We start from the raw sequence: 71,433 nt of genomic DNA on the forward strand, positions 1-71,433 counted from the left end.
ATCTCTTCGAGGGAGATTTCAGTCTGGTTATGGTAATGCAAGTCATGCTGGTTCGTCGAGTCCAGCCTTGCAAACGCTGGCCCCTTCGCGTGTGGGAATTCAACCTGGAAGGACCGCGTACTATTCAGAATTTCCTTGGCCTGACGCACGAGGAGATGTACAAATCGTTCTTCGGACCCCAAATAGAGTGTTCGAACACTACCGAGGATGTGGGCCTAAGCAGCAACCGCACCGCGGCTCAAGTAAGTAATCCCATGGCCGAACACATTGTCCTTTTCTTTATCATGACATCATTCTGAAGAATCGCTCTTTGACCAGGACTGGATAACAAAGGCAAAGATGATCCGGTGTTCGGCCCCCCTTCCCGAAGGCTTGGACAATCCGGTGCTGGAAAAGATGCTCGAGCCAGCACCTTGCCTGGTGTCCTCAAAGGAATATGAAGGGGGGAATAAAGAGGGTGAAAGCAGGCCTCCATCGTTACCTATTCCAACCGAGGGAATGAGCGTCTCCGTGAGGGAGGACAACCCAGGGGAAGAATCTGACATTCTCTCGCCCCGGGGAAGGAAGAGGACTACCTCTGAGGATCCGGAAACCAAGGTTCCCAAACAGGAGAAGAAATCTCCATCGGAGGGTCCTGCCTCGGAGGGTGCTCTTGCCGCACAATGTCCGCGCGGGGATCAGCCCTCTAACGAGTTGTAAGTAATCAAAAAGTACTTAATAGTGAAGATATCCTACCTTACTTCTGAGGAAAATAACCGAAGCATTTATCTTGCAGTTCGGATCTTAGCCCTTCCCAGCAGAGCTCGTCTTTGGGGGATCTTCTTCCAGAGATGATGGAGAGCGAAACGCCTCCCCCGGACTCCCCAGCTCAAGAAGCGGGCGACCTTGAAGTGTCGTCGCGGAGGGTCTCTCTGGATCCGGCGAGGCCAGAAGACGATCCTATGGCCAGCCGAAGTCCCCAGTATCCGGCTCTTGAAGAGAGCAACCGAAAGAGTCTGACACCATCTGGTATGCGGTCGGACGTACTGAGGGATCTGCTAGAGCGAGCGACTATCTCGGAAGAGCACCGTACGTTGATGGGTATGGTTATTCAAAGGATTTCGTCCGCCGAAAGCGGGTTGCATGAAGCCTTTGTGAGTCTACTGACGGGTTTTGAGGTACGTGAAATGATGTACATTTTTGACAGTACCGCACATTTTAAGGTGTGCCCCGTGTAGATAGTAGCCCCTGAGACTCTGGTTGTCGTCGAAAACGGCGGCAAACATAGTATCGTAGTCCCAGGTAATGACCAGACCGCCTTTATGTGCAGGTGGTTGAAGCTCCGGTGGCTAGCCGGACTGATGGGTTTGCCGGACTAAAGCGGCAACTGGATGCGGCAGATGCCGACATTGTGCTTGTCAACAAGCGGCTTGACGAGGCATAGGGTGAGTGATTTTTCTGGTGATCATCACATAATAAGAGCAGCATGATGCCAGTATCTTTAATATGTTGTGACTGCAGATGGAGCTGCCATTGTGGAGGCCCTTCGGGCGGAGCTTACCCGAGCCAAGGAGCAAGCAAGGAGTAGTAGTGCGGCCGCTTTAAAGGCGGCCGAAGAGTTAAGAGCCGAAAAGGCCGCGCATTGCGAGAGCAAAGAGAAAATGGCCAAGATGGATGTAAAATTAAAAGACACTGCTGACCGTTGTCAGCTTCTTGAAGAAGAAAACCAGGCGAAGGCGACGGACCTGGAAAAGGCCACGATGGCGACCAAAGACACCCGCTCTGCGATGAGAGCGAAGAAGGAGGAGCTGCGTCAAGCCGGGGATATCGCGGCTGGGAAACCCTTCATGCTGCGGAGGAAGTTTAGAGATCCTCAGTATGCCCCTCTGGATCGGCTGTGGAGTTCGGCGGACGCATATCTGGACTTGGCGGCGAGTGCTGTTGATGCGGCCGAATACTTCCGAGATCAAACAGATCGTGAAGTGGACAAGCTATTCTGGTCACAATTTAATGTTCCAGAGCGTCCGCTTCCATTGACTGATCAGCTTGCCGAATGGGCCAAGCTGAATAGATTGTCCAGACTCGCCATGAGGTCTGTTGTGGGTCATCTGTGGCCGGAAAGGCCAAAGCTGAACAACTATTTTAGTTTGGTGCAACAGTTCCTTGGTGCGGTGCCGCGTATTAATGCGATGAAGAGGTCGGCGTGCATAGAAGGCTCGCGGATGGCCCTTGCCCATGTCAAAACATACTGGGCGGAGATGGATGCCACCACTGTCGCGGTGCAGGGTTCGGCCATAGGCCGAGTGGCTGCCAAGCACTATTTTGAAGAAGTTCTCGAAGGCGCTCATTCGATAGAGGCCCAGTGCTCGAAGAATATTATGTTTGAATGACATGTATTCCCATTGTAAAAACAATGTTTCATTAAGTTTATCAAGGCTCTATTCATACTTTTTCCCAAAAGTATTGTGATGCCTCCTGTGCGGCCATTTATGTATATATGTATATAACCTGAAAGATTGTAGTCGTCGGCTTCAGCCCCCACGCATATAATGTGGGGGTGTTCGCAGAAGACGCATGTCCACACTTGATCCAACGTCTTGGTCCATTAAGGAGGTGATGGCGCAGTGAACTAGGCAACCGGACTATAATGCTTTAACACTTTCACTTAGCCAGAGGATTTTGACAGTGGGGCTACTATATAGCCCCTGGTGGCTCCGCACTCATCCTAATTCGGGGTGCGTACATGCCTGGCCGGGAAATGGCTCTTTGTTAAGGCGGAGGAATCCCGAAGATTCCGGTAGGTCATCGAGTGGTTGACCAGTCTCACGCTATATCATGACAGTCAGTTTTCGGCTTTCTCTACTGAGGTGCTCGTCCGGATGAACCAGGGCACAATCGCAGTAGTTCTCCTGGTGCCGCCTTAGCCGATAGAGCAGAACGTAAGGCAGCAAAACATAGGAGCGGGGCAAACCCAACATTTGACCAAAGACATGATTCGGAGCTGATGCATATAAGGCCAAACTCGCGACGCCGAACACTCCCTAAGGTATTCGGTCTTTTATGGTGTAAACCGGGCCTAAATAGTGCCCTTTGTAATAAGCCCCTGGTGTCCAGGTACGTGCAATATTCTGACGTGGCCACATGCCAATACGTCAGCATCCTTCTCCATTGTACTGAGAATCCGGGGGATGTGTATCAACAAGAGACAGTAAAAAAGGTTTATGCAGGGTCTTAATCTAAAAAGAATCCTTGGAACGGGTCCCTACTGCACGTCTGCGCCCGTGTCTCCGTTGTGCCGTATCCTGGACGGGTGTAGCATGATGGTCATCTGTAAAAGAGAGGAACTTAGTTGAAAAGTTGTCGTGCAAAAAGGTAGGTTGTACTAAAGAAAATATGTACAGTTTAAGATGAGTAAAGTTGAGCCTAATTGCCCCTTGTTTACGCGTGTTCAGCCCCTTGTATTGTAATAGGGGTATAGCCATCAAACCTGTATCGATTACATATAGCTGCACCGGACTCGTCTAACTGCGTCCATGGTCTTAACGACCTGTCAGATGCTTCAGTTGGTGAGGCCGTTTAGCGGGAGGCAGCCGCACGGTCTTCCGCGCGCAAGGAGTGCTCAATATTTCCATTTACCGTAATGATGCCACATGGACCGGGCATCTTAAGCATAAGAGAAGCGTAATGCGGTATTTCGTTGAAGCGAGCGAAAGCTTCGCGTCCGAGTAGAGCTTGATAGCCACTTTGGAACGGAGCAATGTGGAAGGTTAACTTTTTCACTGCGGAAGTTATCGGGAAAGCTGAATATAACCTCTAGTAGCAGGGAGCCCCTGCAATGGGCCTCTGGGCCTGGCGTTACTCCTTTAAAGGTAGTATTGCTATGGCTAATTTTTGCTGGGTCTATCCCCATGTTGCGTACTGTGTCCGAATATATCAGGTTTAAACTGCTGCCGCCGTCCATCAGAACTCGTGTGAAGTGGTATCCGTCAATTATTGGGTCTAGTACCAAGGCAGCCCATCCTGCATGCCGGACACTTGCTGAGTAATCCCGATGGTCAAAAGTGATCGGTTGGGACGACTAGTGGCAGAATTCCGCGGTGATAGGCCCTGGGGCATGTGTCTCTGGGAGTGCCTCTTTGTTTCTCCCCTTTATTACGTGTAACATGTTGACTGTTTTGACTTCTGGTGGGAATTTTCTCTGCTCCTCAGTGCTTTGCTTGCGAGTCTCGTCCTCGTCTTCGCTCGGTGTATCCTGCCCCTTATGTTCGGCGTTGAGCTTGCCGGACTACTTGAAGACCCAACATTCTCTATGGGTATGATTTGCAGGTTTGTCGGGGGTACTATGTATCTGACATATTTGGTCCAGAATCTTGTTTAGGCTGGACAGTTCGTCTCTGTTGCCTTTGGAGGGCGGCTTTCGCTGACCTGGCCGAGAGCTTCTGAATCCGGCATTTACCGCCATGCTCTTCGGGCTGTCTTCTTTATTCCGGCGCTTGTTTTTGCTGCGTCGTGATTTCCCGTTTCCGTCCCTGACTTCGGATGTACTTGGGTCGCTGGTGCTGCATCGGGCTAACCAGCTGTCCTCGCCCGCGCAAAAGCGGGTCATGAGGCTTGTTAATGATGCCATTGTTCTCGGCTTTTCTTGGCCGAGGTGTCTAGCGAGCCATTCGTCTCGAATGCTGTGCTTGAAAGCTGCTGAGGCTTCGGCGTCCGGACAGTCTACTATTTGGTTCTTCTTGGTGAGGAACATGTTCCAAAGCTTTCGGGCTGACTCTTCGGGCTATTGAGTTATATGACTTAAATCGTCTGCATCCGGTGGTCGGACATAGGTCCCTTGAAAATTTGCCTGAAAGGGGTCTTCGAGCTCTTCCCAGCTTCCAATGGAGTTTTCGGGGAGGCTTTTAAGCCAGTGCCGAGCTGGCCCTTTGAGCTTGAGGGGTAAGTACTTGATGGCGTGGAGATCGTCTCCTCGAGCCATGTGGATATGGAGGATATAGTCCTCAATCCAGACCCCAGGGTCTGTTGTTCTGTCGTACGCCTCTATGTTTACGGGTTTGAATCCCTCTGGAAATTCATGGTCCAGCACCTCATCGGTGAAACATAGGGGGTGTGCAGCACCCCTGTATTTGGGTGTACCGTGGTGTTCAGATGTTTGTTGTGTTGTATTTCATACTGGAGCACGCTTACGTGGCCCGTATATGGATCTGGTTGTGCCGTCCTTTTGATGCGAGCCCTCGCATGGATCGCGTACTGGCTTATGTGCGGCGTCGTTTGCTGCTCTGTATTGGCCACGAGGTCGTCTATCCGACCGGATGGCCGTTTTGTTTTCTAATTGCGGGGGATCTAAGGCCTCCTCGTCGAATTCGGGTAGCAACTTTCGCTTCGGATAGCTCTTGGTGTGGCGATTACCGCCGTACTTCGCTGCAGTGTTGAGTACTTTACTCCATTTGATTCTAAGAGTGTCTTGTGCAGCTCTAAGCCTTTGCTTCTGCTTTTTTAGACTCTTTGCCGTGGCAACAAGCCTTTGATGGGCATTATGTTGCTCCGGGCGCCTGTCCGGTGTGATGTCATCCGGACTGTTATCTTCGACGGAGTCGGGTTGTCCGGTTTGCTTCTCCGTGTTGCCTTGGTCGGGCGATGGTTCACCCTGCTCTATCGCTGGGTCTATATGACCGTTGTTTCTGCCGAGGCGGGATTTGGAGCGGCGCTTACGCCGTCGCTTTGACTACTTCTCGAGGGAATAACCCTTTGTTGCGTCCTTCCGTTCCTCTTCATCGTTTTCTTTGGGTGTGTCCACCATGAATACATCATATGATGAAGTGGGTGTCCAGTGCCCCGTGGGCAGTGGTTCCTGTTCGTCTCCTGCATCATCGTCCATACCGTCGATGTCTTCGGAGTCGAGGTCGAGCATGTCGGTCAAATCTTAGACAGTGGCTACTAAGTGGGTGGTGGGTGGGCGGCAAATTTCTTCGTCATCCGCACCCCAATCCGGCCGGACATAGTTCGGCCAGGACTCTCCTGACAAGGAGAGAGACCTTAATGAGTTCAGTATGTCGCCGAAGGGCGAGTGGTCAAATCTTAGACAGTGGCTACTAAGTGGGTGGTGGGTGGGCGGCAAATTTCTTCGTCATCCGCACCCCAATCCGGCCGGACATAGTTCGGCCAGGACTCTCCTGACAAGGAGAGAGACCTTAATGAGTTCAGTATGTCGCCGAAGGGCGAGTGCTAAAAGATATCCGTGGAGGTAAACTCCATGGTTGGCACCCAATCGGATTCGATAGGCACGGGCGCAGGCGGTTCGGAATCCGTGGCCGGGGAAGGATCTGGCAGTGTGGCATCACGGCTCTCGTGAAGGGTAAGGTCGATATTCGGCTCGATCGCCGTTGAGGGTTCGGCCTCCGTGAAGGAGTCTATCCACCCGTCCATGGATGGTGCGCCTGGTTCCGAATTGAGGGTCGGAGCGGTTGCCGGCGCGATCTCCTGGACACTGTCTGATGGCAGAGCTAAATCATGCTCATCGTGATCGCGTGGCGCACTAAGTAGGGGCTCGAATCTGTCGAAGATCAAGTCTCCGCGGATGTCGGCCATGTAGTTTAAACTTCCAAACCTGACCTGATGGCCAGGGGCGTAACTCTCGATTTGCTCCAGATGGCCAAGCGAGTTGGCCCGCAGTGCGAAGCCGCCGAATACAATGATCTGTCCGGGGAGAAAAGTCTCACCCTGGACAGCATCGCTATCGATGATCGAAGGAGCCATCAAGCCTAACGGCGACGACACAGAGGAACTCTCAATGAAAGCACCAGTGTCGGTGTCAAAACTGGCGGATCTCGGGTAGGGGGTCCCGAACTGTGCGTCTAAGGCGGATGGTAACAGGAGGCAGGGGACATGATGTTTTACCCAGGTTCAGGCCCTCTTGATGGAGGTAAAACCCTACGTCCTGCTTGATTATTCTTGATAATATGTGTAGTACAAGAGTTGATCTACCACGATATCGGAGAGGCTAAACCCTAGAAGCTAGCCTATGGTATGATTGTATGTTATCCTATGGATTAAAACCCTCCGGTTTATATAGACACCGGAGGGGGTTAGGGTTACACAAGGTCGGTTACAAAGGAGGGGATATACATATCCGTATTGCCTAGCTTGCCTTCCATGCCAAGTAGAGTCCCATCCGGACACGGGACAAAGTCTTCAATCTTGTATCTTCATAGTCCAACAGTTCGGCCAAAGGATATAGTCCGGCTGTCCGGAGACCCCCTAATCCAGGACTCCCTCTCCCGCGCTGGCTCACGAGTACCCAGACACACCTCGTCTAGCCCTGCCGTGCAAGCCACGTGTCAGGGCGGGGCTATACATGCCCCGGGGGCTCCCCGCAGTAGGGAGTCCCCTCCCACGTGCCAGTGATGGACCAGCAATCACCATGGCAATTTGTGCCCTTCCTTGCGCTAACCTGCAGGAACTTCCTGAGGACTATAGCGGGTGGTACCGCGGACTCTCTCTCTCTCTCTCTCTCTCTTCTCCCATGCAATTCGCTTGCGCATTAAAAGGGGGTTCCTGAGCATCGCGACTCAGGAGCTCTTACTGGCTCTCCAGCCCTCACCCCCTGGCCTTGACCACGGCATCGCGACTTGGCATACCAGCGGTGGCTGAGCTCGCTCGAGGGCTGGGACCTGAGGACGTAGAGCACACAGGAGAGCACGGAGAAGAGGAAGAAGCTCACACGGGCCCAACCTAGCTACCCAACAGTGGACGATGCCCAAGTTTGGCGCAACACGAGGAACCAGCTTCGGAACGCCAAGATAAGTCTCGCGCCTGGATCAACCCAGCACTATGGCATAAGACCCTCGCCTCTCGCTGCCCTGCTACGGCAATGTCGCCTCCCTCTCGCATCATCAGGAAGCTGCTTGCGCGCTAAAGGGGAGATCTTGAGCATCGTGCCTTAGGAGCTCTTATTGGACCTCGGGCCGCTCACCTCCTGGCCTTGACCACGACATCTCGGCCTGGCATACCAGCGACGGCTGCAGCCTGCCTGGGGACCGGGACCTGTCAGCGTAGAGCACCAAGCTGTCGCGGGATTGGAAAGGGGAAACCGAGCCTCAGCAGGACATGCGCTCGCAAATTATCATGAAAAGGATAATATCAACTAAAGACATTACAGATTCTTTACACACACTCACGGGGTCCGTTCTGATTCCTCGCAGGAAACAAAAGAAAGGAGTTCCTAGGAGCTCTATCTACGCGTGCCGAACAGCGCCAACGCCATCATCAATAGTGGGCCTCCGGAGGCCGGCGTCAACCCCATCCAGATCATCGACGGCGGTGGCCGGACGCTGCGGCCTTGATCCGAGCATGGCGAGAGCTCGGGGGCACGTAGCTGTCGTCGCTTGTCTCCGGAGACTCGACGAGCTCGGGAGAATCGCTGGACCACCAGGACTCACCACTGTCCCTGGAGGAGCTGCGGGCGAGGCCAGCAGCAGGCCCGGCGCCAGCTGCTGCGCCGTCCTGGCGACCCCCTTCAGGGCAGCACTCCAAGCGGAGGCCTTCCTCATTGAAGACCTTGAAGAATAGAGTGGAGGAGTCGTCGTACTCGAAGTGGATGGCGAGGGCGCCTTCCCCGCAGCAGACTCGAGCGACCTCGCCCCAGCCGCGAGTCATGAAGATCTTTTCGGAGGAGACGGCTTCAACCTCCGCTCTAGTTGCAGGGGCATCGCAGTCGGCGTGCTGCAGCCAAAGCTGAAAGTGCAACTATCCCTAGGTGGTTTTGGTAATTCATAACAACATATAGCTCATTGAGCTAATGCTATTCCAAGATGATTATTTCAGGAAATCTCAATGATTGGCATGGCATGGATGTGAAAGTGGAACCCTCAAAATGCTAAGGACAAAGGATTGGCTCAAGCTCAAAAGCTCAAGACTCTTCATTTTATATTTTAGTGATCCAAGATCACATTGAGTCCATAGGAAAAGCCAATACTATCAAGGAGGGATGAGGTGTTGCTTAATGAGCCTCTTGCTTCATGTGCTTAGTGATATGCTCCAAAACCCTCAACTACTTTCCCATATCCACATATGACCTAAACCCTAAGCCAAACTCGGTCCTACCGATTCTTCCTATCCGACGCCACCGAGTTTCACTTGTCATTAGCCACTGCCAAACCCTAGCAATTCGGTTCTACTGATAAGGATCTCGGTCTCACCGAGATGGGGTTGCAAACTCTCGGTTTCCCTTTCGTAACTTTTCGGTCTTACCGAAAGAGAGAATCGGTCCCACCGAGATTGCAATGTAAACTCAGTGTTTCCCCTTTGTAACTTTTCGGTCTCACCGAGTTCCACTCGGTCTCACCGAAAGAGCAAATCGGTCCCACCGAGTTTGCCTGACCAACTCTCTGGTTAGCTAATACCAAATTCGGTCTCATCAAGTTTGTGTAATCGGTCTCACCGAGATTACGTTATGCCCAAACCCTAACCGAATCGGTCCTACCGAGTTGCATGTCAGTCCCACCGAAATTCCTAACGGTCACTAGATTTACTATTTCGGTCAGACCGAGTTTTCTGATTCGGTCCCACCGAGATTGGTAAATTGTATGTAACGGTTGGATTTTGTGTGGAGGCTATATATACCCCTCCACCTCCTTCTCATTAAAAGAGAGAGCCATCAGAACACACACACCATTCCAACTCATATGTTCTGAGAGAGAACCACCTACTCATGTGTTGAGATCAAGACATTCCATTCCTACCATATGAATCTTGATCTCTAGCCTTCCCAAGTTGCTTTCCACAAAAACCCTCTTTCCACCAAATCCAAATCCTATGTGAGAGAGTTGAGTGTTGGGGAGACTATCATTTGAAGCACAAGAGCAAGGAGTTCATTACCTACACACCATTTGTTACTTCTTGGAGAGTGGTGTCTCCTAGATTGGCTAGGTGTCACTTGGGAGCCTCCGACAAGATTGTGGAGTTGAACCAAGGAGTTTGTAAGGGCAAGGAGATCACCTACTTCATGAAGATCTACCACTATTGAGGCAAGTCCTGCGTGGGCGATGGCCATGGTGGGATAGACAAGGTTGCTTCTTCGTGGACCCTTTGTGGGTGGTTGCTTCTTCGTGGACCCTTCGTGGGTGGAGCCCTGTGTGGACTCACGCAACCGTTGCCCTTGGGTGGAGCCCTGTGTGGACTCGCGCAACCGTTACCCTTCGTGGGTTGAAGTCTCCATCAACGTGGATGTAGGATAGCACCACCTGTCCGAACCACGGGAAAAACATCCGTGTCTCCAATAGCGTTTGAATGCTCCAAACCCTTCCCTTTACATTCTCGCAAGTTGCATGCTTTACTTTCCGCTGCCCATAAACTCTTTGCATGCTTGCTTGAGTGATGTGATGATTGCTTGACTTGTCCTAAATTAGCTAAAATCTGCCAAGAACTAAAATTGGGAAAAGGTTAAGTTTTATTTGGTCAAGTAGTCTAATCACCCCCCCTCTAGACATACTTTCGATCCTACAAGTGGTATCAGAGCCTTGGTCTCCATTTGCTTGATCTCCATAGCTTTTGGTGGTCATAGCCTTGGTTTCACAACCTAGGAGAGTATGGCGTCTAGCGAGGGAAATTATCACCGTAGAGGTCCTTACTTTGATGGTACTAATTTTGCTAGTTGGAAGCATAAAATGAAAATGCATATTCTTGGACATAACCTCGCTGTTTGGGCTATTGTGTGTGTTGGTTTGCAAGGTGACTTCTTTGACGGGAGAGAACCAAACCGTGAAGCTACCGCGGATGAGTTGAAGATGTTGCAATACAATGCTCAAGCTTGTGATATTCTCTTCAACGGATTGTGCCCCGAAGAATTCAACAAAATCAGCCGCCTTGAGAATGCAAAGGAAATTTGGGACACTTTGATTGATATGCACGAAGGTACCGACTCCGTCAAGGAATCCAAGTTGGATGTGCTTCAAAGCCAACTTGACAAGTTCAAGATGAAGGATGGTGAAGGTGTCGCTGAAATGTACTCTAAGCTTGCTCTCATCACAAATGAGATTGCCGGCTTAGGAAGTGAAGAGATGACCGATAGATTCATCATCAAGAAGATCCTAAGAGCCTTGGATGGAAAATATGATACCGTGTGCACATTGATCCAAATGATGCCCAATTACAAAGATCTCAAGCCAACGGAGGTGATTGGAAGAATTGTTGCTCATGAGATGTCACCTAAGGATAAAGAGGAACTTCACAACAAATCAAGTGGTGCCTATAAAGCCTCATGTGAAGCCCCTACATCATCAAGTGAGAAACAAGACTTCAATGAAGAATTGAGCTTAATGGTGAAGAACTTCAACAAGTTCTACAAGAGTAGAAGCAAAGATAGAAGCTCCAAGTCAAGGTCCTACAATGACAAAAGATCTTCTAGTAGAGAGCGAAACTGTTACAATTGTGGAAGACCCGGACACTATTCCAATGAGTGTACGGCTCCCTACAAGAGAAGAGAAGATTCTCCAAAAAGAAGAAGCAAAGGATCACCACCAAGAGAGAGAAGGAGTAAAGATGATCGTTATGAACGAAGATACTCACGGAGAAGCAAGGATTCGGAAAGGAAGGAAAAATCATCAAGGAGCTACACAAGACGAAGACATCAAGCTCATGTTGGTGAATGGGTATCCGGCTCCGACTCTGACAGCCACTCCGAGAGAAGTTACCACTCCGACTCCTAAGATACTCAAGATGAAGGTGTTGCCGGTCTAGCACTTGTGTCAACCAACTCCTACGACATATTTGACTCACCAAATGAAGGAATTGGAAGATGCTTCATGGCCAAAGGTCCTAAGGTAACACACCCCGAGTATGTTGATTTCAATAGTGATGAAGATGACTTGTTAGGTGATGATTTGCTTGGTGACAACTCTAGTGATGAATACTATGATGAAAGACCAATTAATCATGCTAAAACGAGTGACAATGATAAGGAGAAGATTGAGGCTCTAACTAAAGAACTAAAAACTCTTAAGTTAGCTCATGACACTATCTTCGAAGATCATCGAGAACTTTTAAGAGCTCATGAGAAACTACGCTTTGAAAAGCTCAATCTTGAGCAAGAGCATGAGTTCTTAAAGGCAAACAATGATGATCTCCGCAAGAAAAGTTCTTCTTACATTGCCAAGCGTTTACTCTTATCCACTTACATGCCTCAAGTCAAGTCTAACAAGAAAGATTCTTCCTCTAGTAGTAACAGTGATCATGCTAAATCCAATATTGTTGCTTCTAGTAGTTCTCTTGATTCCACTAATGATTCTCTTAGCCAAGTTACACTTGAGCAAGAAAATAGCTTATTGAAGGGAATTATAGAGAAAGGAGTGTACAAAAGCCTTGCCGGGAGTAAGCAATTCGAGGAAATTGTGTGCAAGCAAGGAATGCACCGGAAGAATCAAGGTGTTGGTTTTGAACGAAAGTTCAATGCCAATGGAGTTGAATGGGAAGAAGATCAATACCCCAAGACAAAGTTTGTCCCTCAACAAGAGAAGTATACTTCTTTCAAGGGGACACAAGCTCAAGATGATCTTCCACCACAAGACTACGAGCAAAAAAGCAAGGACAAGCTTCAAGAGGAAATTGATGCATTTGAAGAAGCTCCTAAGACCTTAGTCAAGTGGATTCCCAAGACTACTTCAAGTTCCACTTCATCAAGTATGACTACAAATCCAAGGATTCCCATCAAGATGATGTGGATCCAAAAGAAGAAGAACTAGAGAGTTCTTGAGGGTGACTCCGCCAACATACTTCACTCTTATCATTTTGGCAAGAACAAGTGTAATCAACTTCCACATCTTGCACTAGTTCAAGGAGTCACAAACCCTCTTGTTGGTAAGACAAGGGACAAGGTAACCTAAAAGTTTTCATGGACATCATCTTTTGTGTGCATCACTCTATGTCTATGGATATCCTTGTTTGTTCCTTGTGGGACTAACCCATGTAGGTATTGAAAGTGCAATTCACTCAAATGGATAGCTCCAAGAGATCTACATCAACATTGAGCATCCACATCTTTAATATCTACATGAAGTCATCATCGACAAAACCCAAGGTTAGTTCATCCCTCTTAGGGGGGATATCACATCTAGGGGGAGCTTTACTCTAAGACTTGAGCTAAAGCAACTCTAAAGATGTGAACACAACAATGCTTTATGTAAAAGTGGTAACCCCACTTGAGCTTAAACGATGAGTATGACCTATGATCAAGTGTTCTCACTTGACTCCTAAGTCAATGTACTCATATATAGATGACCTAGTCATCGCAAATTGCTTGATAAATGCTAGAATTGGTTGTGCATGCCTTGCCACATATTTCATTTGCCATCTTATTGTGTGAGCATGTTGATTGCATATTTTACTCATTCGAGGACATCCACTTGTTTTTTTGATTGCTTGGTTTTATCCTCTTTTGCCAAGTGGATGGACAAGAATGCCTAAGAATGTCCTCTAGCTATCTATGCTTTTCTCGTCTCAAACTCTATTCATGCTGCATCACAAAATTTGATCAAGTCAGATTCGAACCACTCTCTGTGAGGAGCGCTCGGAGTCCCCGATTCGTCATAGACTTAAACTTCCAAAACCTCTTTATGATTCTCGGTCTGACCGATACTCCACTTTCGGTCCTACCGAGATCATTAAGTTGATCTAGGTTTTCGATCTCGGTGCAACCGATTTGAACCTTTCGGTCACACTGAGTTTCAGTAACTGCACGCAGTTATGAATCTCGGTGCCACCGAGTTATTCCACTCGGTCACACCGACAGGGTCGGGCTATATATAGTCACGGGCAAAATTTGGAAATTTCTCCGAACCCCTTCGCCCGCGCGATAGCCTGCTCCGCCCTCGAGGTCTCCGGATCATCTTCTCGCCGCCAGCAGCCTCCAGTCGCTGGTCTCCGTCACCGTCAACGGGAATTCTGCCCCGCCGTTGCCGCCGTAGCAAGTCCCCGCCGAACTAGGGTATGGACTTGATCTTTGTGCTATTCCTCAATCTGATTTCTAGCACATTGTGATCGTATTGTTTCTAGCCACGTTTGATAAACTTCTATCCAGTCAAAACACTCATAGATTAGGTTTGATTCGAAAATTCTAGGTTTAGGTTTCCGCCGAAACTATCTCGGACCCACCGAGTTGAAAAACTCGGTCCCACTGATTTGGCTTATGCCATTGCACAAGTGAGACTCGGTCTGACCGAGAATTACTTATCGGTGTGACCGATTTTTGAACTCAATGAAACCCTAGTAGTCTCGGTGCCATCGAACTGTGACTCGGTCCTACCGAGTTCACTAGTTTAGGTTCCAAAACTGCTTCGGTATCACCGAGTTTGAAAATCGGTAGATCCGAGATGATTTCAGTGGGAAACTAAAACTAAGTTTTTGGATCATTCTTTTTGCAAAAGTCTCTGCATTTTGTGATGCTCATCCACTCTATCTCCTCTATAATCTATTCACAAGGTCAGCAGTCAGTTTGCAGCATGTCAGACCAGAGCGATAGCCAGAATCTGTCAGAGCAGCAAGTGGTGATGAGTGAGGGCACTAGTCCCTCCAGTTCATCTGATGAAGGCAGCAAGAGCACTCCTAGCAATTTGCCAAAGGCTGCCACGAGACAAAGGAAGAAGAAAACTTCAGACTCTGAAGATGAGGACTATGTGGCAGAGGAAGAGGCCACTTCCAAGAGAATTGAACCAGCTCAAGGCACTAAGCCAGGTCTGAAAATCAAAAGGCCAGCAGGCAGGCAGCCCATGTCAAAGGCTAGAGCCTCAACTGAGAAGCCCACTTCCCAAGAGCCAGCTGCAGCTGAGGGCAAGAAAAGGAAGGAGAGGGTGAAGAAGACTGTGGCTAGAGTGCTTGCCAAAGCTTCCATCATGGAAGAGAAAGAGGAAGAAGAGGCAGCTGCACCAGCGCCCAAGGCACCCAAGCTAATGGGAGATGCCATAAGGTCAGGGGGAGCTGCATCCAAGCCCAAGGAAGCACCTAAGGCTGCATCTAAGCCTAAGAGTGCACCAAAGAGAAACACAAGAAGCATCCCAGCCACTGAGAAGAACAAGGCCCCAGTGCCTGAAGCTGCAGAGGAAGAGGAAGAGAATGTCCTTCGGAAGCTCAAGCCCAAGATCCCAGACCACAACGATGCTCATCCTGTGGCTGAGGATATGAAGCTCAGGAGAGACTCAGGGCTCAGGAAGTGGAGAGAAGCAGATCCATATGCTTCTAGGAGAAGGACTGCAGTGGACTACAGGTTTCATACCAAGGAGCAGCAGGATTTCTATGAGACAGTGCTACTTGACAAGAAGCCAATTGTATGTGACATGAGATGGGTCGACTGGACCTATATCAAGGACAATGAAGAGTACTACCCTGGAGTATTTGACAGCTTTAGTGCGTGTGGAGTTGCAGACTTTGTTGGGCAGAAGATCACAAAGTGGAACGAGGAGCTAATCATGCAATTCTACTCCACAGCACACTTTTATCCGGATGGCAGGATCACATGGATGTCAGAGGGTACAAGGTACCACTCTACTGTTGAGGAATGGGCGAAGCTGATCAATGCCCCAGAGGAGCAAGCAGATGACTTGGACATTTATGCCAAGAAAAAGATGGACCACAACTCCATGTCCAACATGTACAAGGAGATTCCGAATGAAGCACTTGACACATTCAAGTTTGGCTCAGTGCATTATCTGCTATCAGGATTGCCTACGATCAACTGGATCCTTAGGCACACCCTTCTGCCCAAGTCTGGAGATCACAAGATGATCAGAGGTCACGCGATCAATTTGCTTCATGTCTTTGACGTGCCTCAAAAATTCAAAGTCATGAGCCTCATAGTGGAAACAATCAAAAGGACTGCAGCAGATCAGAAGAGGAGCTGTGGATATGCCCCTTAGATTCAGGAGCTCATCAACTCCAAGATGGGCACGGGCGTATATTTGTTGGATAAGGAACACCTGCCCATCCGTCCAGATTTCGAAGATAATCAAGTTGTTATGACTGAGAATGAACCATCATCTTCCCATGCACAAGCTCAGAAGGAGAAGGCGAAGAAGGAGAAAGCTGCCAGGATGCCTACTCAAGCGGAGGCATCTGATTACTTCCTGAAAACCAAACAAGAGCAGCTTGGTTACCTGATTACGTCCACCTTGCGGATTGAGCAGAGTATAGCCACCCTGACTCGGAACCAGGCGAGTTTAGAGAGGATCATGGAACAGAGGTTCTATGACTTGGACATCAAGGTGACAGAGATACAGACTGTCGTGGAGCAGCTCCAGAAGGACATGAATGAGAGGAGAGGCAGGACCACGACTGATGCTTTTGCGAGGGTGCCACGAGGTCCGAGGTCGTCTGCACTGCCAGTTGCTGACACCAGAGCTACAACGTCTGCACCATCCACAGCCTCAGTTCCACCAGCTCCAGCATCCACTTCAGCCTCGACTCCGACCACGTCTACCGAAGGCTTCGTCCTTGGAGTGCTCCGGACTCCACCACCACCTGAAGATCAAGCCTGAGCGTCGATCTAGTGCTATGCATTTTCTAGGAACTTTTTGGTAACTTGTTGCCAAAGGGGGAGAAGATGTATAGATCATAGGCTTCGAGAGAGAGAGTGTTGCTTTTCTCTCTTGCTTTATTTGGTGGTTTTTCGAACTTATCTGCTTTTGAGTGCTTGATACTACGTCATCATTTGTGAGACATTGATGATCATGTGTTTGATCATAAGCTACACTTAATGCTTGCTTAATGCCATTATCCTATCTATCTTGTGTGATCATTCATTATTCTTGGTGATGAGTGCATGTATTTCATTCTTATCATTTTGAGCGCTCCACCAAGATGTATGTGACATGGAAGAGTAACCCATGACTCTAACTCTTTGTGCATTTGCAGTCCAAAGCAAATTTTAAATATGCACAAATTTAGGGGGAGCTCTTACTTATCACATACTTCTCAAAGCGACGATATATTTCATGCTTATTATCATTTGTCGAAGCTTTGATCTATATGTTGTCATCAATTACCAAAAAGGGGGAGATTGAAAGTGCAACTATCCCTAGGTGGTTTTGGTAATTCATAACAACATATAGCTCATTGAGCTAATGCTATTCCAAGATGATTATTTCAGGAAAGCTCAATGATTGGCATGGCATGGATGTGAAAGTGGAACCCTCAAAATGCTAAGGACAAAGGATTGGCTCAAGCTCAAAAGCTCAAGACTCTTCATTTTATATTTTAGTGATCCAAGATCACATTGAGTCCTTAGGAAAAGCCAATACTATTAAGGAGGATGAGGTGTTGCTTAATGAGCCTCTTGCTTCATGTGCTTAGTGATATGCTCCAAAACCCTCAACTACTTTCCCATATCCACATATGACCTAAACCCTAAGCCAAACTCGTTCTACCGATTCTTCCTATCCGGCGCCACCGAGTTTCACTTGTCATTAGCCACTGCCAAACCCTAGCAATTCGGTTCTACCGATAAGGATCTCGGTCTCACCGAGATGGGGTTGCAAACTCTCTGTTTCCCTTTCGTAACTTTTCGGTCTTACCGAAAGAGCGAATCGGTCCCACCGAGATTGCAATGTAAACTCAGTGTTTCCCCTTTGTAACTTTTCGGTCTCACCGAGTTCCACTCGGTCTCACCGAAAGAGCAAATCGGTCCCATCGAGTTTGCCTGACCAACTCTCTGGTTAGCTAATTACCAAATTCGGTCTCACCGAGTTTGTGTAATCGGTCTCACCGAGATTACGTTATGCCCAAACCCTAACCGAATCGGTCCTACCGAGTTGCATGTCAGTCCCACCGAAATTCCTAATGGTCACTAGGTTTACTATTTCGGTCAGACCGAGTTTTCTGATTCGGTCCCACCGAGATTGGTAAATTGTATGTAACGGTTGGATTTTGTGTGGAGGCTATATATACCCCTCCACCTCCTTCTCATTAAAAGAGAGAGTCATCAGAACACACACACCATTCCAACTCATATGTTCTGAGAGAGAACCACCTACTCATGTGTTGAGATCAAGACATTCCATTCCTACCATATGAATCTTGATCTCTAGCCTTCCCAAGTTGCTTTCCACAAAAACCCTCTTTCCACCAAATCCAAATCCTATGTGAGAGAGTTGAGTGTTGGGGAGACTATCATTTGAAGTACAAGAGCAAGGAGTTCATTACCTACACACCATTTGTTACTTCTTGGAGAGTGGTGTCTCCTAGATTGGCTAGGTGTCACTTGGGAGCCTCCGACAAGATTGTGGAGTTAAACCAAGGAGTTTGTAAGGGCAAGGAGATCGCCTACTTCGTGAAGATCTACCACTAGTGAGGCAAGTCCTGTGTGGGCGATGGCCATGGTGGGATAGACAAGGTTGCTTCTTCGTGGACCCTTTGTGGGTGGTTGCTTCTTCGTGGACCCTTCATGGGTGGAGCCCTGTGTGGACTCGCGCAACCGTTGCCCTTGGGTGGAGCCTTGTGTGGACTCGCGCAACCGTTACCCTTCGTGGGTTAAAGTCTCCATCAACGTGGATGTAGGATAGCACCACCTATCCGAACCACGGGAAAAACATCCGTGTCTCCAATAGCGTTTGAATTCTCCAAACCCTTCCCTTTACATTCTCGCAAGTTGCATGCTTTACTTTCCGCTTTCCATAAACTCTTTGCATGCTTGATTGAGTGATGTGATGATTGCTTGACTTGTCCTAAATTAGCTAAAATCTGCCAAGAACTAAAATTGGGAAAAGGTTAAGTTTTATTTGGTCAAGTAGTCTAATCACCCCCCCTCTAGACATACTTTTGATCCTACAAAAGCTCAAGGGGACCTCTCGGCGGCATCTTAGCGGCGAAGAACTGCGGGAAGCGAATCCAAGTGCTCTGAGGCATCGCCGCCCACAGCACGAACTCACGCGAGGAGTCCGCGGCATGGACCCCTGGGGCGACGGCGTGCGTCACCGCGGCGCGGAGACCACGGCCCTGGCGCGGGCGGCGGCGCTCGGCGCTCCTCCCTCCAGAGCCCTCGGCTTGAGCGTACAAGGGCAACGGGTACCCAGGAGGTGGCCGCTCGTACCACAGCCGCAACACTACCGGCCTCGCGACCATATCGCGACGATGGGACCGCCTCTTCTTCGGCGGGAGTAGCTCGGGCTCATTGAGGGGAGTCTTGCCCTTCTCCGCAGCAGAGAACCTCCGTATCGGTGCCATGACCGCGCCAGCAAGCAGTGGAACGAGGGAGAAGAAGGAGTGGGAGGAGCAAAAGAAGAGATGGATTACGGGGCCTCCCCCCCACTTCCCATTTATAGCCAAGGGGAGGCCAACCGCCGGCCTCCATGATCTAAGGTAATAATGATCTTTTTTCTGCATGCAGTTAGGACTCATCAAGTCGGACAGTTGCTGAGGCAGCATGGGGAAGCAGAGATGCCTACGTCCAATCAGTCGCCACGCGCCAACCGTGGCCGCAGGCTGATGGGGCCCGCGGCGCTCCGCGCTTGCCCTTTGGCTTCGCCTCAAAGCCAAGCCCGAGCGCGCCTTGGGTCCGGGGGCTATTGTCGGCATCCTGGGGATGGAGGTCCCCAGGCTTGCCTACCTGCGGCCCACGGCGTGGCTCCACCAGCGGCCCTGTATGACCCATCTTCACCAGCAAACACTCAAGACCCTCGCGAGGGGCAAAGCCTCGTGAGGCGGACGACGCAAGACCTCCTTAGGGGCGGCCTCACCAGGCTGGCTCGCGAGGGGCGGAGAGATCAAGGCAAGGGACACCTCACGAGGTTTCTGTGATGCAAGCCATGACGACTGGAGCCAGGCGGGCGCCAGTGCACGTAGTGTCCTCGTTTCCTTTTTGGTGCTAAAGGGGCAAGCGCAGGCGAGGAGTCCCGAGGCATCGATGCAACAAGACCAAGACTAGCAGGACGGCAGGACGGAGGTCACCATGGAGCCCAAGACGGCGTCACCACCAGAGCCTTTGGCAGGCAAAGACTACTTTTCTCAGGATAGCTTGTACTAGTTGTCTCCCTTCGAATTTGGCCGTTGTGAGATCCCTTCCCGCTCAATATTTGGAAACAGGACCAGAGCCTCTATAAATAGGACTAGCCACCACCATAGCAAGGGGGGCGAATCAGAGGGGGGGAGAGAGAGAGAGAGAGCATCAACTCACCAAGCACAAGAACACTTCACCTCGCGAGGCTGTTCTTCCCTTGTAACTGTTCATTCTCAGCCCGAGAGGCAATCCACCACACCACACTGCAGTAGGGTATTACACCACAACGGTGGCCCGAACCAGTATAAATCTTGTGTCTCGTGTTCTTTGGGTTCATCGAGTTAGGCCATGAGATCGTAGAGTGTGCGACCTAGAGAGGGGGAGAGATCTTTGTGCGCATCCCGTGTTTGAACCTCAAGGGTTTTGCCGGAACCCAAAATCCGACAACATCCGTATCTAGACAAATTTAAGACAATAATTTTGAGAGGGAGGGAGTACTATATTACTATATATTTTGCATGACAACAAATAAGATGATCTAAGATACTAATATAAGACCCTATGCATTACATAAGTTGTATCATATGCATGATATGATATGATATTAAGTTACGACAAAATCTACATATGAGAGAATCCACTATAGACCACATACGGAGCAAAATGGGTGAATCTACACTCTAAAATACATTTATATACATCCGTATGTGGTTCATAGTGTAATCTCTACAAAGATTTATATTTAGGAACGTAGGGAGTATTTTCGAGGAGAGCAGCGAAGTAGCGGACGAGCTCGCTTGCTCGCGCTTCGTGTACGAATAGAATAAGGACACGTCTCAGCGTGTATTGAATGCGATGATGTGGGGCAGTAGGAAGGAATGTAGCGCTGAACAGTGCAATACGGAGAGCTGGCCGTTCGATTTGACAATGTCGTGACGGCATGACGTACATCTGTTCCAATGGTACATGATGCATCTACCGGCCCATAACTTATCGCAACGCTCGGGTCTATCATAGAAACGGCGAGTCCATGTGTAGTCCTGCCGCCACGTATTGCACATGCACTATTGATGGCCTCACGTATGCGTTTTCTCCATTTGCCCACTCTGAAAATGACTGTAAATTGAGAGTTAACCTGGCTAAGCCTGAACTTTTCTCTTTTAGACACGATGAACTAGAAAACAGACCTTCATTAATATTACCGGAGTACACATACAGAATACACCATAACATATTCTCAAAAAAAGAAATACACCACATAACAGTGAACTTGATGGCGCCAAAAGTACGTCATTTGCGACTAAATAGCTTCTTCCACACCATTTGCTACTTGACTGCTAAACACACACATCGCACATCGTGAACTTAATTTACAGGTACAATGCGTAAGCCATTTGCGACGAGCTACATAATACCTCAGTTTGCTAATGACACCTAATCCAGCACGCGCATGAAAACATTAGCCACAACTAGTGAGAAACGCTTTGTATCTATAGTTTGCTAAGACTCCGGCGTCAGACCATTCCTTCGTCATCGATGTAACGAAAATCCGACACTTCAAATTTGTCCTTCTTTTGTAATTATAGCAAAATTGTCCGTGTGTTGCAACGGGAAAACAAAAATCATAATGTCCAATGGCCATGACCATATCTTGCTTCATCACCGAGATACACTATCACTCTCATTTTTGTAAAATCGTGAATTTTTTTTGAAAATCATGAACATTTTTTTAAACTCATGAACATCTTCGAAATCGTGAACATATTTTACAGATCTTCAAACATTTTCTAAAATCATGAATATTTTTTGAATTTGATGGTTCCACTCTTCCTTTTGCCATCAAAGTCAAAAGTTGGGCCACCAATCAGTATGGAAGAGAGTGAAAAATGCTTAGACAATCTAGACCTGGACGGATGTGCGACCACTCTCGGTTGTGATTTGTATTGTGTCGTGACAACAGAAACATATAATTCATTCATGTTGTTCGAAGCAACTTCTATGGAAGCAAATTGTATTTTCTTCTGAAGCAAGTTCTAATTTATTAATGTTTGGTTGAAATAAATTTTAATTTTGTTGGATGCACGCACTCGAAACAATCCTTTGGTCGCATGGAACATATTTTTGAAACTAAAGTTTTTGGAACTTCAGGGACAGTCAAAAACAAAAAATAAACCAAACTGAAGTTTTTGCAAGGATCTCCACAATTGAAAACAGCGTACGAATCAAGGAAAAATAATCCTCACGACTGAAAACTTTTTAGGAGGCAAAGAAAATTTTAGGAAGAAAACCATCCCGGTTCATACCAAATTTTTATAAGAAGCAACAATACCGGTTCGTACCAAGCAAAATATTTTTTGGAAACCAACGTTTGTATACACTTTATGCAAGACAACAGTGAACTGCAGGATGATAAGTAAGAACCTTGTAGCCTTCTTTTTACTGTCCGTAATGAGTTGTGTTAGATGACAATATCTGAATCTTTTTTCTTTTGTAGTGGATCCTGTAGCAGTTTACTCAAGATTACCTCTCAAACTACATGATTGGCGGCCGGCCATCTGTTCTTGTTTAGTAAAATACAGCGTTGGAAGCAAACAAGAAAAAAAAATCCACACAACTGAAAACTTCATAGGAAGCGAAGAAAATTTTAGGAAGCAAATGATCCAGTTCCTACGAAGCAAATCTTTTTGGGAAGCAACGATGTTGATTTGGAACCATTGACCCTCACAATTGGAAACAAATAAAATGGCTTAATTAATCATTCCTAAATTTGGGAAGAAGTTGTTAGGAAAAATAGGAAAGAAATTAATTGTAGTCAATACCAAATCCCATCGCTGGGCCTTTACATGTCTGTCTGCATCCACCGTATCTACGTTGGCTCTTCCATCCAGCTTATGCATTAAAAATGATCGGCGTACGCACCCCTGAAATACCGCGGCCATCCCGCATCCCGTCAAGAGTGGACGCCTGGCGATAACGTGAGCAGGCGAGCACGAGCACGCCATCGAATTTTCGGTATTTCCGATCTCATCTTCACTTGAAACTAGTCCGCCAGGTGGTCTTTCTCAGCTGTCATGGGCGTCTCATCTCCTTACCAGACGCTTCCACGCCTCACGAAGATCCTCACCTTGTCGCTCTACGCCATCCTCCCTCTCGTCCTCCTCTTCTACCTCCTCTCCCCTCCTCCCATCGCCGCCCCACCCTCCACTTCCACCTCGCCGCCCCACGGTAACCACGACTCCGCTAATCCATCGCCTGCCTGCGCACATTAATTGCCGCTTCCATGGGCGTGTCCGTGTGCGCCAGCGCAATGACGCGGTTCTTTGTTTGTTCATGGTTTGCAGGTGAGAGGCAGCAGGTGGTGAAGACCGCTGCAGGGGCGCCGCCAGGAACCCAGGGGTCGAAACCGGCGCCGCAGTGCGACTACTCGGAGGGGGAATGGATTCCGGACGCGGCGGGGCCGCGGTACACCGGGACGAGCTGCGGCGCGACGATCAAGCACGAGCAGAACTGCATCGTGAACGGCCGGCCGGACACGGGGTACCTGAACTGGCGGTGGCGGCCGCGCGGGTGCGCGCTCCCGCCGTTCGCGCCCACTGAGTTCCTGGAGCTGGTGCGCGGCCGGCACGTCGCGTTCGTAGGCGACTCGCTCGCGCGGAACCAGTGCGAGTCGCTGGTGTGCCTCCTCGGCTCGGAGTACCCCGTCGAGCTGGTCCTTGACGGCGGCGAGGAGCGCAGGTTCCGGCGGTGGGCGTTCCGGTCGCACAACGCCACGGTGTCGGTGTTCTGGTCGCCGTTCCTGGTGAAGGGCACGGAGAAGCCGTGGGCGCCGGGTGGGCTTGGCTACAACAGGCTGTACCTCGACCAGCCCGACGAGCGGTGGGCGGCGGAGCTCCCGGGCATCGACGTGGTGGTGCTCTCCTTCGGGCAGTGGTTCCTGCAGTCGGCGATGTACTACGAGCGCGGTGCGGTGATCGGGTGCCACCACTGCCCGGAGCCGAACCGCACGGAGACGGGCTTCTTCGGCGTTTTCCGCCTCGCCGTCAAGAACGCCCTCCGCGAGGTCATCGCCCGCTCCAGCGCCGGCCGGGAGAAGCTGGCGGTGCTGACTACGTTCTCGCCGGCGCACTTCGACGGGGAGTGGGACAGCCCGGACGCGTGCGCGCGCACGCAGCCGTACGCTCCGGGAGAGAAGGAGATGTCGTACATGCACAAAGAGATGTGGCGGACGGGCGCGGAGGAGGCCATCGCGGCTGCCGTCGAGGCCAGGTCGCGCGGGTCCGCGGTGACGGTGGAGGCTCTGCAGGTGACGAGGCTCGCGGATATGCGCCCGGACGCTCACCCCGGCCCGTACTTCCATCCCTTCCCGTTCGCCGGCGCCGGCGGCGAGAAGAAGAGGGAGCGGGTGCCGAACGACTGCGTGCACTCGTGCCTCCCCGGCCCCATCGACACGTGGAACGAGATCCTGCTGCAGATGGTAAAGAGATGGAGAGGTGCCTCCTCCTCCAGATGATAGTGATACTGAAATCCAATCATGGTTTTTTTTTGTGCGACTATCACTCCTATATTTGGAACCAAGGAAAGGAAAATAATTTTTGCATGTGTCAAGATTATGCAGAATGTTAGGGCTTTCTGTGATTTTTTTAAAAAAAATCATTGAAATTTTGAAGGATTGTAATGATTTCCGATTGTGGGCCGCGCTACGCGTCGGCCGGCGGACAAGTAGAAAACATCCGCCGCCTAACTGGCCGTTGAACGTGACCTCCCTTGCAACAAGAGCGGTGTTACAGAAATATTTATAACAATGGCCGTCCGATCTATCGTCCCAGCCAGTCGAGGACCTTTTGCAACAGCTACCTTGTTGCGCTTAAGGGATTTGCAACAAGGACCTTGTTGCAAAGGTCCACCGAGGCAGCACGCCACGCGCCTAGGCGCCGCCGCTCGCCGAAGTTGCTTTTCCTCCTCTCCCTCAGCCCCGCGAGCAGCTGCCAGCTCCACTCCAGCACGACGGCGACCTCTCACGTCGGGCACTCCTTCAGTATTTTCTGCAATTAGAGCGATGTTTTTGAAACATGCCTCACGTTGCAAAGTCTGACCACTCACTCTCTAACGTGAGGCACTACTCCGATGCTTTCTACAACTCGGACTATGTTTTTACAAGACCCTTTTTGCGAGAAATATCTTCATCATCGAACCATTTTTAATCTTTGTGAAACATGAGTCTATTGCAGAAACATTTTGAAACAAGACCCCTGCTACAGGGAAAAAAATCTTCACCACCGAATCATTTTGTCTCTTTCTGAAACTAGTCTTGTGTTGCGGAAATTTACTGAAACAAGACCCTTATTACAGGAAAAAACACTGACTATAGGACTGACTTGTGGCCAGCGTGAGCGCTCAATCAGGATTGATCCAACGGCTAAGCAAGTGGCGGACGGTGCGCTTGCATCCGCCGGCTGAAAGGTAGCATTTTCCGATTGTAATTGCATGTGTCAAGATTATGCAGAAATGCAACTAAAAAAAGATTATGCAGTATGTTACGGGTTTCTGTGATTTAAAAATAAATCATAGAAAAATTGAAAGATTGTAATCCTTAGGAATATCCCTCGCAAAAAAGAAGTAATCCTTAGGAATATATTCTACTGTTGGTCTGACAAGTTAATCTTATAAGATTTTTTTCTTACTATTTGATTTGCACTATATTTCAAAGAAAAATCATCATCAACTCAAAGCCTTGTGAAAGAAATTCATTGTATTTTTCTCTTGACATAATAAACTAGTAGAATTTAAATGGACATGACATTCTAATCCTACAAGTTTTCCTAGTTTTGCGTAGAACCCTGAATCAAAGGGTCCAAACAGTGGTTTTAGTGCTTGAACGCTTCCCCTTTTCGCGGAGTGCTAGAGTTTTTGTTGGTTGCGTGTGCATCGGCGCTCCGCGGGTGACACGGGTACGTGCCGCCCTCCTCAGATGGCGCGCCGCCCCGCCCTCAAATGCGCATCTTGTCGAGGTGTTACATTTCCGTTCCAATGAAAATCAGTTGCTCGATATCGGTAGCGCCGTCGCATCGAGAGAGCGGGAGTCCCAGCAAGCAGGCAGCAGCGGATACGCTCTGCTGCCATATGATATCCCGCCAGCCAGAGCAAGCACCAGTTGGGAAATCGACAGAGACGCTCTACGCCTTTCTCCTCTTAGGCCCTGTTTGGATACTCTTATGCCTTCTACGATGGAAGGTGTTTCCAGAGATGCTTAGAAAAATAAACCGGGTTTTTTAAAAGCACCGGTGCCTATTTCTAAAGGAGAGATGCTTAATTAAGCGTCTATCCCGTATAAATAAACATCGGTGCTTAAAAAAAGTCTGGTTTATTTCTCTAAACACCTCTCCTAACACAGTTAGAGTTAGAGTTATTTTCTAACCCACTCTAACCCAAATAAACACCTCTCCACCAGGATAGTTGGGTTAAATGGAAATATCCCACTCTAACCCTCCCTGTTTGGATACTTTTAGGTTATTTGAGCCTCCAACTAACCTAAACTATCTCTAACCCCATGATCCAAACAGGGCCTTAGTCTTACTGGCAGCTCTGCAGAGCTTTTTCTGTCACCGTTACCCATCAGATCAGGACGTCGCTTTTCGCAAAAAAAAGGACATCGCTAACTGATATGAAGGTGCCTACTGCCTGATTTGGGCGAGCTCCTTAGAATAACTGTGCAGTGCAGGCATACAATGTTCAGCCTAGTTTAGAAGGGCCTGAAATGGATTGGTTTGGAACCACCAACCATCACTAGTTAAGCATTGCCACTTGCCAATATATGACAGCTGGAAGAGCAGTTATATACGTCAAATAGTAGTAGGAGTCAAGCACTTAAAACTGGCATTACCATTGCAGCCTACCCCTAAATCCTTTACAGAATGAAGCATCAACTACAACTACCCAATAATGCACAGCGAACAGTCCTGGAGACCAAAAAGACGACGAGAGCACAAGTGACCTCAACTCGACACGCACAATAACCGACCATTCATTACATAAACTTGAACACAGGTAACATTTTCAGTTTATGAAGTTTCTACAGCTGAGTAGCGGAGTATTATCAACCAAAAGATTAAACAAATAATAAGAAGAAAATACTGTATATGCGGTAGGATACAGTATGATCTACCCTTCTTTTTCCGACTTAGCTTCTTACCAATCGGGCAAACTGGACAAGGAGATGCCCATGTTATCATTATGATGCCCTTTGTTAAATATGATAGTCCCATCCAGGAGGTTCTTCACATTGTACAAATTACAACAACACCTGCAAACAATCAGGCATTAGATCGCTAGCAAGATTACATTCTCTGATCAACATGTAAATATTGTCACTGATATCTAGGCTTGAAACTGAGTGTACTCATAGGCGTGCCTAAGCGCTGAGCGCAGGCCTACCACTTCGCTTTTTGGGCAGGCATTGAAAAAAGCGCTCAGACGCCTAGGGTTAGACAAAGGCGAGCGGGGTGAGCAAAACAGAGGAGAGCAAGGCGGCCAAATGTGGGGCTTTATTCCCTGACCTCACCACCCATCTTCTTCCCCGACCAAGTGCTGCTGGACCTCGAGCTCCCCTTCCCCGACCCCACTGTCAGTCCTTCCCCCTCCTCCCTGATCTCGGAATCCTCTGTCTAGACTGGAGCCTGATGGCTTCTCTTCCCGACCTTGCCGCTGCCAGCGTTCTTCCCCAACCTCGCCGCTGCCAGCTTTCTTCCCCTTCCCTGACCTCTAAGCTCCTCCACATTCATCCTTCCCCAACATGCTTGCGAGTTTAGATGCCTTACATGCTTTGAAAATTGTTGGGAGCCCATGTTCCTATTTGTAACGTTGGTATAGAACGCTTAAGGACCCTCGCTCATTGCACTAAGTTGAGGGACAACGCTCCCTCAGCGCCTAACACTTAAAAAACCCTCTTGTAAACTATAAAATTATTGAACCATTCCTAGGATGGAAATTGACTTATAGCATCAAACATTCCTAACTTGAGATGGCTTAAAGAAATGATAAATAAATAAAAAGATGGTTGAGGATTTGAGAATAAAGAAATAATAAGATAATAAAATAATCTAACCTGTCTTTTACCAGTGAAACATTTTTTCCACTCTTAAATATAAAAAATTGTTGTATCATTGGTAACTATTTTTTTCATAAAATTGTTTGCACACACAAATCAAAATCATCGCTTTTCGCTTAATATCATTGGCCATTATGTTCGTGTACGTCCTACCACATTTAAACAGAAAGGCAAAAATACACTTATTAGATAAGTGAGACAATGTTCTTTGTTTATTTTCATAATCCTTTCAAGTCCAATTACAACGCTTAAAACTTCTGGACAAAAACATGCCGACTTCAAACCCAAATAAGATCGCAGAATGTTCAGAATCTTTTAAGCCATCTTTCTGTAAATTTTGAGTTTTTAATTTTTACATATGAATGTAACATAAAACAAAACATTTTCATCAAATCAACTAGCAGATACAATTTTAAAACATTATTAATATAATATATACTTAATACTGTAGAAAAATATTTATCCAAACCTAACATAAGACAAAACATTTTAATTTAGCAAAAAAAATCATGCAATCTGGTACATACATTTTATTATTCTACTTTAGCAAAGTACAATATCATAATTTTTTATTTTGCCAATGGCTTGACTACGTTTATTATGATTGATGTGTTTATTCATATTCTTGTGAACTGGATGTGTAATTCTACAAAATTCATTTGTTTTTTAAGTGAAAAAATTGGATCTCAATAATCGATATGAGATTAGGCTTATTGATTCGACGATATGTTTTTTTATGAAAATTCTGATCATTGATGGTAAAAAAATTAGCAACACTAGAAGGTGGATAATTTTATACTATGTTGAATTAGATTGGACTAACTCAACTATTTATCGTCCATAATCTTGATACAACTATACACCCATCTATTATACTATGCTTTGTCACAGCTAATCCTACACTTTCATAGTTGGTTATTCATCTTCATAATTACTTATCTTTTGCTATATTTCTTACTTAGCTTAGTTACCGTGCAGAATAGTGGCACCCATATGTAATGTTGTACAACCTAATTGGATCGTGGACATGTGGCACAATATAAGTGCTATAACACTCATTACTCTAGATCTTTGTACTTAAATATCTAGGTCTAGATAATTTCTACTTACCCATACTTCTCATATTTTCCATGATACATAGTAATTAGTTTACTTCCTCTTCATAACAAATAATTAGCGTCACATATTTTTCTATATTCTTCAAAAATATTCCAAGTATGCATTGCATTTTTCAACACAAATCAATAGTCCGACTTAAATAACTCACATTTCTAAATGTGCTTATGTAGTCTGATTGACCTAATTTGACTAACTTTACTATTTACTGTGCTTCAATTTTTGAATTGTTAGTAATGGAAATTAATTTAATATTAACACTTTCTAATCAATTGCTTGAATTAAATAACTTATGACATAGTAAGTGTGCAATTTAATTATGTAGCCTCTGATAGTGTAGAGTTGTATTGACGATATCCAAACCATCTACTTCTAGATCTAATGTTAATGGTCATGAGATATTTAAATAAACTTAGTCACAAGAAGAAAGCAATTGCATCCGTACAATCAGGTAGCAACATAAGTATATAACACATCCTTAATACTGTATTTTGTGCCTTGTAATTAATTTATATCAAACGGTTAACTAGTTTATATTTGCAAACACAAAAATGACCGATCATCTTCTGATTAGTCCACCTCAATTCAACACATTATCATTCCATCCACCTCCTAAAGTTGCTACTAATTCACCAAAAAGAATATACATATTCAGTAAAAAGGAAATCATCGTATCAAGAACCACAATCTCATACAGAGGTTCAAAAATTTCACTACAAGATTAAGCTGGAGTTAAAGGCAAACAATATCTTACCTCTCAATCGGCTCCAACACCGCCGCTGCCACCAAGCGGGTACGAGACGACCTCTCTGACCACCGGCGCGACTTCTACCAGCGCAATGTCCATACCATACCCGGAGACAGGCAAAAGCTTGAGCTCACGGAGCACGCAAAAGGCCTCGGCCATACGGCCACGCGGCACATCGACGGCGACGGCGCACCGCGGGACCCAGTTGTCGGGGCGGAACCCGTCGGGCACCTCGAGCCCCGTGTCCTTGCGCAGCAGCTCGCAGAGCTGCGCGTGGAGGCCGAGCAGCGCCGCCGATGGCGTGGGCGAAAGGAAGAGGACCCCCGCATCAAGGGATGACGGGGGCGACGCGAGCGAGGAGAGCGCGAGAGGGAGCGGGTCGATGCGGGAGGCGAGCGCGCGGAGGGCGGGCGCGAGGCGGAGCGGGTCGGGGAGCGCGGCGGCCGGGAGATGCAGCAGCGGGAGGTGCGGGCGGGACGCGGTGTCGATGAGGCGGCTGCTGAGCTGCCGCCGGGCGAGAGCGTTCCACGCCTTGAGCACCTGGTTCTCCAGCGCGGGATCGAAGTAGAGCTCTACCGCGTAGTGCCCGGAGGGGGCCGGCGGCGGCGCCGCCGCCGCCGCGCGGGGGGTGCCCGGGGGAGTCGTCGCGACCGCCGCCGGGGTGGAGAAAACACCCCCGCCGCCTCCGCCTCCGCCGGCCGCGGAGGGCGTGGTACCTTGCGCCATGGCGAGGGCGGCGAACTCCGGATGCGCGATTCCGACAGGGATGCGATGCGAGGGGGTCGGAGGAGTGGGATGTTGGGTTTTCCGCTGGGAGGTGAGAAATTTGGGAGATCTCGTACGACTGAGCTACTGTGGTGTGCACGCTTGGAATAGCTACAGTCAGAGGTTGGTGGGCCCCACCGGGTGAATTGCTGACTACTGGGACCGCCTTGGTTGTGACTTACAGTGGCAAAGGCCTTGAGAGCTTTGATGTTTACCCAAGTTAATTTTTTGCGGGTAAAAAAAGTTTTATTTCATAATGATAGAGTTACCTGAGTTAATTTTTTTTGCGGGTGAGAGTTACCTGAGTTATTTTTTTTTGCGGGTGAGAGTTACCTGAGTTATTAACAGAAATAAAAAACATAGCATGTCAAACTTTACAAATCTCAAACCATCTGATCATATTCCGGTGTAAGATTGCCTTCTGTTTTAAAAACACACATAATAGTAATACATTGCTATTTTATATCATATTTTTGTTTTTTGCTTCTGTGGAAATGCATTGATACATGTTTCTTTTTTTACTTAAACTTAAAAAACTACTCGCTCGGAGAGCTGTTCTAAAGCAGCGACAATTAATATGGATCGAAGGGAGTGCCGTTTTATTTGGAAAGACTATGAGACATAGGTGATCATGTTTAGCCGACTAAATGAGCATAAATACAAGACAAAAAAATAACTCTCATTAAGGTGAGAAGAGTAATACAAATTACCAAGATGATGGATGTGAGATGGAATAACACAAGCTCCAATGACATCGCGGCAAGACTTTATAAAAGCTGAAGATATAAAAGGTAGTTGTAAGGTGCACCATAGATCCTCTTTAGTCTTATCCAACATGTCGATGTTTCTAAATTCTACGTGCAAAACTAGGTTGTTGCATTATTTCAAAATTCGTTAGATTTTTATTAGATATAAAAATCATTGAGTCAACTAATGCATAAATTGACTTCCTCGAGCTTGTTATGGGATGCTTATGTAGGTTAGTCCTAGCATAACCTAGAAATATAACGTTCGTGGATTTGTGATCTGAGATGAATTAATTGTTGAGATGCTTCCTTTGAAGAGAGAAAGTAAGAAAACCCTAATCTCTCATGGTCCAAGTGTAGAGCTTTGGCTGTTGTGTGAGAGCTACACACACGAGAGAGAGAGAGAGAGAGAGAGAGGGGGGGGGGGAGAAGCTATGTCCAGAGGTGGCTCCTTGTTGATCTTCATCAAGCCCGTTCCTTGATGAGTTTGTTCTGCACATGATTTGAGAGTGGTTTAGGCATTTTTGTTTGTTGACGAATGAAAAGTGCACAATCTTGGGACATTGTCCATGAGAGATCGGATGTTGGATTGAGATGCATTCTTGATAGCATGTCGAGGACTCGCCATACTACAAGTATGTTGAGTTTCACAATATTCAATTTGTTTGTTTAAAAACATTTATCTGACAGCCAAACAAATAGAAATTGTAGTTTCTCTGTTCAACATTCTGTTCAACATTTTTTTAGTTATTACTGTTTGCTCTGGTTAGGAGTGGTTGTTGGTATTGAAAAGTTGTAACTTATGTTGTTTTTGGTGTGATCCTCTAGAGGTTTAAGAAGACTCTGTCATTCCATTTTGCTAATAGTAAAAGTTGGAGTGGACTGGTTGGTATTATAGTTTTTAGTCCTCACGTTGAGGAGGTTTTCATGTAAAATCAGCGTGTCTCTTCTACATCTTATTATGTTATCATGTTACTTGTTGGTTGAGGCTATCCTCAAATTCCACCACAAGTTAAGGGGGTTAGAAATGTCATATATTTAGTTCTGATGGCAGGGGATGCGCACAAAGCAAGAATCAAAATATATCCTCGGCATGACAACACACTTGAGGTTACCCGATTTTGGGTTCTTGATTCGCCACTCTCAACAAACCGAGTTTTACATGGATATAGTCTCTATTTTGTGAATCAATATTTTAATTCATGAATTCAATCATTACGATTCACTAACTTCGATTTGTTGACCAATATATGCTCCACAACTAATTATAGACCATTCAATTTGAAAATAATAATTGATTCAAAATAATAGTTATTTGTGTCACGCGATGTTGTTGCTACTCTCGTTGAGATGAGGGGTGTGACCATGTGGCCTGGCAGTGTGTGGAAACTAACACAGTGGTCATTGCTCTTTTTTTATCAATGGTGATATTTTTTAATTCCCCTTGCACTTTTGATAAACTTTGACCTTAGAGTTGACTGGCAAGATATAATTTATATGTCACCAAAGTATATTGTTGGATTCAATGGTGCTAGTGTTTTTTACATATAAATATATTTATTTACTAATCATGATCAAAGTTTGACCCAAAGTACAAGAGGGGCTAATAAACTCGGATGGAGGAAGTAGAAGTGAACGGGGCCTGGTTCTTTTGGGAGCAACCATCGTTTCGTGTGGCATTCTATTTCTTCATGAAGCAATTAGTGTTCAAGTTTGTGGATCACGTTCTACCTATACCCATGTCTTACCCTCCAAATCTACAAGACAATAAGCCTCCATGAGAAAACCCATTGTATATTCCCTCGTTGTTTTTCTCACTCGACACCCTGGAGTTTGGCCTCAAACTCCGAGTCTAATCTTTGGGCTCTGTGGTTTGCTGTTTGGACACCCCAGAGATTAACCCTAGAACTTTAGGATTTGGTAATCCCCTACTTTTTCTCCACCAAACCTATTACTCTTGCAGTTGTGGGGACTCCTAGGTGGCAAGAGTCCATTCTGGAAGCTTCCAAGTTGTGGAAAGGCCCTAGGAAGTGTTTGTGAAGGTTTTGTGGCCACCCCAAGGCCAGCTTTGCTTCTACCTGCATCCTGGAATTCAAGTTGTTGGGCGCACAAGTGCAAGGGTTCGCAACCCCCTCCCAACTAAGAACCAAGGTATCAATCCATATAGATAACACCCTAGGCTTAGCCAAGCAACATTGCGGAACAAATTAAGAAAACCCACATGTGCACTCAACGGTTCTAGTGATGTTGTCAATCTCTATGCTGGTTGCAACAAGTTATGAGCGTATAATGTGCATGGGCTTTTTATATTTTTTGATCAAATAATAACTGGAACAAAAGCGAGTATAAAAGCGTTTGGAGAAGTTTCTTATGGAGGAAATTGGATCGGGGTTCATAGGTTCACTAGTAGTATCTCTCAAAACGGCGGTGATACATAAATATAAGCTAATACTCCACCTGAGGTGGCTGAAACTCTTGTGAGTTCACCTCAATCATACAATTTTCTCATCATTAGTGAGTAAATTCGTCTAAGCTTTTCCTCTCTTACTGTGACTGGACACCACTACATCTATTTATCTTTCATCTAAATTGGTTTAATATTAGACTAGTGAATCGAAGAGCAGTATACATCTATAGACAATTCATATTATCATAAAAATAATTAATCATCACATAGAAAAAACAATATTCGTCGCAAGAATTACATCAGATAGATCACAATTATGTGAGGCAGCTGATCTGACCATTGTATTGAAGGATATAAGAGAAGATGCTACATATAGCTATTGCTATGCATATGTAGTTCAGGTGACATATTGGAAATATGCGTTAGAGGCTATCAGAATGATGATTAAATTTTGTTGTATCCATGAATTCTTAAATGTCCCTTGAATGGGACCTATCTGTGTACATGTATACTACTTTAGCTTCGACCCCTAGTACTTCAAATGTGTAGTGACTTACTTAGGGGTACCAAACGCTACTCCGTAATCAGATAGTCATGAATGTTGCTTTCTTCTTTGTCATAAAGCATTCTATGTGGCGCGGTCAATAAATATATGATTTTCCCTCTTTATAATGAAACCAAGCTAGACCGGCGAGGCTGCTTGCGTCGTCATCGCCATGGCCAGCAACCACCCCTAAGATGCCCCAGGCTGGCTCCGTCGGCCCTACTCCGGCGAGCGCCGTCCTCCCCCTATGCTGGAACTGCCCTCCTCCTAGTCCTATGGTTGCATCCTCGAGGAGCAGACGCCGAAGCTGGAAACCAGCCAAATTTTTGATACAATCAACCAAAGCAAAAGCTGGAACCGCAGTTGGTTTTTGCTTCAACCAACAAGCGAGCTGGAACCACAGCTGGTTTTTGCTACAACTGCATCGCATTTTTGCTACAATCGGCGTTCTGGAAAGCTACAACCGATGTGGCGAAAAGCTTCAACCAGCGGCGACAGATGCTGGAACCAACCACTAACACGACAAAAGGCTACATCCGGTATCGCATAAAGCTTCAACCGGCGTTGGAAAAAGCTTCAAACACTGAATGCCAATGCTACGGGCTGGCTACTGCCAACAGGGAAAAAGCTTCAAGGTGTCGCAAAAAAGCTTCAACCGTAGCCGATTTTTGCTACCACCGGCAAAGCTTTTTGCTACATCCATCAGGCAGAGCTGCGACCTCGTGAGGACGACAATGATGTTTTTGCTGCAACCGCAGCAGGATTTTGCTACTACCGTTGGAGTTTTTTGATACATCGATGTAAGGCGGAGCTGCGACCTCGCGAAGGCGGCGGCGGCGTTTTTGCTGCACCCGTAGTTTGATTTTGCTACTACCGGTGAATTTTTTTGCTACATCCATTCAAATGGCGTTGATTGACTCACGGCCGGCTTCGACGTATTTTCCTGCAGCGAGCATCAATGGCGAGGGCGGCGGAGCTACAACCGTCGTTGTCAAGAGCTGCAACCGCAGGTGGAGCTGTTGCATGGGTCGAGGCGAGAACGAGGCCGGGAGGGTGGGGGACCGGCGACGAGGACGGCCGGCGAGGGCAGGGTTCGGCCGGCGACGAGGAAGACCGGCGAGGGTGGGGACTGACGACGGGGACAACCACCGAAGGGGACAGGAGGTGCGGTGCGGTGCTCCCGAGCGGGAGATACGGATCCAGGCCAACTGCCCAAGGAAGAAGAAGTTGGGGGCGATCTGTTTTTTTTTTTTTTTTGCCTGGATCGAACGGCTGCGTGGCTCACATCCGATGGTCTGGGCTGGACCGGCCGAAACGCTCGGCCGGTGCGCCGGCGCCTATAAGCGCCCTAACATTAATCAAGCATTACCCATGTGCTTTCACCAAACATGTGCTGACTTTTCATTTGCCCGGGAGAGGCAAGGCCCTAGGATTGGCGGTCGAACAAGGACGCGATAACAACACACCACCACCCAAACACAATGCTGCGTGATGTTGTGCAGGGGTCGAAGCTCTCATGAAAAGCAAACGAAACATGACTACATGGATAGTAGACTGGTAGGTACATGGCAATGTCGTGGCAATAAATAAGCTTAATTGTTGAATTAATCTAAGCTTAATTCCTTGATGAATTGATGATAACACGAACTTGAACTATCTGATGCGCTCAACAGATCTCGCCGCAAAAACAAAATCCGTCAGATAAATTGGCATGCTATATAGCAACAGGATCAACCAGAGAACCGATTTGACGATCCAAGCTACTACTATACAACCGATCCCCTCTCCACCAACCTCACCAACGAGTAATCAAGCAAAAACGAAAAAAATAACTAGACTGGAGTTCATCAACCCGATCTTCGACTTCGATGCTGGATAGGAACAAGGACGCGTACGGATAACCACCCACCCACCGATGGGAAAGGAGCGCGTCGGGGTGGTCGACGCCTAGTCGAAGCCGACGCCCCTCGCCGCCGTGGTCCACGCGCCCTGCGCGGCCGCAGGCCTCGTCGAGCTCTCAACGCGCGCCGCCGCGGCCGCCCTCGCGCAGTTCTCCATGGCGGTGGACGCCGTGCCCGTGGTGGTGGCGCCGCCGCCGCCGCATTGGCCGTTGGCGTTGGCGCGGGACTGCGCGGCGGCCGTGGCGGCGGCGAGGGCGTCGTAGGCGTCGTCCTTGACGATGACGATCTCCTCCAGCTGGATCCGCAGGTACTCCTCGCCCCCCTCCTCGGCGGCGGAAGCGGGCTTCGGAGCGGCACCGGCACGGCGGCCGGCGACCATAGCGGCGAACCTCTCCATGCTAAAACTAAAATCAGCTTGCGAAAATCTGTATGCCAATGGAATTGGAGGATGCGGGGATCTTTTTTGAGGGGATAGATCTTCCTTGTTTCTTGGTGAAGAAGTGGTTGCTCCGCGGCCGCCCCCAATGCGAGACTGGGATATATAGAGGAGAGGAGAACGTGGGCTCGTGTCGGCGCCGGACGACGCCACGCCCGCAATAACACGACGTCTTGTAGGGCTTTTCGGCCTACGGCAATAATACGACCCGCCAACTCTAGCGCTGCCTGGCCGGCCCAATAAGTGCGTAGAGTGTTTTTGTTTTGTTTTATGTTTTCCCGTTTTGTTTTTTCTTCGGGTTCTTCTCCACTATTATTAAACAATCGAACAAGAACTTTCTTACACGCATCCCACTATTAGCCCCCACAACACCGCACAACCCAGTCAGAACCACACGATTATCTCCACTTCTCCACTACTATTAAACAATCGAACAAGAACTTTCTTATCTCCACTACTATTAAACAATCGAACAAGAACTTTCTTACACGCACCCTACTATTAGCCCCCACAACACCGCACAACCCAGTCAGAACCACACGATTATCTCCACTTCTCCACTACTATTGAACAATCGAACAAAAACTTTCTTACACGCACCCCACTATTAGCCCCCACAACACCGCACAACCCAGTCAGAACCACACGATTAGTCCCACAAATTTCAATCTAACGGCCATCATTTATCTAATAGCGGGATGGTGTGTACTTAGCAATTTCTAATGACTGACCGTACTCCACCACCAGAGGAGTATTCCAACAACCAATCCCATGTTTCCCTGCAATCACGCAATCAGATCGCAAACTAAGGAAACACAACCAAATCTGCTCCCTCCCGTGTTTCCCTACAATCACGCAATCAAATCGCAAACTAAGGAAACTCAATCAAATCTGCTCCCTCGCCCTTGACCTCGACGTTTGTCTGCCTTGAGTCACCACCGCACCAGATGCCGCCCACCAACACCGTCGCCTCCCTGCACGATCGCCATCGCCGATTGTCGCCGATTGTTGCCGCTCGCAGCGTGGAATCCGTCATCAACGTAGCGGGCGCCCAGGAACCTACCCTCGCAGCATGGCATCCATCCGCGAGATCGCCTGCCTCGACACCCGCATGGCTACGGCCGCCCTGCACATCCCCTGAACCAGCCGGACACACGCAGCTGTAATTTCCTCCCTGCACTTCTTCAGGTTTGACTTCTTCCTTTGACCTGTTGCAGCATTACTTGGGATTATAATTTTGAGAATAGAGTTCTAAAAAATATAAACAGTTGGACAACAGAATGCTATAAGCCTTTCGTTTTACATCTCTAATTAATGGTTTTCTATGTGGAAATGGTTCATGTTTGACTGTAACAAGAACTAAGAGCTATACATATGTAGAGTTCATTTTGCACAATCAGACCGCCCTATCTCTTTTACTGTGACAAATCAACTATGCCGCTACAGATCAGTAAAGGAAATCAGCTAAACTTGCATGCATACCTCTCAGCTCCATCAGATCAGGCCAAAAGCTCTCCTGTGAGGAGTCACCGAGGAGCCTACTAGAACTTGTAGAGTTCACCCTTGTTGAGTACAGAGACCATGGTGAGGATGGAGATTGGTGAACGAGCGATAAGGCACTAGCAGAGAGACCGGTAGAAATAGCATGGCAGTATCACATCATCATGTTTTGCAGCATCTTCCGATTCTTCAGGACACTCATCCTACTAGAAACAGATAGTTATCAATATACAGAAGAGAGACACCCCCAAACTGAAAGATTAAACAACAGTGAGAATGAACCAGACCGTAACAAAATCCAATATCCGTTGAAACAGAATTTTTTAATCAAATATTTGTAACATAGGCAGATCATGTGTAGTAAAGATTTTTTTAATCAAATATCTGTAACATGGCCACATGAAGGAGAAATTGGAAATTTGGAAGTAAATATTTCTATTAGTACCTAAGATGATCCGTTTTGTCAAATTCACATCCAGAAGCGTTTGAATCTTGGCTCATATGACACATTCTTCACAACATGCACAAAAGGAACTGATGAACCACAAATATTTTATAATTGAATATCTGCAAACTGCATGATCCAAACCTCCTATTACAAACCCAATCGGTTGAGATTCCATGGAAAGAATATTTGAAGTAGATATAGATGGAAAGAAGATATGATCAAAGAAAAATAAACCATAAAGGGTAATAACCTTCACACCAGCAGCACTGCATAACCATACAGCGTCCATCACTCATGGGCGACAAGGATCTACAACAAATAAAGGACTCCTTACTGAAGGGTGAAAAGCTGCATGCAGCCATCAGAAGATAACTATACGGCAAAACTGAACTGAAAATGTGCCTAACCAGATTCAGCCATAAAGAGTTCTAAACATAAAAAAGTTGCTTAATAAAGATATAATACATGATGAACAAGTGATGCAAATAAAGATGACAAACTAGCATGGCTAAGTATTATTATGAGTAGACACCTCCTAATTTATTTATTTTGTTCAATTTCACCATCTCTCAATCCTCCGTAGTGTCTTGTTTATGCAAAACTAGCAAGATGGAAATGGACTATTCTGTCCATGTTTTCTTTTCATTCATGGCGGGGACTTCTAAAATTAGCCAAAAACATGGACAGAAAATGCAGAGGCACGGGCTGACTTGGACGGCCTCGCACCAGATACAGATTGAATTTATTTTCACATGATCCTAAATTGGCATTGCATGACCGTAAAGCAGGAAACCAAATTGATGGGGGAAATTCCTAAACTGACATGAGGATCCATGGGCGACGCCGTACGAATCGAAGGTAGGCTGAGCTGAGCACCGTAGATATATCTCTTATACAAGAACCCCAAGAATAATTGCATCAGACAGGATCGAAGCCCCCTTTCCACCGGCTTCGCGAGGATGGCCAGCCCCTCACGCCCTCGCTCTTCAACTTCCTCCGTGGCGCACCAACCTCCGCCGCTCCCTCCTCGCGCTCGCCATGGAGCCGCAGTCGTCGCCGCCTCGCCGAGATCGACCACCACAACCCGCCGCCACGGCCACGGCGGCCCCGCCATCTTGCTCCACGCCTTCGTACTCGAGCTGGGCGCGGGTGACGCGGGACGGCGTGTCTCACCGCGGGTGAGGCCAGGCAGGGCAGGGCGTCGCCGCCGGTGAGTCCCACGCCTCCGCATCCGCCTCCGACGTCGCCTAAGGCCGGCTCGCCCGCGAGCACGACTAGCTCGAGCGCCTCCTCGTGCACTTCGGCGACCGGGTTCAACTGGAAGGGGCGGGGAAGAGCAGGGCGTGTGAGTCCTCGCGCTAGAGGTAGGGACGAAGGGGAGGGTGAGGTCGTGAGAGGGAGCTGAAGATTACGGAATGGGGAACGACTGAGAGACAGGGGCAGCAACTCGATGGGCGGTGGGGAGGTAGGTGATGGGTTTGAGACCGTGAGTGAGTGTGGGGTCTGGGCCTTCCATTTTTTTATTCCAGCGTGTCATTTTTTAAGGATTATTAGAGCGTGTCCTATTTAGCTGGAGTCGTGCGATTCTTCTTGTAGATAGGGCAAGGGTTAAAAATAAAGGTTCAGTCATGATAATTTAATGTTTTCAATTATTTTTATAAAACTATTTATATAAATTGATAATTATTTTTATTTATAATATATTCAAATTCTGTAAATCATGCTCATCCTATGGTCTGTGGATGTTAAATTCATGGAGTACTTTACGGGGGATTTTTCATCCAACACTTCTAAACAGGTATATTCGGTATGTATCTTCATAATTATTATGGTATATTGCTATTTGAAAAGTAACTATGTATACATGTTGCACATGAATTTTTTATAACATTGTTGTATATAATGCATATGTACGAAGACAGTGTACAGAGAAGACGATTTTTTGATACATATTTTGATGTATGCAGGAAATGAATCTCTAAACAATGTCCCAGATATGGAACAAAGAATGAAGCATTATAAATGTCATAAATAGATTGACCTTTAAGAGAGAACCATCAAAGAATTAATTGTGAGGATGTTGCTTACTTGTTTCTTAAGTATTTTTATAACTAATTATAATATGTTTATGTGGTCATGAATTTTATGTGAAGATATGTGTTACACTCGCTCACATCATTGCGCATGGGACATATTTAAGTGGCACGGTTAGAAAAAAACTCGCTAAAAGAATAACTAACAAAATTCAAAGATGTTTCTATTGTGGATTATAAAACGTGCGTTGCACGTGCACGCTTACTAGTCTAAAAAACTGCTTTCTTCGGGTGGAATAATAACTCTGTTCGGCTAAAGAAAAGGTACCTCTGTTGTCTTGATCCCCAAGGTTAAAGAACCCAAGAAAAGGTACTTGCCGAAGTTCAGAGAAACGATGGCAACGACGGCTTGGTATTTGTGGTATGAAAGGTGAAAATTGATGAAGAAACTCAAAGCGCATGTCAAATCAATATGTCAGTGAGAGGCTTAGGGCCCCTTCGGGTCTTCTCCAGCTTCAGGGAATAGCCAGCTTCCCGAGAAGCCGGCCGCCGCTAGCTTTCGACGGGAGCAGTGATTCGTTCGGCAGCAGAGAGCAGCTCCATACACTGTACAAACTAGCCAAATCAATGGTACAGGAGGGGGCTGCTCACCTTGAGCTGGGGGAAGGGATTCTCTGGCGCGAGGATCTGCAGTCCTGTCCAGGAGTAGTCCGTGCGGCTGCCGACGGCGACCAACGGAAGGGGGTGGCGGCAGAGGCAGGAGATGACTCTATGCGGACTTCTGGCGGCGATGGAAGGATACCTGCGGGACGAGCGGAGATGCGAGGGGCGGCGGCGGCGGAGACTCACGGCGGCGCGGCGGCCGGACGGCGACGGGGTGGTGGCTTGCTAGGGTTGCAAGAGCAGAGGAGCTGCGCGAGAGCGAGGGGTTGGGCTTTGACCGAGGGAACGGTTCGATCGAGTGGCACTGTGGCACTTTGGGGTGGCATTCTACCGTAATTACGAGGAACTCCGACTTCTGTTTTTTTCAAAGCTGGGCCGACGCTGCTTCTCATCTCCGATAAATTTGCACGTGGGATTCCTCGTCTCCGCGGAGCGGGCTTCTCGGAGGAGTCCCGTTCGGTCTGGCTTCTCGAGTGATTTCAGGAAGCTGGCTCTAGAAGCGTTTCCGAATGGGGCCTTAGTAGCAAATTATACCGTCTCTTATAACCCAAAGTCCCACGTCCGATCAAATGCTTGGCTCAAACCAAAGTATTGTTACGTGAAATGAAACATCGATGCGGGATTTTCTAGTGACACACTCACAACAACATTTGGAGCAGTTATCCGGGACCATAGGGGGGAATTTATAGCGGCTGCTAATGAAAAGATGGACCTTTGCTTCGACTCGTTCACAGCAGAAGCAATTGCAGTGAGGTTTAGTTTGAATCTTGCTAATACCGTCGGATGCAGTAAGATTGGAGTAAATTCGAATAGCGTGGAGGTGGTGAATGCCTTGAGCCAAGGCTACTCTTTTTCAGTCGCTTCATCCATTATAGACGACCGTTTTTCATGTCATTAGATTTTTCCCATGTCACTTATGATCATTATAATAGAGAACGTAATCGAGTAGCTCATGAAGTAGCAAGGTTAGCTAGGTTTTCTTCTCCGGGTGTTTGGATGGATAACTCCCCTAATGAGGTTATCCCTTTACTTGTAAACGATGTTACTTACTTATGAATGAATAAAGGAGAAGAAGTTTATCATAAAAAATGTGTTGTATGAGTTAGTGTCAAAGGTGCTTGCGAACATAGTGAAACTGGTACTTCCAAAGGTTATTTCAAAGAACCAAAATGATTTCATGCCGAGACGTTTCATCACAAGCAATGTGTTGATGGCCTATGAGATGTCGAATTTCCTGTTGAATACAAGAAGAGGAGGGGCACAATTTGGAGTGATCAAAGCAAACATTGGCAAGGCTTACGACTGTGTCGATTGTGACTTTTTAAAGGGGGTAGTGAGTAAAATGAGGTTTTGTCAGGTCTGAGTTGAAATGTGTCATTAAAATGGGGTTTAGTGGAGGCTGCACTGAACGAATTAGTCTTTTTCGTGGTTTGCATAAGGAGACCTGCTCTAGCCATATTTGGTTGTCATCTGCCCAGAGCGTCTCTCAGTGCTTATTTACGAAGTGGAGAGAAGATGAAGGAAGTTGCGCTAAAATTTACGAGGAGGTACCAAGCATTAGCCACTTATTTTTAGCGGGCGGTCCACTATTGCTTAGGAGGAGTCAGAGTGGAGGAGGATATTGGCATTGTACTACGAGTCCTCGGGACAATGTATCAACGGGAAAAAGTTTGCGGTCATGCTCTGTGCTAATGCGACCTAGATAGTTAGAAAGAAGGTGAAGGTTGAACTGGCCAGTGTATGTTGGGAGGCCGAAGAAGAGGAAATGAAATTGATGCATATGCATGATCCTCTACTTAACTGCCATGGTATTCTCGATGTAATGGACGTGTTGTGGAACACCAGATGTCAAGACTAGACTAAAAATCTCATGTGTGTGTGGTGGAACTTGTTGCACCAAAGGCACAAGGTTAAAGATAGCGAGACAAGAGCAGTGACAATGGGGATTACAAACCAAGCTAGATGATACCATTGAAGCACGGGAGCACTTTGTTCATCCCAAGTAAGTTGCAGACACAAAGTCAAAGAAAATGGAAGGTGTAACACCCACGATGTGGCTATATCTCCCACGTGTCGGAGCACGACTTAGAAGCATAACCCATTGTAGGTAATGTCGCAAGAGGGGTAATCTTTACACATCCCATGTATTGAATAAGAAAGAGGTACATAGTTGTCTTACAATCGCCACTTCACACAATAACATAAATATAGCATTACAATCGTCCAGATACAATCAAGGTCCGACTACGGGACCAAAATAAAGAAGACTACCCCTAATGCTATAGATTCCCGATCGCCCCAACTGGGCACCACTACTGATCGTCTGGAAAGGAAATGAAACAACACAACAAACACGATCTTCATCGAGCTCCTCCTTGAGCTTGGTTGCGTCACCTGCACGGTATCATCGGCACATGCAAACTGGGTTTGGAAGTAATCTGTGAGTCACGGGAACTCAGCAATCTCACACCCTCGCGATCAAGACTATTTAAGCTTATGGGTAGGGAAAAGGTATGTGAGGTGGAGCTGCAGCAAGCACTAGCATATATGGTGGATAACTTACGCAAATAAGAGCAAGAAGAGAAGCAAAGCACGGTCAAGAATCTATGATCAAGAAGTGATCCTAGACTACTTACGTTCAAGCATAACTCCAACACCGTGTTCACTTCCAGGACCCCGCCGAGAAGAGACCATCACGGCTACACACACGGTTGATGCATTTTAATTAAGTTAAGTGTCAAGTTCTCTACAACCGGACATTAACAAATTCCCATCTGCCCATAACCGTGGGCACGACTTTCGAAAGTTCAAAACCCTGCAGGGGTGTCCTAACTTAGCCCATCACAAGCTTTCACGGTCAACGAAGGATATTCCTTCTCCCAGGACGGCCCGATCAGACTCGGAATCCCGGTTACAAGACATCTCGACAATGGTAAAACTAAACCAGCAAAGCCACCCGGATGTGCCGAGAAATCCCGATAGGAGCTGCACATATCTCGTTCTCAGGGCACACCAGATTGTCCAAACTTCCGGTAGGCCAGCCCAGAGTTGCCCCTCGTGGCCACCGGCGGCTGACAGGTTGGACCAACACTCAGAGGAGCACTGGCCCGGGGGGGGGGTTAAAATAAAGATGACCCTTGGGTTGGGAAACCCAAGGGAAAAAGGCTAGGTGGAAAATGGTAAAACCAATGTTGGGCCTTGCTGGAGGAGTTTTATTCAAGGTGAACTGTCAAGGGGTTCCCTTTATAACCCAACCATGTAAGGAACGCAAAATCAAGGAACATAACACCGGTATGACGGAAACTAGGGCGGCAAGAGTGGAACAAAACACCAGGCATAAGGCCGAGCCTTCCACCCTTTACCAAGTATATAGATGCATTAAAGTAGACACGATATAATAATGATATCCCAACAATAAAACATGTTCCAACAAGGAACAAGCTCCAATCTTCACCTGCAACTAGCAACGCTATAAGAGGGGTTGAGCAAAGCGGCAACATAGCCAAACAACGGTTTGCTAGGACAAGGTGTGCTAAAGGTTTACATGGCACTATGGGAGGCATGATAAGCAAGTGATAGGTATCGTAGCATGGGCATAGCAAAAGAGCGAGCATCTAGCAGGCAAAGATAGAAGTGATTTCGAGGGTATGGTCATCTTGCCTGCAAAGTTCTCCAAGTTGATGTAAGCTTGATCCTCGTAAACGTTCTCAACGGGTTCCTCAATCATGTACTCGTCTCCCGGCTCTACCCAAGCAAGAACACAAGCAAAGGGAGAAACAATCAACCACGATGCAATGCACAAGCAACATGATGCAAAACATGGCATGATATGTGGGATGTGGTATGCGATGCATATGCATGTTCCGGAAAGGAAAGATTGAACCTGGCCTCAAATTGGAAAACCAAGAGTGCCACTAGAAAGATGAGTTGATTTCGGTCGAAATCGATATAAAGATCGCCGGAATCGGATGCATGGTTTGCAAATGGCAAGCAAAACAATAATGGCACAAATCTGCGATTAACAACACGAGGCCATCTAAATGCATCAAGAAAAAACAAGCTACTGCACTCTAACATAGCAACAAAACACACGCAGTGATCCAATCAAGATGCTTGACAAAAGATGAACACTGAGCTACGGCTAATTCACAGAATAGCAGGTTCAAACAAGCATGGCAAAAGTGCAAAAGATATCAGGTTACAGACTTAGTGAAAATAACAACATGACAGGAATTTAACATCAGGAAGCAATGTTTAGAGCGAGATAACAACATGCTACAGGAACATATCATGCAAAGCAAGGAATGGCATGAAGCTACTCAAAGCATACAACAAAAGTCCCTTACTAACCATAAGCCAAAAGGGATTAGAAAATACAATGGCAACCATGTGAACATAGCAACTTTCATTAACAGATTCAGACTTAGCAGAAAACTGGAACATGGCAAAACAGATTCACGTAGGCATGTTTACGAGCTTGATGCACTCACCACAACTCATGTTTATGAGTTTGGTCTTTATTTGAAACAATGTGGAATAGTTTCGCAACTCATGCCACCTGGAACACCATGGCGTAATGTGCCCGAACGTCGTAACCGCACTTTATTAGGTATGGTGCGATCTATGATGTCTCTTACCGATTTACCACTATCGTTTTGGGGTAATTCATTAGAGACGGCTGCATTCGCGTTAAATAGGGCACCATCTAAATCCATTGAGACGACACCGTATGAACTATGGTTTGGCAAGAAACCAAAGCTGTCGTTTCTTAAAGTTTGGGGTTGCAATACATATGTGAAAAAATTTCAAACTAATAAGCTCGAATCCAAACCGGAGAAGTGTGTCTTCATAGGATACCCAAAAGAAATTGTTGGGTACACCTTCTATCGCAGATCTGAAGGCAAGATATTTGTTGCTAAGAATGGATCCTTTCTAGAGAAAGAGTTTCTCTCGAAAGAAGTGAGTGGGAGGAAAGCAGAACTTGATGAGGTAATTGTACCTTCTCCTGAATTGGAAAATAGTTCATCACATAAATCAGTTCCAGTGATTCCTACACCAATTAGTGAGGAAGCTAATGATGATGATCATGAAACTTCAGATCAAGTTACTATCGAACCTCGTAGGTCAACCAGAGTACGGTCCGCACCAAAGTGGTATGGTAGTCCTGTTCTTGAAGTCATGTTACTAGACCATGACGAACCTACAAACTATGAGGAAGCGATGATGAGCCCAGATTCCACGAAATGGCTTGAGCCATGAAATCTGAGATGGGATCCATGTATGAGAATATAGTATGGACTTTGATTGACTTGCCCGATGATCAGTGAGTCATTGAGAATAATTGGATCTTCAAGAGGAAGAAGGACGCTGATAGTAGTGTTACTATCTACAAAGCTTGAATTGTCGCAAAATGTTTTCGACAAGATCAAGGTGTTGGCTACGATGAGATTTTCTCACTCGTATCGATGCTTAAAGTCTGTCTGAATCATGTTAGCAATTGCCGCATTTTATGAAATCTGGCAAATGGATGTCAAAAATGTATTCCTTAATGGATTTATTAAAGAAGAGTTGTATATGATGCAACCATAAGGTTTTCTTAATCCTAAAGGTGCTAACAATGTGTGCAAGCTCCAGTAATCCATCTATGGACTGGTGCAAGCATCTTGGCGTTGGAATATATGCTTTGATGAGTTGATCAAAGCATATAGTTTTATACAGACTTGCGGTGAAGCCTGTATTTACAAGAAAGTGAATGGGGGCACTACAGTCTTTATGATAGGTATATGTGAATGACATATTGTTGATCGGAAATGATGTAGAATTTTCTGGAAGGCCTAAAGGAGTGTTTAAAAGGAGTTTTTCAAAGAAAGACCTCGATGAAGCTACTTACATATTGGGCATCAAGATCTATAAAGATAGATCAGGAAGCTTGATAAGACTTTCGATGAGTACATAACTTGATAAGATTTTGAAGGAGTTCAAAATGGATCAGTCAAAGAAGGAGTTCTTTCCTGAGTTGTGAGGTATGTAGTTGAGTAAGACTCAAAACCCGACCACGGCAGAAGATAGAGAGAGAATGAGAGTAATTTCCTATGCCTCAGTCATAGGTTCTATAAAGTATGCCATGTTGTATACCAGACCTATTGTGTACCCTGCCATGAGTTTGGCAAAGGGGTACAATAGTGATCCAGGAGTAGATCACTGGACAGCAGTCAAAATTATCCTTAGAGGACTAAGGAAATATTTCTCGGTTATGGAGGTGATGAAAAGTTCATCGTAAAAAGTTACGTTGATGCAAGCTTTAACACTGATCTGGAAGACTCGGAGTCTCACTCTGAACACATATTAAAAGTGAGAGCAATTAGCTAGAGTAGCTCCATGTAGACCATTGTAGACATAGAAATTTGCAAAATACATACGGATCTGAATGTGCCAGACCCGTTGACTAAACTTCTCTCACAAGCAAAACATGATCACACCATAGTACTCTTTGGGTGTTAATCACATGGCGATGTGAACTAGATTATTGACTCTAGTAAACCCTTTGGGTGTTGGTCACATGGTGATGTGAACTATTGGTGTTAAATCACATGGCAATGCGAACTAGATTATTGACTCTAGTGCAAGTGGGAGACTGGAGTAAATATGCCCTAGAGGCAATAATAAAGTTGTTATATATATTTCCTTATATCATGATAAATGTTTATTATTCATGCTAGAATTGTATTAACTGGAACATGGACAAAACACAGTGTCCCTAGTAAGCCTCTACTAGACTAGCTCGTTAATCAAACATGGTTAAGTTTCCTAACCATAGACATGTGTTGTCATTTGATGAACGGGATCACATCATTAGGAGAATGATGTGATGGACAAGACCCATCCGTTAGCTTAGCATAATGATCGTTTAGTTTTATTGCTATTGCTTTCTTCATGACTTATGCATGTTCCTCTGACTATGAGATTATGCAACTCCTGAATACCGGAGGAACACCTTGTGTGCTATCAAACGTCACAACGTAACTGGGTCATTATAAAGATGCTCTACAGGTGTCTTCGGTGGTGTTTGTTGAGTTGGCATAGATCGAGATTAGGATTTGTCACTCCGAGTATTGGAGAGACATCTTTGGGCCCTCTCGGTAATGCACATCACTATAAGCCTTGCAATCAATGTGACTAATGAGTTAGTTACGGGATGATGCATTACGAAATGAGTAAAGAGACTTGCCGGTAACGAGATTGAACTAGGTATGATGATACCGACAATCGAATCTCGGGCAAGTAACATGCCGATGACAAAGGGAACAACGTATGTTGTTATGCGGTTTGACCGATAAAGATCATCGTAGAATATGTAGGAGCCAATATGAGCATCTAAGTTCCACTATTGTTTATTGACCAGAGATGTGTCTCGGTCATGTCTACATAGTTCTCGAACCCGTAGGGTCCGCACGCTTAACGTTCGATGGCGATTTGTATTATGAGTTATGTGATTTGATGTCTGAAGTTTGTTCAAAGTCACGGATGAGATCACGGACATGACGAGGAGTCTCGAAATGGTCGAGACATAAAGATTGATATATTGTACGATGTTGTTCGGACACCGGATGAGATCCGAGAGGTACCGGGTAACTATCGGAGTGCTAGAGGGTTATCGGAACCCCCCGGAAAACTAATGGGCCTTCATGGGCCTTAGTGGGGAGAGAGAAGGGCCACAATGGGCTGGCCACCCCCCCCCTTGGCAGTCCGAATTGGACTAGGGGAAGGGGGCGGCGCCCCCCTTTCCTTCCCTTCCCCCTCTCCCTTCCTTCTTTCCCCTTCCACCAGGTGTGGAATCCTACTAGGACTTGGAGTCCTAGTAGGACTCCTCTCTCTGGCACGCCCTACAGGGGCTGGCCGGCCTCCCCTTCTCCTCCTTTATATACTGGGCAGGGCGGCACCCTCGAACACATAACAGACAATCTTTTAGCCGTGTGCGGTGTCCCCCTCCACAGTTACACACCTAGGTCATATGTCATAGTGCTTAGGCGAAGCCCTGCGCCGGTAACTTCATCATCACCGTCGCCACGCCGTCGTGCTGTTGAAACTCTCCCTCGTCCTCAACTGGATCAAGAGCTCAAGGGACGTCATCGTGCTGAACGTGTGTTGAACACGGAGGTGCCGTACGTTCGGCACTTGGATCGGTTGGATCGTGAAGACGTTCGACTACATCAACCGCGTTACTAAACGCTTCTGCTTTCGGTCTACGAGGGTACATGGACACACTCTTCCCTTTTGTTGCTATGCATCTCCTAGATAGATCTTGCGTGATTGTAGGATTTTTTTGAATTACTACGTTCCCCAATAATTATCTACTATTATTTAGGTTATTTCAATATTATATTCCTAAATAGGATGCAATTCTAATGTCGTTTCTCTCTTAAAATGCAAGATATTATATTCAAAGGAGTGAGATTACCATTAGCTGAAAATCTGACCTGAAAAAGTGACATCAGAGATGACAATTCTTCAGAGCTCAAATTGACGTGAAATTTTACAGATATTTATTTTGAAATATGTAAAAAATACTGGAGCAAAAATTACGCCAGAGGGCACCCACCAGCCAGCCACATGGGCAGGGTGGCCGCGCCACTTGGCCATGTGGAGCTGATACGTCTCCAACGTATCTATAATTTTTTTTATTGTTCCATGCTGTTATATTATCAATCTGGGATGTTTTATAATCATTTTATATCATTTTTGGTACTAACCTATTGACATAGTGCCAAGTGCCAGTTCCCGTTTTTTTCCCGTGTTTTTTACATCGCAGAAAATCAATATCAAACGGAGTCCAAATGCCACGAAACTTAACAGAGATTTTTTATGGACCAGAAAGAACATGTTGGGCCCTGGTTGCACCTGGGGGAGTCCCGAGGAGGGGACAACCCACTAGGGCGTGCCAGGAGGCCCAGGCACGCCCTGGTGGGTTGTGCCCACCTCGGGTGCCCCCGGACCGCCTCCTTGCTCTATAAATACCCCAAAAATACCAGAACCCTAGGGGAGTCGACGAAATATTCATCGAGCCACCGCAGAATCCAGAACCACCAGATCCAATCTAGACACCATCTCGGATGGGTTTCACCACCTCCATTGGTGCCTCTCAGATGATGCGTGAGTAGTTCTTTGTAGACCTTCGGGTCCGTAGTTAGTATCTAGATGGCTTCATCTCTCTCTCTCTTGATTCTCAATACAATGGTCTCTTAGAGATCCATATGATGTAACTCTTTTTGCGGTGTGTTTGTTGGGATCTGGTGAACTTTCAGTTTATGGTCAGTCATATCTTTTTATATCCATGAAAGTTATTTGAGTTTCTTTGATCTCTTATATGCATGATCTCTAATAGCCTCATATTTCTTCTCTGATATTTTTTTTGGCCAACTTAATCTATTTATCTTGCAATGGGAAGAGGTGCCTGGTAGTGGGTTCGATCTTACGGTGCTTGATCCCAGTGATAGAAAGGGAACCGACACGTATGTATCATTGCTACTAAGGATAAAAAGATGGGATCTATATCTATGCAATAGATAAACAGATATTGTCTACATCATGTCACCGTTCTTATTGCACTACTCCATTTTTCCATGAACTTAATACACTAGATGCATGCTAGATAGCGGTCGATGTGTGGAGTAATAGTAGTAGATGCAGGCAGGAGTCGGTCTACTAATCTTGGACATGATGCCTATGTAATGATCATTGCCTGGATATTGTCATAATTATTTGAGGTTCTATCAATTGCCCAACAGTATTTTGTTTACCCACCGTTTGCTATCTTTCTCGAGAGAAGCCGCTAGTGAAACCTACGGCCCCCGGGTCTTCTTCCTCATATATTTGCTTGCGATCTAATTTTCGTTTGCATTTTTATTCAGATCTATTAAACTAAAAATAGAAAAATACTTTGCTGCACTTTATTTTATTTGCGATCTATTATTTCAATCTACTACAAATTTCTGGCATCGTTACCCGAAAGGGATTGACAACCCCTTTAACACGTCGGGTTGCGAGGTGTTGTTATTTGTGTGTAGGTGTTGTTTACGTTGTGTTGCTTGGTTCTCCTACTGGTTCGATAACGTTGGTTTCTTCATTGAGGGAAATACCTACCGTCACTGTGTTGCATCATCCCTTCCTCTTTGGGGAAATACCAACATAGTCCTAGCAGACAGGAGCTTTTCTGGCGCTATAGTCAGAGAGCAATCAAGAGCCCTGGAGTTTCCTCCCGATGTCCTTCTCCTATATGAAGCCATTTACCCTAGAAAAATCAAGAGAAGACTTCCGGGACCAGTCGTCGCCGTCTCGAGGTGAAAACAGAGACGGAGAACTTTTGATCTCTAGCTGAGCGATTCTGCCATGGAAACTTTCCTTCAGAAAGGGGAAATCGAAGCCATCGTCATCACCAATGCTCAACTCATCATGGGAGGCCTCATCTTCATCAATATCTTCACCAACACCATCTCATCTCAAAACCCTATTTCATGTCTTGTGTTCAATCTTTGTATCAAACCTCAAATTGGTACATCAGGGTGCTAGTAGTTTTGATTACATCTTGTAGTTGATGCTAGTTGGTTTACTTGGTGGAAGATCATTATGTTCAGATTGTTGATTGCATATTTGTATCTACAGAACATGTTCAATATTATGAGTTGTGAGTAGTTCCTTGTTCTTGAAGACATGGGAGAATCATGTTATTAGTAATCATGTGAAGTTGATCACCGTTTAATGTTTTGATATTATGTTGTGTTGTTCTTCCACTAGTGGTGTTATTGAACGTCGACTACATGATACTTCATCATGTTTGGGCCTAGGGGAATGCATCGTGAAATTAGTTTGTAGATGATGGGTTGCAGGCGTGACTAAAGTCTAAACCCTGTTTATAAATTGTTTCGTGAGGGTTGTTTTAGATCCATATGTTTAATGCTATGGTTAGAATTATCTGAATTATTTCTCTTATATCTGCGGATGCTTGCATGAAGTGTATAATCATAAGTAGGTTTTTGTTCAAGTAAGAATAGTACCTTAGCTCCGGTCCACCCACATAACCCTTATCAAAACAATGAATGCTAGGTCGATGAAGCATGGTGAAAGTAATTCAATGATATTCCCCTGTGTTCTCACGAACGCTTTAATCACTATAGGAAATATGAGAACAATTAAGGATTGGGCCACTTTCCGCATCTTACTACTTTTGTTACTTGTTACTTGTTACCAATTATCTTGCTACCAAACTATCCATCAAAACTATCTTACAGAACTTGCAGAGAATACTTTACTGAAAACCACCTATCAATTCATTCTGCTCCTCATTGGGTTTGACACTCTTACTTATAAAAAGCAATATGATTGATCTCCTATACTTGTGGGTCATCAATAGACCTAAACTGCATAATCAATCATTATACTCTAATAGGATATACGTTGTCTTGATACTTATCTACTCTAGAACACCTACCAAGATATTTAAGTGATAAAAAAATTGACACTTAGTCATGCGCGCATGAACATACACACATAAACAGATAAGCAATTGAAAGACAATAGAAGATGTCTTATGCATTCACCATATATTCAAAACATGACTCTTAGTAAATAATATTGAGTTAAGTAATGTTAATTCGCCTAGATCAGGATTGTGCTTCTTATGAATTTTGAGGTTTTGAATCAAGTAGATGGGTATCGTAAAAACCAGACCACTTAACCTCTTATGGGTTTGAATTGGAATGTATTTTGTTCCCATAACTTATTTTCTTGATGTGAATCGACATTAGGGGGGTGTTCCTTCATTCTCCAACCTAATTGTGTGCTTATTTGGCTCGATGCATCATTACATAGAAACTTAGTTATAATAGTATTTGATTAGTTGGCTGGATACTTGAGTGCATACCTTAACAACTTACATTTTAATCATGAACTTTGTACGCAAAGCGAGAGGCTAGTCAGTGGAGGTCTACTATTTGCCTAAACCCATTTTGAACGATTTTTCTATTTGTTCGTTGTCTTTAGTTTCAATCTCTTATTGTTGAGGTATATATGCAAGTTCTATGCAATCTGTTTGTGAATCATATTGTCGTCTGAAAACTACACTACTATATGTTTGTTTTTGCATATTATGCAATAGTGCAAGTTTACACAATCTGTGTGCAAGTTTTTGTCATCGTATCTTAATTTTTTTTATTTTCTCTTTTATTTTAGGATAATGCCAATGTACTTAATAAATCCTATTTTGGGATAACATATGTTCTTTTAGTTTACATTGTTACTGAGAAGAAATAAAGTAACTGGCATGAAAAAAACCCAGGCAACTTGCCAATACATGATCCAAGGTGTAGATGTAGACATAGACTTGTGGTTCAAACTGTATCGCATCAGTGTATGAACATGCAAATTGCCTCTAAATGATAATAATAACTCTTGCAAATTCTCACACCATATTGCTGATCAATGTAAGCGTGCATATTTAATGTTTCACCTTTTTGTCCACACTAAGGCTCATGTGATGTGCCATTCAGTTTTAGTGATATATGATGGTGGTTAAAACTCGACAAGAGCGTATAACCAACCTTGAACTACTTATGTGGAGGATTGGTAGCATGTACATAAGTTTGTACCCATAATTTGTTCTCAATGCCAGAGATTAACCCATTGTTTTTGGTTGTTACAATCAGATTTCTTTATCAACTGAAGGACGGTTATGTGTTAACTCTTCCACCTGCAATCATGTGGTGTTAGTGTATAAAGTTGAATGTGACAACCATGACAATGATCCCCTCCTTTCCATATTAATTTTATTTAGAAACAAGGGTTTTATAGAAAACATGTTAGGGTAAGCAATGACGTGTGTTCAAACCAATGCAGACTCGCACAATGTTAGACGTTGCACTGCATAGACTACAAATATCTCAACAACTATTGTTGTCAATTTAGAAGAGAAATTTACAGGGAAGTTAAATCATTCATGGTATTTTCTCAATCAGATCATTGGACCGAACGGTTATTTACCGAAACCCACTGCGAAACATTGGAGTCGGTTGGAAGTATGAATTTAATGAGGTTATCTCTGTCAGTTATTTTTCTTAGAAAACTATGCATGTTTAACCTTCCCAATGTTTCTTTGTCACAGTTGGTTTTGCTTAAACCGGTCGAGGCATGAGGTCGAAAATTGCCCTTTTTATAATCGAAAACGCTTGCCCTCACCCGGCTAATAACGGGCATGTGTAGATCACCTTTGCGTCCGTTTGATTCGATTTTGATCCTACGACGGGCAGCGCAACGCGAACTGACCAACTATTTTGCAACATAGATCTTGCTGCAAAATATGTTGCGCAACACGATGCTTGTTGCGGTCTGACCACACATCCCACCGCCTTGAGTGTGTGCGAGATGCCCTCATGGCCCATACACCATTGCATCGACTAACCCTTTCCCCACCCTTATCCTTTCAAAATTTCTTAGCCAATCGTCTTGTCCCCCCCCTCTCATGTATCTCCATCTCCACGCTCACGCCGCCACCTTCCAATCACATAGTCCTTGCTCCAGTGGGGGGCAACCAAGTTGGAAACATGTCATAGGACATCGCTGTTGCAAGGGAAGATGGGGCGAGTACACACGCCGCAAGGCTACTCACCAGTGCTGGCTAGTGCTTCGTCACACCATGACCCAATGAAATCATCATTCTGCAAACGATGTTGTTGTGTCGGTGCTTCAATGCAACATGGGTTCGTCCATGATTTTGGTAGCCTCCCACGATGCACAAAATCCCAATAGATTTTGCAACCGACGTCGCCGCTGCAAGGCGGCGCCGAGGACGACGTGCCACCGTAGGTAAAGATGCAACATGACTTTTGTTGCGGAAGGCCGAGTGTAGCAAGGCTACTGTTGAAGAGATCAGAGGAAAAAACAGTTTGGGAAAATGGCAACAAGACTCCTGCTGCAGAGATCAGAGGAAAAAACGGTTCGGAAAAGATTGCAACAAGGCTTTTGTTGCAGAAGGCCGACCACTACAAGGTTCTTGTTGTAAAGATTGGGCGACTATTCGAGGCTCCATCTAGAGGTGGATTAACGAGCTGCTCGACTCGTTAAGCTCGTGCTAGTTAAGGATCGGCTCATTAAGCTCGTTAAGCTTAACGAGCTTTTAGTCATGCTCGGCTCTATTCATTAAAAGCTCGTTAAGGTCGCGAGCGCTTGTTAACAGACTACAATGTGTTATGACCTATGATACAAGAGTGTGTCTATAATTTTTATGAAGGAATATGGTGACTATAAGAGGAGGTGCACTAGTTTGTTGCCTGCTATGAGTTGGATTGGGTTGATTATATTGAATAGATGGGTTGACGTGCTATAAAATATGTTTACATAAATAGAAATATGTGTTGTGTTGTACTGACGAGCTTAACGAGCTACTCACGAAACTCGTTAGCTCGTTGAGTTTAACGAGCTAAAATTAATGCTTGGCTTTGTTTATTAAGAAGCGAGTTACGAGCTTAACAAACCGAACTACCAAGTGCTTATTATGCTCACGAGCTTCGGGCTTTTGGTCCAGCCGTAGCTCTATCGAATGGCTACGGAGGCGGTGGATCTTTATAGATTATCATCAGGCTGACCATAGCGCTGCCCTTCTATAATAACAGAATCATTTTTGGGATAGAAGGGAGCTCATAGTAACGGAACAATCATTCGAATTTTTCTGTTGCGATAATCCTTCATATTCTACATCTTGTGATGAATCAAGGTGCTTATGAAATGCCTTATGTGCCTCTTCACCTTGAAAAAAAAAAGGGAAGAACAACATTTGGAGACCACATAGGTTCACGAGATACCCATCTGTTTCCGGCCACAAATCTCTTCCGAACCCTCCTTTCATCCTCCCTTCATCTTTTTCTGCTCCTACTTCACATGCAGTGCTACCCTGTGATCAACTTTCCTCCTGACCACAAGCGATCACGGACATCTCTTGTGCACGCAAGCCGCTTTCTCGCCTAGTGTGTGCTGTATACGAGACGATACGTACGTACCACCACTGTAGTAAGTACTACGTACGTACTGCATCCATTTTCTCATTTCCGGCCGGCCTCCCACAGACATGGCAGACGACGCGGGGCCTGGCGGCGAGGCCAAGTACCCGCTCAACCCGGATTGCTACCGCCTGCTCTGCAAGATCGGGAGCGGCGTCAGCGCCGTCGTGTACAAGGCCGCGTGCCTGCCGCTCGGCTCCGTGCCGGTGGCCATCAAGGCCATCGACCTCGAGCGCTCCCGCGCCAACCTGGAGGACGTGTGGCGGGAGGCCAAGGCCATGGCGCTCCTGTCGCACGCCAACGTCCTGCGCGCGCACTGCTCCTTCACCGTGGGCAGCCACCTGTGGGTGGTCATGCCGTTCATGGCCGCCGGCTCTCTGCACTCCATCCTGGCCCACGGCTTCCCCGACGGCCTCCCGGAGCCGTGCATCGCGGTGGTGCTCAAGGAGACGCTCCGTGCGCTCTGCTACCTTCACGAGCAGGGCCGCATCCACCGCGACATCAAGGCCGGGAACGTCCTCGTCGACTCCGACGGCTCCGTCAAGCTCGCCGACTTCGGCGTGTCCGCGTCCATATACGAGACCCCGCCGCCGGCGTCGTCCTTCTCCGGGCCCCTGACCCACGCCCCCCAGGTTGTCCTCAGCTCTTCTTCCTACTTCAGCGAGATGGCAGGGACGCCGTACTGGATGGCGCCGGAGGTCATCCACTCGCACGTCGGCTACGGCATCAAGGCCGACATCTGGTCGTTCGGCATCACGGCCCTGGAGCTCGCGCACGGCCGGCCGCCCCTCTCCCACCTGCCGCCGTCCAAGTCGATGCTGATGAGGATCACGAGCCGCGTCCGGATGGAGGACGCGGAGATCTCCAAGAACAAGAAGCTATCCAAGGCGTTCAAGGACATGGTGTCCTCCTGCCTGTGCCAAGAGCCGGCCAAGCGGCCGTCGGCGGAGAAGCTTCTCCGGCACCCGTTCTTCAAAGGCTGCCGCTCCAAGGACTACCTCGTCCGCAACGTCCTCAGCGTCGTGCCGAGCATCGAGGAGCGCTGCAAGGACGTCACGGGCCTCTGCGGCTGCGCCGCCGGGGGCGCGCGCTGCGTGTCGCCGTGCCACGGCCAGGCGAGCGCGAGCATCGTCAAGAACCGCCGCATGAGCGGCTGGAACTTCGGCGCGGACTGCCCGAGGAAGGAAGACGCGGACAGCTTTGAGGATCTCGACCAGACTGAGACGGTAGCACGGCTGTTCCTTCCACTCGACGACGAGGACACGGTGCCCGAGCGGGCCTGCGACGGGGCCGGAGAAGATGGAGACAAGGGAACAATGGAGCAGCAAGGTGATCGAGAGGAAAACGAGGGATCGTTCGGCGTGAAAGGGGTGGTGGTGCCGCATCTGATGACTATCTTGGGAAGCCTCGAGGTGCAGAAGAGGATGCTGGCCCAAGAACTGGAAGGTGGCTGCTGCTATCACCACGACGGCAACTGCTGCCGCGAGACGACGGCCAGGGAGGAGATGCTACTCGCGTACGTGCGTCAGCTCGAGCAGAGGGTGGAGGTGCTGACCTTGGAGGTCGAGGAGGAAATCGCCAGGAATGCCCACCTGGAGGAGCTTCTTCGTGAGAGGGCTGGTTGATACTCTTGCGGGCAGCCGCACATGTATGCGTCCATTCGGTTTGCGGATGCGTGCTCGTGTATTTGAATTGTTCAAGATACACAATGGCATCCACGTAGTAGGACGTAACACCCAAGAAGTACCAATATGTAGGTATATAATTGAACAACTTGTATCAATATGTACATTATGGATGACAACTTGACACAGAGAGATGGTTGTGCAGCGGCGAGATGCAAATTATTAACAGCAACTTGACGCAGAGGGATGTTATGCAGCGGCACCGGTCGCATTGCATGTAGCTGCTGGGATTGCGGAAAAGTGATGGCGGCAACACTTGAGTGACTTCGATGGCGGTACTACTTGAGCACCCAGTCATGAGCTCTGGGATGAAAGCCTAGGTCTGGCCCGAGTTGGTTAAACCTGGCAATAACGATGTTTTTACGCCGTTGCCTTATTGAAGGCATTGTTTGGATATGTTCGGATATTCTTTAGGATGAAAACCTAAATTCTGGAATCGGTGGTTGAATCTGGTGACGTCAACGCCTAAATGTTGCTCCTTTTTTGAAGGCGTTGCTGTTGAAGAATCTCGTCGGTTGTGTCATGACATGGTTGGTGCGGGATATGATCATTGTTGTAATTTGCCGATCATGGATTTGATCGCCTTGAGTTTTTATTCTTTCCTGCTTATGGATAACTTTGGTCTTAAATGACTTTGCTATTTGTTGGCATGTTTTTATGCATGTGTTGGTATTGACTGTGTGCGTCCTAGTTATGTAGAGGATGTATGATCTTTAGTTTTGTATCTTCTTGATGATACTTTTTGAGCCAATAAAATCCACTCTTTATAAAAAAAGACATGTACAAATCGCCAGTTCATCACGGGACACCAACTACCTATTGGGGGTATGGACATGTAGGCACCAGCCACCAGAAAATTTATTTTGGCTAAGTTGATCTTTTGGGTCATTAATTAAGATTGAACGGCCGTCCTTTAGCTTTTGTTCTTCTCCTACTGTTTCTTCTCCCACAAAATCAACTTATCGAAATTACAAATTCAATCAACTTACATATAGCTATTGTGAGCTACTGTCAGATGTGTGTGTGTGTGTGTGTGTGTGTGTGTGTGTGTGTGTGAAGCAAGTGATAGCATCTCTAGTCGATTTCTTAAAAACCTTTAACTCCTCAAAATAAGAAGTTAACAACATCTAGCCGATCCTCCAAACGTTCAACAGAGCACAATTTTAAGGACTTATCCTCACAAGGCAACCCAACTCTCTCATTTTTACTCGACCAACGCCACTTCTTAGGATAATTTCGGCTGTTTCACACTCTCGCCCGAGGCACCACCTCTTCCCGCCACCACAAGCCTCAGTTCTGACTACGATGGAACCGGAAGGTGATGAAGCCATGTACCTAGGGTAGGGTCATGGATCTGTTCAAGATACCTTCTCCAAGGACATCCCTAAAGTTACCAGGAGCATTCGAAGAAAAATCATCATCCACTCGACCATGAAGTTATGTTCCACTCGACAATCCTGAAGACACTCAACCGTATAGATAATCACTCGACCACCAGAAGATCTAGAGCCTCTCCACTCTGCAACGGTCGGGAATTAAGTCATATCTTTAATGTTATGTATCTTTATTGCAGGCGTTACCAGAAACGTCTGCAACTTTATGTACCTTAAACCCTCTGTGTCGTGGGCTGGCTGGGGTCCTGGCGCACTCTATATAAGCCACCCCCCTCCACAGGCACAAGGGTTCGCACTTTCTGTAACACACACGCATATAATCCAGTTGACTGCCTCCGGGCTCCGAGACGTATGGCTGTTACTTCCTCTGAGAAGGGCATGAACTCGTAAAACTCCCGTGTACAACTCCTCCATAGCTAAGATCTTGCCTCTACATTCCTACCCCCCATTCTACTGTCAGACCTAGAACCACGACAGTTGGCGCCCACCGTGGGGCCGGTGTCTTAGCGACTTGTTGGAGGAGTTGCAATTTTTCCGATCCCCTTCATCATGGTTTCGGGCGGAGGTTTGGCTGAGGGTCGCGAGATCCGTCTCGGCGCGCTCGTGTTTGTCGCCGACGACTCCGCTTGGCTTCAGGAGGCTCCACTCGACGTCGATGCACTCCCCGTCCGCGGGGCAACGCACTTTCGCGCGTGCGTCCGCGGCATCCTCCTGCGGTAGCCGTCGATCCAGTATCGGTCGGCTCCTGTAGCCTCCCCCTCCCTACAGCCCGCCGGAGCAAACATTTCGGTCGATCGAGGCTTCAGCGGTGGGTGAGGCATGCGGTGGCTCGCCAGTCGGCCACCCCCCAGGTCGCGGCAATCGAGCCCGACGAAACTCTCTACGGCCTGTTCGATTTGTCGACTGGCTCCGTAGAGACTGCATCCGAGTGCGACAGCAGCGACCCAACGGCGGAAGTTTTGATGGTCAATGGACCACGCAGTCCTCCTGGCTTCACTCGTGAAGACGGAGGCGATGGGGGCGGCGATCCGTCGCGTGTTCATGAAGAGTACCGCCCCGAACCACTCTCTTCGCAGCGGAGAGAAGAACTTCGCCGCCGGAACATGGATGCACTTCACACTCCTATCGTTGGAGAAACCCCCGAGGCCCAGGCCTTGGAGGAGGCGCGCCTGGCCAACTTGGCTGAGCGCACTAGACTGGAGAACCTCCAGCGCGCACTCGACGAGCGTGCTCGGCAGCGTGCTCCCGAATCCAGTTGACGTCAACTTTTTCCACCTTCGACTCAGGTATACCGAACTCCAATCCAGAATCTCGCAGCTGCGGCACGAATAGCGGAGTCAATTCAACCTTCCCAGTTGGAAGCTGGTCGAGGTTTGGTGCAGATCCGGGCCTTGCTCCGGGCCGCGGGTGAGCAGAACACAGTAGTATCTCAGCCGCAGAATAGGATTCACAGCAGATCCGTTGTTGCAGACACAGTCCAGTCGGCTCACAGCCCAAGATCACCCCCGAGGCATGAGGGACGTGGAGATCGATGAGATCAGTATAGAAGCCGCGAGTAGTATGATCACCGACTCGATCACGACGATCGTCGTCGAGTGCCCACACCTCCCCCAAGGAGTGGATCATACGTGCCTCGGCAACAGGATGACAGACGCCCTCACAGTGGTGGGCGAAGGATTCCAGTCGACCCCAGGGAACCGGGCTTTGACGCGAGATCTATTCTCGTTCAGGGTCTGGTCGACAGAAACAGAGCTCACAGAGAAGGTCCCAACAGAGATTTTCCAACTAGCAATAGAGTGCATGTCTCAGGTCCAGAGTGCTTCAGCAGAACCTTCAGGGCTGCGGTGATTCCTCCCGACTTCAGGTTGGCGACTGGAGTCAGTAAATCACTGGAGAGTCCAAGCCTGATACTTGTCTTGAAGATTACCGAGTGGCTGTTCGGATCGGTGGTGGCAATGATGAGGTGGCCATGAAACACCTTCCTTTGATGTTGGAGGGCTCAACCAGAGCGTGGCTGAATCAGTTAGCACCTGGTAGCATTTATACTTGGGAAGATCTTGCCCGAGTATTTGTCAGAACATTTGAAGGTCCTTGCAAACGGCCGGCATGGCTGACAGAATTACAATGTTGCGTTCAGAAACCGAATGAAACTTTGAGAGATTATATCCAGAGATGGATCACATTGCACCACGCGGTGGAAAATGTGTCTGATCATCAGGCAATTTGTGCCTTTAAAGAAGGCGTCAAATATCGGGAGTTGAATCTGAAATTCGGTCGGACAGGAGATATGGCTCTGACTCGGATGATGGAAATTGCCACCAAGTATGCCAACGGTGAAGAAGAAGGCCGACTCTGGAGTGGCAAGCACAAAACAGTCGCCCACGAAACCGGAGGAGGAAACTCCAGTCGGAAGCAGAAGCGCAAAGCCGAGCCAGCCGCCCCTGGTGAAGCCTTAGCCGTGACTCAAGGGAAGTTCAAGGGGAATCCCAAAGGGCCGTGGAACCCCAAGAAAGTAAAAGATCAAGATGGAAATGATGTGCTGGATTTACCATGCCACATTCACACCAAAAAAGATGAAGAGGGTAATTTCATTTACCCGAAGCATACCACTCGACATTGTCGACTCCTAATCCAGCAATTCTGAGAGAAACAGCCCAAGGAAAAGGAGAAAGAAGCAGACAAGGTTGGGGACGAGGAAGAGGATGATGATGGTTATCCCCACGTGAATTCCACTCTGATGATTTTCGCTGACGTTGAGAGTAAGAGTCGACTGAAAGTCATCAACAGAGAAGTGAACATGGTCGCTCCGGTGACACCCAGTTATTTGAAGTGGTCCCAGACTGCCATTACATTCGACCAGTCCGATCACCCAGCGCACATAGCCACCCTTGGGAGGCAAGCGTTGGTGGTCGACCCAGTAGTCGAAGGCACCTGATTGACTAAGATTCTGATGGATGGTGACAGTGGCCTGAATATACTGTATGCAGAAACATTGAAAGGAATGGGCATTCCGATGTCCAGACTCAGTGAAAGCAATATGAGTTTCCATGGAGTCATTCCCGGCAAGAAGGCTGCATCACTCGGTCAGATCGCTCTCGATGTAGTGTTCGGTGACTCCAAGAATTACCGCAAAGAAAAGTTGACATTTGAAGTTGTGGATTTCCAGAGTGCTTATCATGCTATTCTGGGCAGGCCGGCTTATGCACGTTTTATGGCTCGACCATGTTACGTGTACCTCAAATTGAAGATGCCTGATCCCAAAGGTGTGATCACCATCACTGGTAGTCGGAAGAAGGCGGAAGAGTGCTTCTAGAAGGGCTCAAAGATCGCCGATGCACAAATGGCCATAGTGGAGTTGCAGGAATATCAAAAAAATGCAGATCCGAGTGATTTGTTGCAAACTAAGAAGCCTGCCACGGATTTAGCATTCCAGTCGTCTGGCGAAACAAAGTCAATTCACATCCACCCAACGGATCCCAGTGCTGCCCCGACTCACATTTCAACAACACTCGACTCCAAATAGGAAGAAGCGCTCATCCAGTTCCTCCGTGAGAACTGGGACATCTTTGCATGGAAACCTTCTGACATGCCAGGTGTTCCCAGGGGACTGGCTGAGCATCGTTTGCGATTCGACCCAAAAGTGAAACCAGTCAAAGAACATCTTCGACGGTCCACCGTGCAGAAGAGGAAGGCAATCGGTGAAGAAGTGGCTCGGCTTCTGGCAGCTAAGTTTATCCGAGAGATTTACCACTCCGAGTGGTTAGCTAATGTTGTTATGGTCCCAAAGAAAGAGGACTCACTTCGCATGTGCATCGCCTTCAAACATATCAATCGGGCATGCCCGAAAGATCACTTTCCTCTCCCTCGCATCGACCAAATAGTTGACTCGACTGCGGGGTGTGAGCGCTTGTCCTTTTTGGACGCTTATTCCGGGTATCATCAGATCCGTCTGTACGGACCCGATGAGATAAAAACAGCTTTCATCACCCCATTTGGGTGCTTCTGTTATATCACTATGCCATTCGGTTTGAAGAACGCTGGAGCCACATTCATGCGGATGATTCAGAAGTGCTTGCTCACTCAGATCAGTCGGAATGTGGAAGCATACATGGATGACATTGTGATCAAGTCACATAAAGGTTCCGACCTACTGGCTAACCTTGCTGTAACCTTTGCCAACCTCAGAAGGTATGATATCAAGCTTAATCCATCAAAGTGCACGTTTGGAGTTCCAGGCGGAAAATTACTCGGTTTTCTCGTTTCCGAATGGGGGATCGACGCTAACCCAGAGAAAGTGGGTGCCATACTCCAGATGAAACGCCCTGTGCATGTACACGATGTCTAGAAGCTTACTGGTTGTTTGGCCGCCCTAAGTCGATTCATTTCTCGCCTCGGTGAAAAGGCATTGCCTCTTTACCGATTGATGAAGAAGTCAGATAAGTTCGAGTGGACTCCTGAAGCTGATGCAACATTTGTAGAGCTTAAAGCCCTGCTTTCCACCCAGCCGGTGCTTGCTGCTCCAATCAGAAAAGAGCCTCTACTGCTTTACATTGCAGCCACTGGACAAGTCGTCAGTATAGTACTTACGGTCGAGCGGGAAGAAGAAGGAAAAGCTTACAAAGTTCAGCGCCCAATATACTATGTCTCTGAAGTTTTGACTCCATCAAAGCAAGGATATCCACATTATCAGAAGCTTGTTTATGGGATTTATATGACCACGAAGAAGGTTGCACATTACTTCTCTGATCACTCCATTACAGTCGTCAGCGACGCCCCATTATCAGAGATTCTGAACAAAAGAGATGCAACTGGTCGAGTGGCAAAGTGGGCGATTGAACTTCTTCCCTTAGATATCAAGTTTGAGGCAAAGAAAGCTATTAAGTCCCAGGCAATAGCAAATTTCCTCGCCAAGTGGATTGAACAACAACTGTCGAATCAAGTTCAGTCGGAGCACTGGACCATGTTCTTTGATGGTTCCAAGATGCTGAATGGTTCCGGTGCTGGGGTGGTTCTGGTATCCCCCCGAGGAGACAAGCTCAGATATGTCCTCCAGATTCACTTTAATTCCTCCAACAACGAAGCAGAATATGAAGCACTCCTGTATTGGTTGTGTATGTCCATCTCACTCGGCGTCCGTCACCTCATGGTGTATGGCGACTCAAATTTGGTAGTCAATCAAGTGATGAAGGAGTGGGACGTCAGAAGCCCAGCCATGACTGGTTACTGCAACGCGGTGAGGAAGTTGGACAAGAAGTTTGAGGGGTTAGAGCTCCATCATGTACCCCGACTGAAAAATCAAGCAGCAGATGATTTAGCAAAGATAGGCTCCAAGAGAGAAGCTATTCCCAACAATGTGTTCTTGGAGCATATTCATGCACCTTCAGTTCAAGAAGATCCCTTTGCTGAAGAGCCCCCGCAGCCTAGGGGTGCCACGGATCCGACTGAAGTCGAGGTCCCAGCCGTGGTTGATCTAATCATGGAGGTTCTGGTCATTACTCCTGACTGGACAGTGCCATACATTGCGTACATCCTTAGGAAGGAGCTCCTAGAGGATGAAGAAGAGGCTCGACAGATCGTCCGTCGATCCAAGGCCTTTACTGCGATAAGAGGACAACTATTCAGGGAAAGCGTGACCGGAGCCAGTCTGAAATGCATAACGCCAGAAGAAGGTCGAATGATCCTCAACGACACCCACTTGGGGACCTGTGGTCACCATGCATCCTCTCGGGCCATTGTGGCTAAAGCATACCGAGCCGGATTTTATTGGCCACGAGCAAATGAAATGGCGAAAGATATACTCGACAAATGTGAAGGTTGCCAGTTTTACTCTGACATGTCTCACAAGCCAGCGTCAGCCCTGAAGACCATTCCCCTCGTCTGGCTCTTTGCTGTATGGGGATTGGATATGGTTGGACCACTGAGAACTGGTAGGAGCGGCTTCACTCATGTGCTCATAGCAGTCGACAATTTTACCAAATGGATTGAAGCTAAACCTATCAAGAACCTTGAAGCCAGCACCACTGTCAGTTTTATCAGAGAATTGACATTCAGATATGGAGTTCCACATAGTATCATCACTGACAACGGGTTGAACTTCGATTCTGACGAGTTTAGAGCTTTCTGCGCTTCTCAAGGCACACGAGTCGACTATGCTTCAGTCGCTCACCCGCAGTCGAATGGACAAGCAGAAAGAGCAAATGGCCTAATTCTCAAAGGACTGAAACCCCGACTGATGTGTGATCTCAAAAACACGCAGCAGGCGCTTGGATCGATGAACTTCCATCAGATCTTTGGGGTTTGAGGACAACTCCTAATCGGTCGACTGGACGAACTCCTTTCTTTTTGGGTCTATGGAGCCGAAGCTGTTCTACCAAGTGACCTGCTCCACAATGCACCCCGAGTCGATCTCTTCTCTGAAGAAGAAGCAGAACAGGCCCGGCAAGATTCAGTCGATCTCTTAGAGGAGGAAAGAGAGATGGCCTTGATCCGGTCGACCATTTATCAGCAAGACTTGCGTCGATTCCACGCCCGAAATGTGAGGGGTCGAGCCTTTCAAGAGGGAGACTTGGTTCTTCGAGTGGATCAACAGAAGCCACACAAGCTCGCCCCTGCTTGGGAAGGCCCCTTCATCATCACCAGAGTTCTCCACAGTGGAGCATACCATCTTTACAGTGTCGAGCATCAGAAAGATGAGCCACGAGCTTGGAATGCGGAGCTGCTCCGCCCCTTTTATACTTAAGTACTCGTTCGAATAAAGTGTAATAAGAAGTACCTTTGTAATTTGTTTATCAAAGACAAGATCTTTACAGTCCTCTGGCACGATTGTTGTTGCTTTTGTTTACGTCTGAAAACCCTCAGTGGGTGACTTAGCTGTGAATCCGTTTAGCCTAAGTTTTCAAACAACCTACCGAGTGGTGAGCCACCCTCCCACTCGGGGGCTTAGCTGCAGTCCAGTACTCGCCTAAGTTTGTAAAATCCTACCAAGTGGAGAGCAACCCTCCCACTCGAGGGCTTAGCTGCAGTCCAGTACTCGCCTAAGTTTGAAAATCCTACCGAGTGGAGAGCAACCCTCCCACTCGGGGGCTTAGCTGCAGTCCAGTACTCGCCTAAGTTTGTAAAATCCTACCGAGTGGAGAGCAACCCTCCCACTCGGAGGCTTAGCTGCAGTCCAGTACTCGCCTAAGTTTGTAAAATCCTACCGAGTGGAGAGCAACCCTCCCACTCGAGGGCTTAGCTGCAGTCCAGTACTCACCTAAGTTTGAAAATCCTACCGAGTGGAGAGCAACCCTCCCACTCGGGGGCTTAGCTGCAGTCCAGTACTCGCCTAAGTTTGTAAAATCCTACCGAGTGGAGAGCAACCCTCCCACTCGGAGGCTTAGCTGCAGTCCAGTACTTGCCTAAGTTTGAAAAATCCTACCGAGTGGAGAGCAATCCTCCCACTCGGGGGGCTTAGCTGCAGTCCAGTACTAGCCTAAGTTTGTAAAATCCTATCGAGTGGTGAGCAATCCTCCCACTCGGGGGCTTAGCTGCAGTACAGTACTCGCCTAAGTTTGTAAAATCCTACCGAGTGGTGAGCAATCCTCCCACTCGGGGGCTTAGCTGCAGTCCAGTACTCGCCTAAGTTTGTAAAATCCTACCGAGTGGTGAGCAATCCTCCCACTCGAGGGCTTAGCTGCAGTCCAATACTCGCCTAAGTTTGTAAAATCCTACTGAGTGGTGAGCAATCCTCCCACTCGGGGGCTTAGCTGCAGTCTAGTACTCGCCTAAATTTGTAAAATCCTACCGAGTGGTAAGCAATCCTCCCACTCGGGGGCTTAGCTGCAGTCTACTACTCGCCTAAGTTTGTAAAATCCTACCGAGTGGTGAGCAATCCTCCCACTCGGGGGCTTAGTTGCAGTCCAGTACTCGCCTAAGTTTGTAAAATCCTATCGAGTGGTGAGCAATCCTCCCACTCGGGGGGCTTAGCTACAGTCCAGTACTCGCCTAAGTTTGTAAAACCCTACCAAGTGGTGAGCAATCCTCCCACTCAGGGGCTTAGCTGCAGTCCAATACTCGCCTAAGTTTGTAAAATCCTATCGAGTGGTGAGCAACCCTCCCACTCGGGGGCTTAGCTGTAGTCCATTACTCGCCTAAGTTTGTAAAATCCTTTCCCTAAGAGCTGCACCACAAGTACAACGTACGCTCCATCCCTACCCGCAAGGACGACGAGGTGCAGGTCGACCGCGGCCCTCTTCTCCGAGCTACGCCACAAATATAAAGTACGCTCCATCCTTGTCCGCAAGGACGACGAAGCGCAGGTCGACTGCAACCTTCTCCTCCGAGCTATGCCACAAATACAACATGCGCTCCATCCTTGTCCGCAAGGATGGCGAGGCGCAGGTCGACTGCAACCTTCTCCTCCAAGCTATGCCACAAATACAACGGAGCAGATCCCAAAAGTAATCGCAAGTATACTCAAAAGCAGTTCGGATAAATCCTAAAGTTCCAAGCAACAAATCAAAAGTATTCGAGCATCAAGCATGAAGGAGTTTAATGGTTACAGCAACCACTCAGCATTCCGAGGCAAATTTAAGACAGGTTTAAATCTCATAGTTTGTTCACTTGGCAGGAGAAGGGCTGGCGGGTTCGACGAATTCGTCCAAGTCGATTCCATCTGCGATCCGAGTGGCAGCAGCGATGAAAGTCTCCATAAAGGACTGGAAGTCGTGCCTTTTGGTGTTGGTGACCTTGATCGCCGCCAGCTTGTCTTCACGAGCTTCCTTGCAGTGGACTCTGACCAAGGACAACGCCACGTCAGCACCACACCGGGTAGAGGACTTCTTCCATTCTTGCACTCGACCAGGAATCTCATTGAGCCGAGCCATCAGAGATTCCATGTCATTTTGAAGCGTCGCCCCTGGCCAGAGTGATGAGTCAATCCGTGAAACTGCCACCTTTAGGCATGCGAGATAACTTGTGACGCTGGCGACATGAGATTCCAGTCGAAGCACGTTCATGGCAGTCTCGTCGCAAACCGGAGAAACGATAGGATCTAGACCAGTCTCGATCCTTACGGTTTCCTCGTCAAAGTTTTGGCCGAATTCTGCAGTCAAAGAGTTAGTGAGTCGACTGGACATGATTAACTTGCAAGCAGGAAAGCAGTCGGATTAAAAGGAGTACCTTCCAACATAAGATAGAGCTTCTTGGCAAGAGTTCTCAGATAGGCTTCCGTGTCATTTCTCTTGCGGACGGCAGACTCCAGCTGCTCATTCAGGGCAATCTTATCCTTCTTCATACGACTTAATTCTCGGTTAGACTCATTGAGACAGGACTTCAGCTTGTTCACCTCCCCTTCCAACGCTCCGACCGAAGCCAGCTTCTGGTCTGCAAGGGCAGTCTTGTCTTGAGCTTCCTTCTGTGCAGCTGCAAGGTCCAAGTCCTTCTTCTCCAGAGCCAACCTCATTTTCTCTGCAAAAGAAGCAATCGGATCAAACAAGAGATCAAAGAAATATCTTAAAAGACGATCAACATGAATAGTCAACAGGCAGCTACCTTCCATACCAGCAGCTTCAGCTTCGGCTTTCTTCAACTTTTGTCGGGCCAACTCCAAGTTGAGGTTGAGTTGCCTCTTCTTCTCCTCAAACTCGGAAAACTTAGAAATGAGAGAACAAGATTTATGCAGGAGGTAAAAGACGTGTCAATCGACAAGATCAAAGGTTATTTACTTCCGAGTGAATAGAACTTAAAATTTCACTTAGACCCCAGTCGACTGCCCGCAGTCGACTGCGGTCTCGGGGACTACACCCAGCGGGTGCACTTGGCGTGCCCCCACTGATTCAGACCCAACTCGACCGGTCCGCCCGGGTCAAGTAAAAAAAGAAGAAGAAGAGAAAAGAACTATTCAGAGCCTGGCCAACTACCAGCAGTCGACCGTGGTCTCAAGGACTACACCGAGTGGGTGCACTTGACGTGCCCCCGCTGGTTCAGATCTCATTCGACAGGTCCGCCCGGGTCGAGTGGAAGAAAAGAAAGAAAAAGAACTCAGACCCCAGTCGACTGCCCGCAGTCAACTGCGGTCTCGGGGACTACACCCAGTAGGTGCACTTAGCGTGCCCCCACCAGTTCAGATCCTACTCGCCCAGACCGAGTGGAAGAGCGCAAGTACCAAAGACAACAAAACACCCAATGGGCATACAGATTCGACGCAAACAATAAGAGATTGTATGGAAGAAAATATTTCAGGTAGCATATCCTAATAGAACAAGGTCAGTCGAAAGTTTACTTACCTGGACATTGGCCCGGAGAGCAGCGCTGGCATCGTAAGCAGCCTGGCTATTCTCGTGCACCGTCTTCATCCGCTCCATTGTCACGTTAGCCTGACGGATGGCTTCCGCAGCCGCGTCCGACTGGTTTTCCGGAACATGGTAGTTGGTGAAGAAGGGGGCAGACGACCCAGGTGCGGCATCTTGGAGCTCCGAAGCATGAGGTTGGACGACTGAAGGGAACACCAGTACAATCGACGGTGCAGGGCGCTCACTCGACAGTGGTACAACGAAAGTTACAGAGGCCCCGCCTGCGTCTTTAGATTGCCGGGCAGTTGGTGTTGTCGTCGGTCCCTGCTGAGACGTCTTGCCAGCTGCTACCTTTTTTGTTTTTTCTGGGCCTAGGGGCCACATCTTCATCATCATCTGGAAGATCGATGACGTTGGGTGGATCTGCAGAGAAATCAGTCGACCCCAAGTGAATCGCTAGAATTTAATCGACCAAGTAATCAAGAACAAGATCATAAGAGTTTTTACCTGGGTTGGAGGTAACCGCGTCCTCCATCTCCTCATCTCTATATTGGTAAGAAGAAGTTCCAGATGTAGCAGCACTGCAAATGTCAACATTCAGTCGGTTATGTTCTGTTGCTCGAGCCAACTAAAAGAACGGATCAGATGATTACCCGGAGATGGTGGGGACGGTCACTTTGATTCTGGGCAAAGCCTTCGGTGGTTTAGAGGAGGTGGCTTTCGATGCTTTGGGCACAGGAGGCGGCACAGTCTTGAGCTGTTTAGATACCTTCTCAGTCGGCGCTGGGGAAGACGTCCGAGGGCGCTTCGAAGAATGCCCAGTCGGTGCTGCCGCTAGGACCGGGGCACTCGTCGGGTCTTGACCGTGCTTGGACCTCCTCTCTCTGCGAGGAGGCGAGTCGACCTCTTCGTCATCACTCGAGTCGTCGCTCTCCTCGTCCTCCTCTGCATCCGAGTGCCACTCGCCACTCTCGCCCCCGCTCGCCCCTTCCTCGACGTCTTTCTCCTGCACTACATTGGGCATCGAGTACATATCAATGAAAGCCTGAAAAGACAATGAACGGAAGAAATACAGTCGACCGTCAACAAGGTGTTACATAGTGAATTGAGAAGATACTTGACAATGCAGAATCATACCTATTCTAGCTGGCGCGAATGGTCGAATGGAATCACCCTCCTAGACCCCCGGGGATTATCTTTGTTGCTGGTGATTCCTCTCAGCCACTTCTCCACCGAGTTTTCACTAACGTCCTCCGGGTGGATCCGAGTGGAGTCCTCGAGTCCCGAGTACATCCACATCGGATGGTCACGGGCTTGGAGTGGTTGGATGCGTCGACTGAGAAAGACCTCCAGCAGGTCCATTCGAGTCACCCCGTCGTGGACGAGTTGGACGACCCGCTCGACCGACGCCTTCACATGCGCCTTCTCTTCCGGGATCACCCTCAAGGAGGAGGGCTTCTCCACTTGAGCCAAGCAAAAGGGGGGAAGTCCAGTCGACTGACCCGGGGTCGGCTGGTCCTTACAGTAAAACCAGGTCGACTGCCAGCCCTGGACCGAGTCAGGAAGGATCATAGTTGGGAAGGTGCTCTTGTTCCTCATTTGGATTCCAAGGCCCCCGCACATCTGGATCACGTGTGTCCTCTCGTCACTCGGGTTGTCCTTTGAGGGAGTCCT

At 47.3% G+C, this 71,433-nt stretch overlaps 4 protein-coding genes and 1 long non-coding RNA gene across 9 annotated transcripts; 2 read left to right on the top strand and 3 right to left on the bottom strand.

Moving 5' to 3' along the window:
• Positions 1 to 22,849: 22,849 nt before the first annotated feature.
• On the top strand, positions 22,850 to 24,705 carry LOC123107003 (protein ALTERED XYLOGLUCAN 4). The gene is made up of 2 exons (XM_044529014.1): positions 22,850 to 23,179; positions 23,296 to 24,705. The coding sequence occupies exons 1-2, from the start codon at positions 23,026 to 23,028 to the stop codon at positions 24,462 to 24,464; spliced, it is 1,323 nt and encodes a 440-aa protein (XP_044384949.1). The 5' UTR covers positions 22,850 to 23,025; the 3' UTR covers positions 24,465 to 24,705.
• Positions 24,706 to 26,959: 2,254 nt separating this feature from the next.
• Positions 26,960 to 30,762, bottom strand: LOC123103626 (uncharacterized). The gene is made up of 2 exons (XM_044525272.1): positions 29,929 to 30,762; positions 26,960 to 27,254 (listed from the first exon to the last, which is right to left on the bottom strand). Exon 1 carries the CDS (start codon positions 30,646 to 30,648, stop codon positions 29,932 to 29,934), a length of 717 nt encoding a protein of 238 aa, XP_044381207.1. The 5' UTR covers positions 30,649 to 30,762; the 3' UTR covers positions 26,960 to 27,254; positions 29,929 to 29,931.
• A 5,199-nt stretch (positions 30,763 to 35,961) lies between these two features.
• LOC123103628 (uncharacterized) lies at positions 35,962 to 36,827 on the bottom strand. Its single transcript, XM_044525273.1, has one exon. It carries the CDS (start codon positions 36,680 to 36,682, stop codon positions 36,332 to 36,334), a length of 351 nt encoding a protein of 116 aa, XP_044381208.1. The 5' UTR covers positions 36,683 to 36,827; the 3' UTR covers positions 35,962 to 36,331.
• Positions 36,828 to 37,307: 480 nt separating this feature from the next.
• LOC123103629 (uncharacterized) lies at positions 37,308 to 41,014 on the bottom strand. Of its 5 annotated transcripts, none has more exons than XR_006449879.1 (4): positions 39,493 to 41,014; positions 38,667 to 38,978; positions 38,204 to 38,427; positions 37,308 to 37,929 (listed from the first exon to the last, which is right to left on the bottom strand). It is a non-coding gene; the product is annotated as an uncharacterized lncRNA (long non-coding RNA). The 5 variants fall into 5 exon arrangements; XR_006449881.1 differs by having other exon boundaries at positions 38,204 to 38,424; positions 38,667 to 38,795; positions 38,920 to 41,008; XR_006449880.1 differs by having other exon boundaries at positions 38,667 to 38,795; positions 38,920 to 41,008.
• A 15,432-nt stretch (positions 41,015 to 56,446) lies between these two features.
• Positions 56,447 to 58,667, top strand: LOC123107004 (serine/threonine-protein kinase BLUS1-like). The gene has a single exon (XM_044529015.1). The coding sequence runs from the start codon at positions 56,478 to 56,480 to the stop codon at positions 58,032 to 58,034; it is 1,557 nt and encodes a 518-aa protein (XP_044384950.1). The 5' UTR covers positions 56,447 to 56,477; the 3' UTR covers positions 58,035 to 58,667.
• Positions 58,668 to 71,433: the final 12,766 nt, after the last annotated feature.

Source organism: Triticum aestivum, chromosome 5A, assembly GCF_018294505.1.
Source record: "Triticum aestivum cultivar Chinese Spring chromosome 5A, IWGSC CS RefSeq v2.1, whole genome shotgun sequence".
Classification (NCBI taxonomy): domain Eukaryota; kingdom Viridiplantae; phylum Streptophyta; class Magnoliopsida; order Poales; family Poaceae; genus Triticum; species Triticum aestivum.

What these genes read in the sequence shown, in the direction of transcription:
- LOC123107003 (XM_044529014.1), top strand. Translation starts at nt 23,026, where the DNA reads ATGGGCGTCTCATCTCCTTACCAGACGCTTCCACGCCTCACGAAGATC. An exon ending in TTCCACCTCGCCGCCCCACG is followed by an intron (nt 23,180 to 23,295) that starts GTAACCACGACT and finishes CATGGTTTGCAG; the next exon opens with GTGAGAGGCAGCAGGTGGTG.
- LOC123103626 (XM_044525272.1), bottom strand. Translation starts at nt 30,648, where the DNA reads ATGGCGCAAGGTACCACGCCCTCCGCGGCCGGCGGAGGCGGAGGCGGC.
- LOC123103628 (XM_044525273.1), bottom strand. Translation starts at nt 36,682, where the DNA reads ATGGAGAGGTTCGCCGCTATGGTCGCCGGCCGCCGTGCCGGTGCCGCT.
- LOC123107004 (XM_044529015.1), top strand. Translation starts at nt 56,478, where the DNA reads ATGGCAGACGACGCGGGGCCTGGCGGCGAGGCCAAGTACCCGCTCAAC.